Source organism: Pan paniscus, chromosome 2, assembly GCF_029289425.2.
Source record: "Pan paniscus chromosome 2, NHGRI_mPanPan1-v2.0_pri, whole genome shotgun sequence".
Lineage (NCBI taxonomy): Eukaryota > Metazoa > Chordata > Mammalia > Primates > Hominidae > Pan > Pan paniscus.
The window spans coordinates 148,548,042-148,608,995 of NC_085926.1; the positions used below are offsets into that span (position 1 = coordinate 148,548,042).

The window sequence follows — 60,954 nt, forward strand, 5'->3', positions numbered from 1 at the left end:
GTAAATCAGACACCGACTCCTCAAGCCTGTCTATAAAATCCGGTGCCAGAAGTCCCATTTGGGCTCCTCTGTCTCTCCCAGGAGAGAGCTATTCTCCCTTCTCTTTCTTTTGCCTATTAAACCTCTGCCTTTTTTTTTTTTTTTTTTTTTTTTTGACATGGAGTCTCGCTCTGTCACTCAGGCTGAAGTGCAGTGGCGTGATCTCAGCTCATTGCGAGCTCTGCCTCCTGGGTTCAAGCAATTCTCCTGCCTCAGCCTCCTGATTAGCTGGGATTACAGGCATGTGCCACCACGCCTGGCTAATTTTTGTATTTTTAGTAGAGATGGGGTTTCACCATATTGGTCAGGCTGATCTAGAACTCTTGACCTTGTGATCTTCCCGCCGTGGCCTCCTAAAGTGCTGGGATTACAGGTGTGACCCACCGTGCCCGGCCTAAACCTCTGCTCTTAAACTCACTCCTTGTGTGTGTGTGTCTGTGTGCTTAATTTTCCTGGCATGAGGCAATGAACCTTGGGTATCACCCCAGAAAATGACACCACTTCAACAGTGAGACCTCATCTCTTAAAAAAAAAAAAAGTAAACCAGTGAATGCTCAGAATTTGTTCTAAATTGATAATATAGCATATTTCTTGGTATTTTAGTCATTTTGTACACTTTTTTTGAATCCTCCCCGTATTATTCAGGGGTCTCTAGAGGGACAGAACTACTAGGATAGATGTATATATGAAGGGGAGCTTATTAAAGAGTACTGACTTACACCATCACAAGATGAAGTCCCAAACTAGGCCTTCTGCAAGCTGAGGAGCAAGGAAGACAGTCTGAGTCCCAAAATCTCAAAACTAGGGAAGCCAACAGTGCAGGCTTCAGTCTGTGACCAAAGGCCTGAGAGCCCCTGGCAAACCACTGGTGTAAGTCCAAGAGTCCAAAAGCTGAGGAACTTGGAGTCTGATGTTCGAGGTCAGGAAGCAGCCAGAACAGGAGAAATTTGAAAGCTGGAAGACTCGCAAGTCTGCTCGTTCCACCTTCCTCTGCCTGCTTTATCCTAGCTGCGCTGGCTGCTGATTAGATGGTGCCCATCCAGGTTGAGGGTGAGTCTGCCTCTCCCAGTCCACTGACTCAAATGTTAATCTCCTTTGGCAACACCCACACTGACAACAGCCAGGAACAATACTTTGCATCCTTCAATCCAATCAAGCTGACCCTTGATTGATACTAGCCATCACACTCCTGATCCTCCCACCCCAAAAAAACTTCAACCAAAAAAACCCAAAAAAATTCAACAAAACAAATGAAAGCACCATCATTCTTAGTTAAATTTCTTCATTTATTATATTTCTTATTGTCTTCATTATATCTTGCTTTATACCAGAACTGTGACAAAGGGCAATTAGTTTCAGAGAAAGTGAAGAAAGGTAGGAAGGTTGCTTTAATTTTTCCCAAACCTGGCTTGAGGGAAAATTCACACATCCTTCAAGTTTATGAAACAGGCGACGGATCTTTATTAAACTGGCCAGCAGAAGAAGGTCATCTCCACTTACGTATCGGAGGATTGGAATCTCCTCAGGGTTTGGTAGCTTTTCAGCAAAGAGAAAGAGAAGGAAACTCAGAGTCCAGAAGTGGAACTGGGGAGGTGGGAGGAGCTGAGTCATGGCACTTATGTGGGGTTGGATTCCCTGATGAGGGTCCACTCTAATTCATCCGTAAGCAGGGGCGGTGGTGTTATTCTACTCTGAATGAGGAAAGAGCTGAAACACTGTAGAGACTTGAGAGACCAAATGGAATCTGGATACCTTCAAAAGCCTGTAATTTATTCAAGTAATTTAACCAGCACCTACTGAGGGGATCACAAAGATGCCTCAGACACAGTCCCTTGCCTGGAAAGTACCCAGTGGGGGAGGTAGGGTGAGTGCTGGTCTGAAGTCTGGGTGCTCACTGGGAAGGCACTGAGAAGGGCAGTTTTCCTCAGAGAAGGTAGGACTGGGAAAAACTAAAACTCCCTTTCCTGCTCCTAAATGTGCCCCAACCTTCAGGAGGCCATTCCAAATTAACCTCTCCCTTACTCTTCTTTGGCCTCTGCTCTCCCCACTCTCTCACAGCTTTTGACGATTCAAGGCTGGTGTTGTCTTCTTGCAGCTGCAGAAGCCTAAATGGATTTGCCAGGACAGTCTTGCCTGAAGTGTTTTCAGTCTGTAGCTTCAAAGCCAGCCTAGGAGGGGCATTTAGCCTCTCTGGGGCAGGTTAAATGCAAGCAGAACTACTACCCTCTGCAAGCTAAGTGACCACTTACCTGCAAAAGATGATACTTACAGTATCATTTCTGTATTTCACTCCTCCTTCCATAGAAAGGAAGGAGTGGAGGAACGAAAGAGTATGAGATGGACAAATAACAAAGAATAGTTCAGAATCTTTTACCCCAAATATCACACCATGACAGAAAACTTTTTTACAGATTAAGTCAATGATGGCTCTAATAAGAAAGATTTATCCCCCCGCCCCCACCTTGTTTCCGGCGGGGTTGGAATAAGAAAGATTTCATCGGCAGGATAATTTTAAGGAATTCCTGAAAAATCAAAAAGCAGATGAGACCATATGCATATAGAGAGAAATGACGAAATGAAACCACTAACCAAAAACACATATACTCTGAGCTCAAACTCAACAGAAATGGGAAGCAGGATGGAGTCTGAGGTAAACATTAGGCTGATCAATTGGGAGGCAGGCCCCTCACCTTTTCCTTTTTGTGTTGAGCACTGATGCCCACAGGCTGAGGCTGGCAGCGGGCACTAGCACTAGCCTTCTACCCCTTAGCATCTGAAGCAAACTTTAGTAAGCAGAACAGGGAAACAGGAATTCTCAAATTCAAATTGAACACACAACTGAGAATCACCGAATATTTGATGCCACTAAAGAGAGGCACCAGATTTACCTATCAGAGAAACTTACACTCAAGGAAAAATAATTAGGAGATAGAGGAAGACTTTAGGAAATATATCCATATTTATATAGTTAATATTTTCCGAGGGACTTGAGAGAATATTGTTAAGGAAGAAAAACAACTAGAGGATTTGGAAGTTAATTCTATGCATATTATAAAAGATATGTTAATTTTAAACTAACCATTAAAATATAGTGTATTAAAAGACTGAGTCTGTTAGCTGGGCATGGTGGTGCATGCCTGTAGTCCTAGCTACTTGGGAGGCTGAGGCAGGATGATGGCTTGAACCCAGGAGTTTTCAGTTACAGTGAGCTATGGTCACGCCACTACACTCCAGCCTGGGTGACAGAGCAAAACCCTGTCTCTAAAAACAAACAAACAAAAAAACCACTGAGTCTGCTAGGTTGAGGAAAGGAACACAATCCAACTATATGTGGTTTGCCCGAGAACCTATAACTCAAAACTACATTAAAAAGGTTGAAAATCAAAGGATGAAAAAATATCAAACAAATGCTAACAAAGAGAAAGCAAGTGTAAGAATTTAACATCAGATGGAATAGCACTTAAGGTAAAGGCCACTGAAAGGGAAATTAGGAATAACACACGTTGATAACATTACTACCTTTATTGTCAAAATAAAAACAAAACCCTCACGAATACACTAGGGCGCGTAATGGGAACAACTGAAGAGCGAATGAGTGAGGGGAAAGAATGGGCTGGCCCTGGCGAAAGGTACAACTCACAAAGAAGAGAGTCAGCATCTTTAATTTCCTGATCACAGAGCTTCAAAATTTATACAGCAAAAGTTGATTGAAATACTAGGAACAATGAACAAATTCACAACCATTTTGGGAAACTTTCATACATTTCTCAGAAGTGAACCCAATGACACAAAAATAAAAGGATAGAGAGGGAGGTGTGACTAGAACAACTGGACATAGAATTTTGTACCAATAAACTGTACAACTTTTTTGGTTAAATATACATGGAACACTTATAAAAATTATGTAACCAACCACAAAGAAAATATCAATATATTCTAAACAGGAAGGAAAAAACTGCAAGTCATATTTCCTGACCATTTTGAAATTAACAAGAAAGGGGTAAATCTATCTATTTGAAAATTCAGTGACTACTGCATTGAAGTCAAAATAGATATTCTAAATTATTTAGAAGTGAAAAACAATGACAGCACTATATATTAAAACGTGTGGCAAATGACCAACGAGGCACTCAGAGTGCTAGGGAGAAGGTCGGGGTGGGTGTGGCTGGTTTTGATGGATTGCTCAGAAAAGGACAGTGTGCAGAAACCTGAAGGAAGTGAGGGAACAGCCACATGCTAAATGGGGATAAAACATTTTAGGTTGAGGGGTTAGCAAATGCAAAGACCCTGTGACAGGAACATGCCTGATATTTTCAAGGAATAGCAATAAGGCCAGTATGGCTGGAACAGAGTGAGTGAGATAAGGTAATACAGAGAGACTATTCAAAGAAAGAGGTCCAGATTGTGTACAGCATTGCAAGTCTTTATAGGGCCTTGGCTTTTACTCGAGTAAAATTAGAAGCCCCCGGAGAGTTCTGACCAGGCTTAAGTTTTCAAAGTATCATTCTAAGTATTGTGTTAGAATAGACTTTGGGAAGGCCAGAAGCAGGGAGACTTATTAGGAGGCTATTGCAATAATCAAGCAAGAGATGGATCAGGTAAAGAGGCAGACAAGAATGATAGCACTGGAAAATGTGAGAAGTGTGAGACTCTGGAGGTATTTTGGAGGTACAGTTTACAGATGAGTTGGTATGGGACTGTGAAACAGTGTTTAGAGTTGTGAAACTACTTCCGAGTTTTTGTCCTGAATAAGTGAAAGAATGTAGTTGCCATTTTCTGAGATGGAGAGGACTGAGACTGGATCAAGTGTTGAATTCAAGTTCTGCTGTGTTAAGTTTTTTCTTTTTTTCCTAACAGGGTCTTGCTCTGTTGCCCAGGCTGGAGTGCAGCAGCACAATCATGGCTCATGCAGCCTTGAACCCCCTGCCTCCCACCCCGCCAATGGTGGGCTCAAGTTATCCTTTCACCTCAGCCTCCCAGACAGCTGAGACCACAGGCATGCGCCACCATGTCTGGAGAATTTAAAAAACGACTTTCATAGAGATCGGGTCTCACTATGTTGCCCAAGCTGGTCTCACACTCCTGGGCTCAAGTAATGCTCCCGTCACAGCCTCCCAAAGTGCTGGGATTACAGGCATAAGCCACTGTGCCTGGCCTGTGTTTTTTTTAATGCCCTCTTAGAAATCCAGATGGGTATGTTGAATTGGAATCAGAGACTTGCAAGTCTCAAGTTCATAGGAGATCTACCTGAAGATACAAATTAAAGGGCTATCAGCATGCAGATGATATTTAAGGAAGTGAGACTCAATGAGATAATCTGATAATATAATCAGATAATGAGATTATCTGAGATAATCTGAGGAGTGAATATAGAGAAAAGACCACCCAAGGACAAGCTCTGGGTTCCTCCAATATTTAGAAAAAGGGGAGATGAAGAGTAATCAGGCCAGAAAAATGAGAAGAAACGGCCTGTGAGGTACAGGGAAAATCAGGGGAGAATAGTCTTGGAAGCAAGGGAAGAAATGATTCCAGGAAGAAGAGATCATCAGTGTTTAATGCCACTGAGAAGTCATTAAATTTCATATAAATTTAATATTTATATTGAATTCAATATTCTTCAAAATGTAGACACAAATAAATCTTCAATACTTACTAAGTGGGAAACAAAAACAAATAGGAACCCCCATCAACAATATAATCTGTATATTATCTAATTTTTGTGTTTTAAAAAAGATGTATAAAATAGGCTGGGCACGGTGGCTCACGCCTATAATCTCGGCATTTTGGGAGGCCCAGGTAGGCAGATCACCTGAGGTCAGGAGTTCGACACCAGCCTGGCCAACGTGGTGAAACCCCGCCTCTACTAAAAATACAAAATTAACTGAGTGTGGTGGTGCACGCCTGAGCCCCAGCTACTCAGGAGGCTGAGGCATGAGAATCGCTTGAACCCGGGAGGTGGAGGTTGCAGTGAGCCAAGATCACTCCACTGCACTCCAGTCTGGGCAACAGAGCGAGACTCCATCTGAAAAAAAAAAAAAGATGTATAAAATAATTTATAAATACATAGTAAGAAGGAAGGTACACACTACATTTTGTGTGGTGCTTACTTTGGGGAAGGGAGTTAGAATAGAAGAAGAAATAAAGGGAATCTCATTTTTTTAAAAATTATCTTTATTTCTGTATTGTTTGAATCTTTAAATATAAAAATATATTCACAAGTTGCTTGTAATTTAAAAAAAAACCTAAAGGGTGATTATGAGAACAATGAGAAAAGTAAAAAACTTTAATAATGAACTCTTCCTTTTGCATCAAAATGACTCTTTTTTGATTAAAATTAATTTCTAAGTGGGGAGAGGAAGGGAGGTGCAGGGGTGGGGGAAGGAAGTAGAGGGAGAGAGAGAGGGGAGAAGTATTTTTATATTTTGTGTAAGAATGTATTTACTATGGATGTAATGTAACAAAAGGAGGGGATACTGCAGATTTCTAACCAAGAAAGAAGTTTGTCTGGAGCCTAAAAATTTGACTGCAGTTTCCAGACTTACTGAAAGGAACTGGAATAGTGCTTAGCACATTGTAGACCCTCGCTCTATGTTGCCTGAATCTGAAATCTCCCCTTTGTTTGGTAGTCATGAGATATTCCTTCCTGTGTTGAATATTGAGATTCTATTTCCACATACTTAAAAGTTGAAGGCACTTTTGAAGTTTGGAGCTATGTCTTCCTTTAAAAATCAATGAAACAGGCCTTACATGGTGGTGTGCCTGTAGTCCCAGCTATTTGGGAGGCTGAGACAGGAGAATCGCTTGAACCCGGGAGACGGAGGTTGCAGTGAGCCAAGCTCGCACCACTGCACTCCAGCCTGGCGACGGAGAGAGACTCCATCTCAAAAAAAAAAAAAAAAATCGACAAAACAGGCCGGGAGTGGTGGCTCATGCCTGGAATCCCTGCACTTTCAGAGGTTGAGGCAGGTGGATTATCTGACGTCAGGAGTTCGAGACCAGCCTGGCCAACATGGTGAAACCCTGTCTCTACTAAAAATACAAAAATTAGCTGGGCATGGTGGTGGGTGCCTGTAGTCCCAGCTACTCAGGACGGTGAGGCAGGAAGAATTGCTTGAACCTGGGAGGTGGAGGTTGCAGTGAGCTGAGATCGCGCCACTGTACTCTAGCCTGGAGACAGAGCAAGGCTCCATCTCAAAAAAAAAAAAAATCAATGACGCAAAGGTCCTTAAAGTTTAAGGGACCTGTTCGAGTCACACACGATATGTGTTATTTATGTATATAGCTATACATCCATCTCTATTTGTATCCATCTCTATGTCTATATTATTTTATTTAGTGCCAAGTACCACCCTTAGTACTTTGCATTCTCATCAAATCTTCACAGCGATCTGTAAGGTCGGAATCGTTATTCCATTTTATGGATAAGGAAACTGAAGTTCAAGCTCACTCAGTCAAGTGGCAGAGCTGAGGTTTGAAACTACAGAGAATCTGCAACCTGAATTCCACGTTCTTAACCATCGTGCATTATTGCCAGTCACTGAGAGTGTACTCAGGGCTGTGCCCTGGGAGTGGCACTGGAGTTACAGAAGTCAATAAGATAGAGATTCTTCCTGTCAGGAGCTTGCCATCCAGTAGGAACGGCAGCACTGTTCAACAAGCACGGGGATGGTGGCAAGTACACAGAAAACCCACAGAAGGATGTGGTTGAGGCTGACTGGGTGAAGGACTAGGAGGTCTGGGAAGTGTCTCTAAGGAGACAGGGCTTATGATTGGTCTTGAACACGATTCAAACTCAGGTCTCCTGACCCAACCCAAGTCTCTCTACCATGGCGGGGAGAAAAACAAACACAATACGAAATCTTTAAACTAAACCCCCAAAGCAGCACTACTCTGGCACAGAGCAAACACTCAATAAGTGTTACTTGGATTTGAGTCTGAACTAAAAGGAATTTCAGAGTAAGAAACAGTAAAGCCCCCTCAATTCCATATGAAGCTTTCATTACATGTTTTTCCATTGAATTCCAAAATCCTAGTGGACAGTAGATTATGCACTAGTGTAATTTATCAGTAATAATACTAACAAAAGTTATTTTACTCTTATTATTATTCTAAATGCTTTAAACTGTTTTTAAAAATGTACCTACCTTCACTTTGGTTCCAACACTGATTCTTGCCTGTTGGCCCATTGCTAGAAAAGTTATAGAAATCTTGTCTTGTTCTAAGATGCGGACTCCAATATAACGGTTCAAAGCCAGAAAGACAGGTTTAAATGAAACAAAGGGTGAGGAAGTGATGGAATTTGACCAATTCCAAGCCCTTATTCTGTTGCCGGCTTGATCTGAATATTGACCTCCCAAGATATTGATGTATACCCTGGGCAGGAAGGAAATGTAAAAATCATAAACAGTAACACTGTAATTAAATACTGGAATTATCCCTGTCACTTGCTAACCAAGGGGAGTAACGGTTTATGCCAGCGATTAGCAGGAGTGGTGGAAACTTCAGGTAATCTTAGGAGTGATAATACTATGACTAAATTCTACACGAATCTGAAGTACTGTATCCTGTTTGAGTTCATACTGATAAACTAAAATGGGTCCAAAGGATCGGCCTGGGATGAAGGAGTCTGGAAGGTTGAAGAGGGAGCAGGGAAGGCTTAGTCTGGAGAAAATGAGATACAGAAGAGTAGATTAATCCTGAAAGAGGAGGAAAGACCAGTGCTTAGATTTTCACCACACCAAAATAAAGACCTGTGGCTGTAAATTCTGGGGAAGGCTGTGTTGACCTCAGTACAAGAGAGCTGTTTTCTGGCAATGCCCAACTAGGAGCTAGGATTCCTTCCAGAAGTCCTCCCATCATGGCTGAATGTGGGGGCAGAGGCTCAGGGAACACCTCTGTGATCACTGCAGTGGAGAAGAGGTCTGTGACAGAGCAAAGGTGGACCTTAGACCCACAAGGCAACCCCATCTCTTCAGACCATGAATGCCTTACATTTTACTACATCATGTTTAGCCCCTCACCATCTGAGATCTGGCAGCACTAATCGCTGTGCCATTCTATTCAGTTATCTCCTTCTCATACCCTCTTACCATCCCCACCTTGAGGAGAGACAATAGATATAGTGTTCTGGGTACTCAGAAAGTTGGCTTAATTTGATAATAAATTATTTTTTGAAAACTAGATGACTTGGCCATGGGGACCCCTAGCTAACATCTCATGTTAGAGATGTTATTGTTATACCTGTATATAACTTAAAGGAAAAGACCTCTTTCTAAAGAGTTCAAAAAGTTTAAATTGTATTTGAAGTTAGAACCCAAATTTCACTTTGTCAGGCTAAATGAAATAATATGAAGTTACAGAGTATATACATAGTAGGTTAAATTGGACCCAGTATTGATCAGTGGTAGTAATCTAATAACAAAAGCACAAATGAGAAACTGAGGTGATTATCTGATTGTGTCTAGGAAGGGAAGATTTAGTTTTATCTTGAAATCGGGGTGAAAATAATATCCAGCTAAAATTATCTGGCTAAATCAGTCCCTTGTTTATTTAGTAAACATTCTTTGAGTCTACACTATGTACAGATGTGCTGCTATGTAGTAGCAAAGATTCAGGATGTGCCCTCAAGGAATGTCTGTCAAGTAAGGGAAATGGACTCACTACACAAGAGGCAGAGAGGGCTATGAGAGTATCAAGGAGCCATCTCAGGGTGCCTCGGAGTTCAGTTTATGGGGCAGGGGCTTCATAAAACCAATCTGGAAGAACCTATTGGTTTCCAGTCTAGAAACCAACGAATATTGGTGACAGTATAGCACTGCATCAAAGGTAACATAGAATTGCTATAGAATCCTGAAAGATAAGTGGAAAGTTTCCAACATACATGGTGGTAATGAATTGACTACTGCTGTGGACGAAAAACACAAATAGCTCGGTATCCTAACTTTCTGAAGGACTAGCAGTATATAAACTTCACCAATTACTGGCAGAGGTTCCCGAGATGAGATTGTTATACCTGTATATAACTTAAAGGAAAAGACCTCTTTCTGAAAAGTTCAAAAAGTTTAAATTGTATTGGAAGTTAGAACCCAAATTTCACTTTGTCAGGCTAAATGAAGTCACAGAGTATATACATAGTAGGTTAAATTGGGACCAGGATCTTAATTTCTCTGGAGATTTTGTGTGTATGTTACTGTTCTTGCTTGTGGCTATAGGAAGCTTACTAGTTAGGAATGTATCTCAAACAATAACAACATAGTGTATCAACTGTCTATTGACAAGTTGTTTACATAGATGAAGCAGAATAACATCATCAGGGCACAGGCTCTAGAGACTGCCTCAGTTACATCCCAAATCCCTAGAGTTACCATATCATTTATCAAGTTTTTTTGTATGTTGTAATTATATAGTTCATATATTCTTACTATGTATAGAAATAATATGATGAGCTTTATTTTTATAATTGCTTGGGATTTTTCCACTGAAAAGCATATGGAATGGTGTAAACCAAAAATGTCTCTGAGTTGAACATTACCATCTAAAGAACACTGACTTAAATAAATCTTCTGAAACCCATTCTTATCATTTAAAAAGAAAAAACAAAATTTCCCAGAACGAAAGCCACAAAATGGCAGCAGCAGGAACCTGGAAGCTTACCAGACATTTCCATTGGGATGATAGCAGGAACTTCTGCCAGAGGAATCCAGCACTGCTAGGATAGCAGGGTTAGTGGGCATATCTTCTTGGACTATACAAGTAAAACCATTTACCTTGTTGGGCACTCGAATGATGGCTAGGTTTCCAGATGGATAGCTGAGATCAGATAAGGTCATATAAATTGTTCTAATGCTCCTTGACTATTCTGGGAACAAATTCAATTTATGAGAGAGCACTCTGAAATCATAAAGCATTCTGAAAATGGGAGGTACTATATTAATACAAAAGATTTTATGCTTTTTATGTGGATCAGAATATACTCATGAGATGCAAAAATCCTCAACAAAATCTTGCAAATGAACTGTCACAATATAAAAAGGATTACGCACCATGATGAAGTAGGTTTTACCCCAGATATGCAAGGTTGGTTTAACATCTGAAAATAACTTAATATACCATATTAATAAAGAGCAAAAAACACATGGTCATCTCAACAGACACAGAAAAAGCATTTGACAAATTTCAGCCCTCTTAATAATAAGAAAACTCAATGGATTTCAAATAGGAATGAATGTCCTCAACCTGATAAAGAGTATCTACAAAAAGCCCACAGCTGGGCTGGGCATCGTGGCTCATGCCCATAATCCCAGCACTTACGGAGGCCAAGGCAGGAGGATTGTTGAAGCCCAGGAGTTCCAGACCAGCCTGGGCAATATGGTAAGACCCTGTCTCTACAAAACAATTTTTTTCATCTTCAGAATTTTGATTTTTTTAATTTAAAAAAACCCACAATTAAAACTATACTTAATGGTGAAAGATTTAGTGCTTTCTTCCTAAGATCAGAAACTAAACAAAAATGTCCACTCTTACTACTTCTATTCAACATTGCACTATTAATAGATGTTCTGGCTGGGCGTGGTGGCTCACACCTGTAATCTCAGCACTTGGGGAGGCTGAGGCGGGTGGATCACGAGGTCAGGAGATTGAGATCATCCTTGCCAACATGGTGAAACCCCATCTCTACTAAAATTACAAAAATAGCCAGGCATGGTGGTGTGCGCCTGCAGTCCCAGCTACTCAGGAGGCTGAGGCAGGAGAATTGCTTGAACCTGGGAGGCGGAGGTTGCAGTGAGCCAAGATCGTGCCACTGCACTCTAGCCTGGGTAACAGGGCAAGACTCCATCTCAAAAAAAAAAAAAAAAAAAAAAAAAGTTCTAGCCATGGAAGTTTAGGGAAAAAAAAAAAGGAAATGAAAAGCATCCAGATTGGAAAGGGAAGTAAAACTGTACCTATTAGCAGATGACATGTTCTTGTATATAGAAAATCCTAAGGAATTCATAAGATAATGTATTAAAACCAATAAATGAGTTCAGCAGGGTTGTAAGCTACAAGATCAATATACAAAAATAAATTGTATTTCTATACACTAACAGTAGACATTCTAAAAATGAGATTAAGAAAGCAATTCTATTTTCAATAGCATCAAAAGCAATAAAATATACTGAAGATAATTCACTAACTGTTAATACTCATTTCCATATCCAGGCTGATTAGAAGTCCAGAAATAAACACAAGATTGATTCTAAATCATTTTGCAAATCAGCCACAGCCTTCAAGAAAGTTAAGAGGAATAAAGTCAGGGCATGAAATGATTAATAATAAAAGTTGGAAAACCGTATATTTTTATATGGTTTTTATACAGACACAGCCTGTAGTCCCAGCTGCTTGGGAGACTGAGGTGGGAGGGTCACCTGAGCCCAGGAGTTTGAGGCCAGCCTAGGCAACATAGCAGGATTCTGTCTCTAAAAACTTTAAAAAAATTTTTAGGTCAGGTAAATTATTTAAAATTTATTGATGTAATTAAAACCTACACACTCTCATAAGGTCTAGGGAACTAAAACTTCATTATGCTTCCTATTCTGTGAAAGTCATTTTTCTGGCTTATTATTGTGGTTTAAGTAAACACTTACGAAACGATGACTAAAAATGACTCTCTTCTACAGGGGGAGGCTCTCAGTTCATGAAAAGGCCTCCTCATTTTTTTGCTTCTTGTTTTTACTTTCCTCAGATATTATGAGGATCTGAAAAGCTCAAAAAGTTTAAATATTATATGAATGACCTGGCCATCAGGCAGAAAGTCCAAGTGATCAATAACTTAGTGTTCCATGAAATGGATATTTAATTTTGGTATTAAAAATTGTCTACCACTCATGGGTGTGTAAACTGGTATATATTTTCTGGGGTGGAGGGATGGCAAAATCTATCAAAGCTTTAAAATGTCCAAATTATTATTCCAGAATTTCTAGCCCTATATGTTTATTTATTTATTTATTTAATTTTTTGAGATAGGGTCTTGCTGTGTTGCTCAGGTCAGAGTGCAATGGCACGATCACAGCTCACTGCAGCCTCCACCTCTCTGGCTCAGAAAAATCCTCCCACCTCAGCCTTCCAGGTAGCTGTAACTACAGGTGTGCACCACAACACCTGGCTAATTTTTTGTATTTTTTTGTAGACACAGGCTTTCACCATGTTTCCCAGGCTGATCTCAAATTGCTGAGCTCATGCGATCTGCCCACTGTGGCCTCTCAAAGGGCTGGGATTATAGGCATGGGTCACCATGCCCAGCCTCAACCCCTAGGTATTTAATTCAAGAAAATAAGTGGTAACTATGCCACAAAGTATGCACAAAGCTGTTTATTTAGCTGTTGTGTGTAATAGCAAAAATTGTGAAACCACTTTTGTTCAGTAATAGGGGATAGGTTAAATGAATTATAGTACATCTATATAATAAAGTACTATGTGGTTATAAAATGGTGTTGCTACCTGTGGATGGTTTTTTGGGGAAAAAATGTGTTGTATCTTTATATTTATTGCATATCATATATTTATAACATTATTGTATAATTTCATTATGTAAAGGAGTCAGAAAATATGAATAAACAGTTAAAGAATCCATTTATATATACATATATATATATATGCTCATAGACAGAAAAAACATTTTAAAAAACCCCATAGGCCGGGTGTGGTGGCTCATGCCTGTAATCCTAGCACTTTGGGAGGCCAAGGTGAGCAGGTTACCTGAATTCAAGAGTTCAAGACCAGCCTTGGCAACATAGCGAAACCCTGTCTCTACTAAAAATACAAAAATTAGCTGGGCGTGGTGGCATGTGCCTGTAATCCCAGCTACTCGGGAGGCTGAGGCAGGAAAATTGCTTGAACCTGGGAGGTGGAGGTTGCAGTGAGCCAAGATCCCACTACTGCACTACAGCCTAGGTGAGACTATGTCTCAAAAAACAAACAAACAAACAAAAACCATATATTTTTCTTTTTCTTTTTTTATTTTTCTCTTTTCTTTTTTTTTTTAATTGCTCTTCGTGGAGCAAGGCTACTCCATGGGAATTGTGTTCAGAATAGCCAAAAAATCATATATTTTTAAATGCTGGCCAGACACAGTGGCTCACACCTGTAATCTCAGCCATTTGGGAGACTGAGGTGGGAGGATCGCTTGCACCCAGGAGTTCAAGACCAGCCTGGGCAACATAGAGAGACCCCATCTCTACCAAAATTTAAAAAATTAGCCAGGTGTAGTGGTGCATGCCTGTGGTCCCAGCTACTTAGGATGCTGAGTTGGGGGGACTGCTTGAACCCAGGAGGTTGAGGTTGCAGTGGGTCATAATTGTGCCACTGCACTCTAACCCGGGCCTCACAGTGAGACCCTGTCTTAAAAAAACAATAGTAATAAAATGCTAACAGCTTTTCTCTGGGTGGTAGAATTTGAGGGTAGTATCTCCTTCCTTCCTTCCTTCCTTCCTTCCTTCCTTCCTTCCTTCCTTCCTTCCTTTTTCCTTCCTTCCTTCCTTCCTTCCTTCCTTTTTCCTTCCTTCCTTCCTTCTTCCTTCCTTCCTTCCTCCCTCCCTCCCTTCCATCCGTCTTTCTCTTTCTTCCTCTCTTTCCTCTTTCTTTCTTTCTTTCTTTCTTGGTCTTGCTCTGTCATTTAGGCTGGAGTGCAGTGGCATGATGATAGCTCACTGCAGCCTTGACCCCTCGGGCTCAAGCAATCCTTTCACCTCAGCCTCCTGAGTAGCCAGGACTTCAAGGTGTGTGCCACCACACCTGGCTAATTTTCTTATTTTTTGTAGAGATGAGCTCTCACTATGCTGCTCAGGCTGATCTCAAACCCCTGGGCTCAAGTAATCCTCCTGCCTCAGCCTCCCAAAGTGCTGGGATTATAAGCATAAGCCACCACACTAAATTCCTTTATAGTTTTCTTTTATCTTTCTATTTATCTGTCTTTTTAATTAAAATTTCTATTTTTCAATTACACTGGATCTTTATCTTTTTCTGTGTTTTGTTTGTTTGTTTCTTTGTTTTTCTGAGACACGGTCCCACTTTGTTGCCCATGCTGGAGTGCAGTAGCACAATCTCAGTTCACTGCAGCCTCCACCTCCTGAGCCCAGATGATCCTTCTACTTCAGTCTCCCGAGTAGCTGAGACTACAGGCATGTGCCATCACGCCCAGCTAACACTTTGTGGAGACGGAGTTTTGCCATGTTGCCCAGGCTGGTCTCAACCTTCTGAGCTCAAGTGATCTGCCCACCTCGGCCTCCCAAAGTGCTGGCATTACAGGTGTGAGCCACTGCACCCAACCATGTATTTCCTTCCTTGAGCTTTCTTTTTTTGGAAGTAATAAAGCTAATAAAAATAACTTGTTGAAAGAGGATACAATATTTGTGTTGTCCCATCTGGAAATGAAGTCAGAAACTTGCTCCCATGTTTGTAGTGCTTCTCTAAGAGCTCATTCTTGACAACCTATACACCACAGAAAAGAAAAGACACTTAATTGTTTCGGACATAAAGTAGTAAGTACGACAACAATGGACATCAGCTGGTTACTAGACAGTCATACAAATCAATTATTAATTTAAATGTTGGCGCTGCTTCAACAACAGGAGACAACCCTTAGCAATTATTAACAGATTGTCCCTAATCCTTGCAAGTATAACTTGATAAAAATCCTTCTGGTAGAAATCTGACATTACATATCTATTTTAATTTTTTTTTTTTTTTTACTTTATACACGTTACTAAAAGAACAAAACAAAAGCAGATAAAAACCAGCCCCAGCACAATGTGCAGTGCCATTGCTATCATAAATCAGATATTCATGCATGCATGAGTCTGTTTCTGGACTCTATTATGCATATGGATTTCCTTGTTTATCTTGCCCCAATACTATACTGCCTTAATTACTATATTTTGTAATAGATCTTAATATCTGGTAGAACACATCCTCCTTTCCTCAGCCTCTTCTTCTTCAGGAGTGTTTTGGTTACTCTAGGTTCTTTATATTTCCACATACATTTTAGAATCAACTTGTCAAGACTTCCCTTCCCCCAATACACACACATACGCAATCTTGCTGGAATCTGAGATTATACTGGATCTATGGATCACTCTGGAAAGAATGATCAAAGAGTGTCATCTTTAAAATATTTCCTCTGCCTATCCATGAACATTAGGTCAAATTTGGTAAATGGATTGCTCATATTTTCTATAGCATTACTGCCCCCCAACCTTTTTTTTTTTTTCTTGGTCTAGTAGTCAATTATTGAAAGAGGTAGTTCTGGGTGCAGTGGCTCACACCCATAATCCCAGTACTTTGGGAGGCTGAGGCAGGTGGATCACCTGAGGTCAGAAGTTCGAGACCAGCCTGGCCAACATGGTGAAACCCTGTCTCCACTAAACATAGAAAAATTAGTTGGGCGTGGTGGCACACGCCTGTAATCCCAGATACTTGGGAGGCTGAGGCAAGTGAATTGCTTGAACCTGGGAAGCAGAGGTTGCAGTGAGCCGAGATCATGCCACTGAACTCCAGCCTGGGCAACAGAGCAAGACTGTCTCAAAAAAAAAGTAAGAGGTAGGCTAAAATATCTCATTATGAATATGGTTTTCTTTATTTCTCCTTTTACTTCTGTGAAATTTTGCTTCATATATTTTTGAGGCTGTGCTCATATGGACAATGTATTTTGTAATGCTATATCTTACTGGTGGATTGAAATATTTTGTCAATTAAAAAGTGATCATCTTTATCTTTATTTTATAAAGTGATCCTCTTATCTTTATCTCACACTTTTTTTTTTGAGACAAGAGTCTTGCTCTGTTGCCCAGGCTGCTGTGCAGTGGTAAGATCTTGGCTCACTGCAACTTCCACCCCCTGGGTTCAAGTGATTTTCCTGCCTCAGCCTCCCGAGTAGCTGGGATTACAGGCATGTGCCACCACGCCTGGCTAATCTTTGTATTTTTAGTAGAGATGGGGTTTTACCATGTTGGCCAGGCTGGTCTCAAACTCCCTACCTTAGGTGGTCTGCCTGCTTTGGTCTCCTAGAGGGCTGGGATTACAGGTGTGAGCCACTGCACCTGACCTAGCTTACACTTTATTGAAATATATTTTAACTGGGTATAGAATTCTAGATTGGCCATTGTTTTTTTTTTTTTACCACACTGAAGACATTCCATTGCCTTTGAACCTCTATTGTTGCTGTTGGGAGGTGATCCGCTAGTCTAACTGTTTTCTTTTAAATGTAACCTGAACTTTTTTTCCTCTGCTACTTCTAATAATTCTTTCTTTCTTTCCTTTTTTTTTTTTTTTTTGGTCTTTGGTTTTCTGCAGTTTCACTATGATGTGTCTAGAATTTTTTTTTTTTCTCATACTGCTTGAGATCACTGGGATTCTTAAACCTGTTGATTGGTCTCTTTTATCAGTTTTGAAAAATTATCATCCATTATCTTTTAAAATATTACCTCTACCTGATTATCTTTTTTTCTCTTCTTCTGGGATTTTGAACAAATGCACGTTAGACCTTTCTTTTTATTTTTGTTCCATACACTCTCTCTTGTGTTTCTTGCCTTTTTTAATCCCCATAATGAGTTTTGATATTTTTTCTTTTCAACCTTTCTTCCTGGGCACTAGTTCTTTCTTTAGTGGAGTCTAACCTGCTTTCAGCTTTCATCTTTTAAGTTTTTAATTTTGATTGTTGTATTTTTCATTTCAGCTGTTGTAGTTTTCATTTTCATTTCAGTTCATTTTTTTCCATTTCAAATTTGCTATGTCAGTTTATAGTTTTCTGTTCCCTTCATATATCTTCAAGCTGATCTTTTATTTTCATGATCACGGTTAGACTTCCTCATTTTCCAAAGTCTTTTCAGGTCTCTTCTTATTAGATATTATTCCTCTAGATTTTTAGTTGTATTGTTAAGTTTTCTTGTGTTCTTGGTTATTTTTCACTGTGTGCTGGTAACTGAACTTGAAAAATAATTTGTAGGTGTGATTTGAAGGTGGAATTAGTGACCGTCCTCCAAAGATAGTTTGGATTTACTTCTGCCAGTCACCTGGGTTTACTGACAGCCCTTACATTCTTTTTGTTTGTTTGTTTGTTTTGAGATGGGGGTCTTGATCTGTCACCCAGGCTGGAGTGCATGATCATAGCTCACTGCTATCTCAAACCCCTCAGCTCAGGTGATTCTCCTGCCTCAACCTCCCAAGTAAGTGAGCCTACAGGCATGTGCTGCCATGCCCAGCTAATTAATTTAAAAAAAATTTTTTTTTTTTTTTAAGACAGAGTCCTGCTCTGTTGCCCAGGCTGGAGTGCAATGGCGCGATCTTGGCTCACTGCAACCTCTGCCTCCCAGGTTCAAGCAATTCTCTGCCTCAGCCTCCCAAGTAGCTGGGATTATGGGTGCCTGACACCTTGCCTGGCTAATTTTTGTATTTTAGTAGAGATGGGATTTCACCATGTTGCCCAGGCTGGTCTCGAACTCCTGAGCTCATGCAGTCCACCCACCTTGGCCTCCCAAAGTGCTAGGATTACAGGCGTGAGCCAACACACCCAGCCAAAAACATTTTTTTAGAGACGGGATTTTGCTATGTTGCTCAGGCTGGTTTCAAACTCCTGGCCTCAAATGATCCTCCCACCTTAGCCTCCTGAGTAGCTGGGATTACAGGTGCAAGCCAGTTTGCCCGGCTCACCCCTTAAATTCTATATCTCCCAAGTTAAACAAACCAGGTCTCAGTAATTTAATTACGAGAGGTCTATTCTGAGGGACTATATTTACATAGAAATGTACTTACATACACGGATATTTAAGAAAATGGTATTTAGTATAGCAAAAAAATTGTTAAGAATCAGTATGTCCGAGAACAGAAAAATGGGTTAAACTACATGATAAATTATATAGCTGTGAAAATAATATTAATGTAAACTATATAATATCATGAAAAAAAATTTGTTTTTTTTTTGAGACAGAGTTTTGCTCTGTCACCCAGGCTGGAGTGCAGTGGCGCAATCTCGGTTCACTGCAACCTCCACCCCCAGGCTCAAGGGATCCTCCTGCCTCAGCCCCCCCAAGTAGCTGGGACTACAGGTGCATGTCAACATGCATGGCTAATTTTTCTTTATTTTGTGGAGATGGGGTTTTGTCTTGTTGTCCAGGCTGGTCTTGAATTCCTGGATTCCAGCAATCCGCCTGCTTTGGCTTCCCAAAGTGCTGGGATTAAAGGTGTGAGCCACTGTACCTGGTCTTGGAAAATTTGTTTTTATAATTAAGTTAAAAAAGAGATAAAAATTATATATATGATACAATTATAAGTATGTTAACAAAAACCCATGCAAGGAAAACCATCTAGAACAGTGCTAATATAACTTTTGATTACAAGAAAAATGTTCTATATCATCACTGCAGTACAGTAGCCATTAGTTACATGTAGCTATCTAGGACTTGTGGAATGGCTAGCGTGACTGAGAAATTACACTCTTAATTTAATTTAAGTCTAAATAGCCAAATGTAGTATTGCTACCATATTGGGCAGTGCAAGTCTAGAAAATATTGAAATATTAATGTTTTGGGAGAAGTGATTGGGACTTTTGGTAATTTTCTTCCCTTCCTTTTAATTTTCTAAGGGTTCCAAATGTTCTCTAATATGCAACTCTTACATTTTAAAGTAAACAGCCTTTAACCCAAACATATGACATTGTTATAAAGTCTAGCAGAAGTTAAAAGACCAAGTCTGTACCAATTCTTTTTGACAACTAGTTAAATGCATCATGTAGCCAAGCTTCATGAAAGACTTTATAATTTTAGGTAAAACTGGTTTTTTTTTAAATAGCAAGTAAAAAAATTACAAGTTCATTACCTTTCCACATGCTATCCGAGAATCACAACAAATGATAGACATGTTACTGTTTCTTAGTTGAAAATCAAATACAATGTCATCAATTATCTGTTTTTCTGGAATATCCACAGAAAGTTGATAAGAAATTGTTTTTAAGCGCTTTGAATCTAGTGGGAAAAGAATCACATAGAAATACATATATGTTTTAAATTTTCTAAAGCCTCTTTTCTAAAATGAAATTTCAAACCCCAATATAAATGCACTGATTCATAAGACATTTTTATATTCAAATTTTTCATCATCTTTAAAAATTTTATTATTCCCCCTTGTCAAAAAATGAGAACATTCCTTTGTTAAAAGAAGAAAAATGAGACTGGGCACAGTGGCTCACACCTGTAATCCCAGAACTTTGGGAGGTCGAGGCGGGTGGATTACTTGAGGTCAGGAGTTTGAGACCAGCCTGACCAACATGGTGAAGCCCCATCTCTGCCAAAAATACAAACATTAACTGGGTGTGGTGGCGTGTGCCTGTAATCCCAGCTGCTTGTGAGGCTAAGGCAGGAAAATTGCTTGAACCGGGAGGCAGAGGTTGCAGTGAGCCAAGATTGTGCCACTGCACTACAGCCTGGGTGACAGAGCAAGACTCTGTCTCAAAAAAAAAAAAAAAAAAAGACAATTTTCATTAAGTGAAACTTTCTGGCCTTAGTTCTAGCAGAACTGATACTCTAACAGTTAGGATATCAGGAAACTTTGTATTAGGGATTTAGTTACAAAAATAAATAAAAATATATCTTCTCTAAGTATCTTTTTTTTGGCAGTTCAACTTTTATTTTTATTTATTTTTATTTTATTATTTCAATAGGTTTTTGGGGAACAGGTGGTGTTTGGTTACATGAATAAGTTCTCTAGTGGCAATTTCTGAGATTTAGGTGCACTTACTACCTGAGCAGTGATGTGAAGTCTTTTATCCCTCACTACCCTCCCACCCTTTCCCCCTGAATCCCTAAAGTCCACTGTATCATTCTTATGCCTTTGCGTCCTCATAGCTTAGCTCCCATCTAAGTATCTTTTCAGTAGCTCTGGGTGGTAGAGGAGGAGGCTTATGCCCAGAAAGATTAAGTCATTTACCCCGAATCAGACAGCCTGTAAGGAGAAAAGCAAGGATATAAATCCAGGACTTCTGATTCTAAACTCAGTGTTTCTTCAACTGTACCAGTACTACAGTGATACTGGTGAGCCAACTTATACGACAACTAATATATGAAGAAAATAAGCTGACTTTTTTTTTTTGAGACAGTTTTTCTTTTGTTGCCCAGGCTGGAGTCAATGGCACGATCCTGGCTTACTGCTACCTCTGTCTCCCAGGTTCAGGTGATTCTCCTGCCTCAGCCTCCCGAGTAGCTATTACAGGCGCCTGCCACCATGCCCAGCTAATTTTTGTATTTTTAGTAGAGATGGGGTTTCACTATGTTGGCCAGGCTGGTCTCGAACTCCTGACCTCAGGCGATCCACCCACCTCAGCCTCCCAAAGTGCTGGGATCACAGGCGTGAGCCACCGCGCCCAGCCAAGTTGACTTATTTTTGACAGATTTTCCATATCCAAGCTTGAAAAGAAAATGGAAAGTATGCTTAATAAAATATGAGACAATGAACTTGAAAGCTCTTTGCAGTTATCTGTAAAGTGCTCTGTAGGTGTTGCTAATTTATTTCAATGAATAATAACAATGAGATGAAGACTGAAAACTCCAAAAACCAGATGGCTGGAAACACTAGCTTTTCTGGGCCATTTTGACAGATGTAGGCTATACTGTACTTAGAAATAAAAAATTTTCAATACTACTACTTATTATTATTTTTCATAGAGACAGGATCTCACTATGTTACCCAGACTGGTCTCAAACTTCTGGGCTCAAGCGATTCTCCCACCTTGGCTTCCCAAAGTGTTGGGATTACAGGCGTGAGCCACTGCACCTGGCCAATACTATTTTTTAAATACACCCATTTCATCTTTTGGTTAAACATCTGAGCTTTCTGACGTCGTACAGCTGGTCTATAAGATCAGCACTAATGAACTCACCATCTTCAGAGAAATGAGTCTGTTCCCTTGATATTATTGCAAAATGTCTGGCCATTCGTTGCTCCTGTTTCCTACAAAATCAGAAAACATCAGGCATAAATCTGAAATGTGGTTGAAGCTTAAAACAGTCTACTATAAAATTCAGCTGCTTAAATGCCATCCTTGTCTGTTTGATCTGTTATTACTTGTGAATCTAGGAAATACATCTTCAAAGTTATATATCTTGAAAAAATGAGGTTCATTTACAAAACGAGCTCCGATTAAGCTGGCCTGTATGAGTTTCAGTATCGAAGTCTCAATGTTACCTTTGCAGGGCTTTTTCTTTTGCCTTGAGTCTGTCGATCTCACTGCCATGGGCTGCATGAGGGTCAATAGCAATTAATTCAGGTTTAGGGGGTTTGGTTTTTATTTGCTCCTCATAGATATAGTCAATCAGATTTTGGAAAGCAATACAACAGGAGGCCTGGAAAACACAGAAGTTACTCTCATCTCATTAGTCCTAGATGAAGAGGATTAGAGGGGATAAAAATGACTAACAAGGTTTGGATAACAATCTATCATAAGTTTTTATTCTGGTAATAGCTTTATTAAGATATAATTCACATACCATACAATTCACCCATTTAAAAAGTACAATTCATTTGTTTTAGTATATTCACAGAGTTGTACAGTCATCATCACAATCAATTTTAGAATCTGAAACCTGTCCTCACTAACAGTCACTTCCTCTCCTTTCTTCTTCACAGCCCCTGGCAACCACTAATTTACATTCTGTCTCTCTAAATTTGCCTGTTCTGTACAGTTTATAAAGTGGAACCATACAACATGTGGCACTCTTTATGTCTGGCTTCTTTCACTTAGCATAATGTTTTCAGGATTTGTCCATATGGTAACATGTTTCAGTACTTCATATTTCTTTTTATGGCTGAATAATAGTTCATGGTATGGATATACCACATTTTATTCATCCATTCATCCATTGATGGACAGTCGGGTTGTTTCTATATTTTGGCTATTACGAATCATGCTGCTGTCAACATTTTTGTACAAGTTTTTGTGTGGACATATGTTGCCATTTTCTTGGGTATAAACCTAGGAATAGAATTGATGGGTCATATGGTTACTGTATGTTGAACCTTTCAAGGAACTACTAGAGTGTTTTCCAAAGTGATGCACCATTTTATATTCCACCTCAGCAGTACATGTGGGTTCTAATTTCTCTACAACTTTATCAACACTTGTTATTATCTGTCTTTTAAATTATACCCATCCTAATGGGTGTGAAGTGGTATCCCACTGTGCTTGTGATTTGCGTTTCCCTGACAGCTAACACATAACTCTTTTTTTTTTTTTTTTTTTTGGAGACAGAGTCTCACTCTGTTGCCCAGGCTGGAGTGCAGTGGCACGATCTTGCCTCACTGAGACCTCCGTCTCCCGGGTTCAAGCAATTCTCCTGCCACAGCCTCCCGAGTAGCTGGGACTACAGGTGCACACCGCCATGCCCGGCTAATTTTTTGTATTTTAGTAGAGACACGGTTTCACCGTGTTGCCCAGGCTGGTCTCGAACACCTGAGCTCAGGCAATCCACCCACCTCGGCCTCCCGAAGTGCTAGGATTACAGGTGTGAGCCATCAAGCCCGGCCTAACTCTTTTAAAAATGGCAATGCAGGGGAAAGATGCAAGAGAAAATACTACATATGTTTAAAGATAATACTATTTCCACAGTAAACCTGACTTAGAACTTACATGCCCTTTTGGTTCAGAGGAAACATCCACATTAGAAAAAAATGCTCTTAGATCGCTGCCACAAAATTCACATTTGGGTGATGTCTCCTCCTCTTCATCCTTCAGAGAGAGAGGAAAAAATTAAAGAAGTCCCCACAAAGAGGCCCAGAGGCTCTGAGAGCAGCAGGAGCACGACCCTGGACATGGTCAGTGAATGGAACAGCAGTGGTGATGAGATGTGCCAGTAAGTGATATCACTTCCATTTAAGGGCTGGTGAGGCTTCAGGAGCCTGAGGTGGTGTTTTGCAGGTCTCTGTCTGGTGCAATTCCCCAGAACAGAGTTGAGCCTATCAGGAAGTGTGTGGTCTTCAGGATGCCTTCCTGGTATAAGAAGAAAGTTGCAGAAATGAATTCACTGTGGATACCAGAGTCCCTTGTTGGGGAGGGGAATGTGTAGTGTGTACCTAGATGCAAGAGATAAGGATAACACACACTGGATTTTATACAAATGATCTAAGTATTTGAACATCATTAACTCTTTCAAGAAATGCCAAGTAAGAAAAAGCCTTGACATTACTGTGTAGGCCAACATGTACAATGACCAACTTTCTAAAATAAACGAGAATCCTTTCTCTGGGGAGCCTAGGTTGGAGCTCTGAATTTTGTCTGTATTGTGAAGGTAATTCAGGACAGGGAGGAGGAGGGGACACAAAACAAGGGAGAGATTGGGAGTTAGAGGCTCAGCTGACTCAATGTGGAGTGGCCATGTCAATGACCTGAGGTCATGTCTGTGATTGCACAGGCTCCTGAGCAGGTGAGCAGCCAAGCCTCAGTATAGACCTCCAGGAAGAGACCCAGATCATGACTTGCAGATCATTAACAACACCAGGGCATCTGTATATGCCATGGTAACCATTCTCTGAGACTGGCAAAAATGCCCCACATAGGGCTAAAAAGTGACTAAGGTGGCCAGTGCAGCCAGGGATTCACTACCCCAGAGTAATGTCCAACATATTTAGGCCACTGAAACTACCCAATAGTAAGTACTGCACATTGCTAAAAGCAGAATGCTTGGAGAGTGAAGTCTTGCACTAGAGAGATGATGGAGGAAAATCTAGGATAGCTATCAAATGATGGAGTAGGACAGAAAGAGAGCTGGGCAATACCAAGCCATTCACAACCTGCTCCATACAAGGGACTTGGTTGTGAACTTCTCAGCCCGTTGTCCTTTCACCCTCAGCTAGGGGTGAAGCAAGATGGAGATACTTCAAAAGACCATGAGGGAGGCCCGGCATGGTGGCTCACACCTGTAATCCCGCACTTTGGGAGGCCGAGGCAGGCCGATCACCTGAGGTCAGGAATTGGAGACCAGCCTGGTAAACCCTGTCTCTGCTAAAAATTCAAAAATTAGCCAGGCACGGTGGTGTGTGCCTGTAGTCCCAGCTACTAGGGAGGCTAAGGTAAGAGGATTGCTTGAACCCGGGAGGCAGAGGTTGCAGTGAGCTAAGATCATGCCACTGCAGTCCAGCACTCCAGCTTGGGTGACAGAGTGAGACTCCATCTCAAAACAAAACAAAAAGAAAAACACAAAGACCATGAGGGGAGTTTGGATCTTCACCTGAAGAGGGTGTGGCTAGAGAGAAGAGCTGGGCAAGCCAGCCACTGCTACCCCTGAACTAGATTGGCATCAACACTAGACCTGAAAGACCTGCTGAGGAGCAGGAGGAGCCAGCCTCGTCCAAGTGCCAGTTCAGGGACGTCTTGGGGGAGAAGCCGCAAGGCCTTCCCCATGGTAAGACCCATCTCTGGGTGTTGCAGGAGGCGAGTATAACCTCAGAGACGTCCCTAGATACAAGCCTTTGTGGTGCAGAAAAAGGAAGGTGCTACATTTAAATAAAGAATTTCAGGGCTGGGAGTGATGGCTCATGCCTGTAATCCCAGAACTTTGGGAGGCCAGGGTAGGGATATTGCTTGAGCCCAGGAGTTCAGCCCACCCTGGGCAATAGAGTGAGACCACGTCTTTTCAATAAATAAATAAAAAGACAAAAGAATTTCAGCCCGAAGAGTCTGTTGAGTGACCATAAAGTTTAGAAACCTGGGTAAATATAAAGAGTAAATGTTTATAGATATTATATTACATGATATACTTAATGTTTCCCCTCACTAGATTGCATAGCTCAAAGTGCTGTACAAAATAGCAATGAACACCACCTCAGTGCATCCATACGGCATTTCCATTCATCTCTACATGTGCATCCATGACATGTTGCCTTGCATGATTCGTGCCCCTTATTGTTAATGAATAAACCTCCACCTTTACTATGCCCAAGAAGAAGTCATCAAGGGTTCTCAGATCTGGGGAGTAAGCAGTTCTCTCCACATGTCCATGGCATCCAGCCCAGGTTTGGAAACAAGCATTCCACCAGTCAGTCCCTCACCACTCTAGCGGCAGTGTGGTGGTGCACCATCTTATTGGAATGCTTGAGGTAAACTTTCTCTTGCCCTTCAAATACAGGCATTAATCGGTCACTTCACATGACCAAATATGGCAAATATTCACCCATGTTTCCAGGTTTTGTTCTTTTTCTTTCTTTCTTTCTTTCTTTTTAATAATAAGCCTGGGAAACATAGTGAGACCCATCTCTGCAAAATATTTAAAAAATTATCTAGGCATAGTGGTTCACACCTGTGGTCCCAGCTACTTGGGAGACAGAGGTGAGAGGATTGCTTGAGCCCAGGAGGTTGAGGCTGTAGTGAACCATAATCGTGCCACTTACACTGTAGCCTGGGTGACACAGCAAGACCTTGTCTCAAATAATAATAATAATAATAATTTTTAAAAAAAAGACAGGGTCTCTGTCTGTCACCCAGGCTGCTCTCAAGTGATCTGTCTCAGCCTCCCAAAGTGCTGGGATTACAGGTGTGAGCCACCGTGTCTGGCCTGTTTCCAGGCTTTGTGGCCACTCTTACAGGTTGAATTGTGTCTCCCAAAAAGACATATTGAAGTCCTAACTCCTGGTACCTGTGAATGTGACCTTATTGAGAAATACAGTCTGTGCAAATGTAATCAAGTTAAGATGAGGTCATGAGAGTGGGCCCAAATCCAACTGGACTTGGTGTCCTTAGAAAAGGGGGACATTTGGACCCAGACACACAGAGAGAATGCTGTGACAACTGAGGCAGAGATTGGAGTGATGCAGCTGCAAGCCAAGGAATGCCAAAACTGCTGCCACCACCACAAGCTAGGAAGAGGGAAGGGAGGATTTTCCCCTATATGTTGGCCCTGCCAAAACACTGATTTCGAACTTCTAGTCTCCATAACTACAAGACAGTAAGTTTCTGTTGTTTTAAGCCACCCAGTTTGTGGTACTTGTTATAGCAGCCCTAGGCAACTAACACAGACACTCTAAGTGCTATTCTAAGTAATTGAGCTCTTTGGCTTTTTTTTTTTTTTTCCTTTTAGAGTATTTTCACTGTCTATTGTGCAAATCATTATGTTTTTTAATGTCATTTTGTTAAGAGTAATAATAAAAAACATGAATTAAAGTCACCTTGAAGTTAATGCCTAAATTGGAGCTCTCTTCTTTGTATGCCAGAATGGATGGTGGTCCGATGCTGGGTAACGTTCTTAGAGAAGGCTCGAACAGTGTTATGAAGTCTTCCTTAAACTAAATTTAAAAAGAGAAAGGGGTGGTGAGGGGAAATAATTGAAGATTTGATAAGCCATTTTTACTATGAGAACAGTGTACTAGTTAGTATGATAAACATTTCTTACCTCCAGCTCATATAAAATATTTAGTTTCGACTCTTCTGGATTAATTACCCATTTTTCTGGAGAGAAAGAATAGGTTTATAAGAAATGTTTAAAGCCTTTGTGCAGTGCATTCCACTTCTGTAATTTGGAGATTCACACCCACCATCATCCTCCTTGCCCAGCATGCACACACTGTTCAGATGCCCTGATCCCCGACGTTTTTGCCACCTTCTCACACCTGTTCTTAGGTGAGTCCTTTTTCAAAGCAGATGGGCTCTGTGCGAGTTAAGGTGATTCCCTTCTGGTAGTTTACCTTTGCCAGCAAAAGGAGATGATGCCAAACATGTATTTACCTCTTAACTTAGATGCCAGACATTCAGGTTCAGCTTTCTCTTTAGAGGCTTTCTTCCCTGTGAAAACAGGGTACATGTGTCATCAATCTGACAAAGTAGAAAAGAAGCTGAATATAAAAGAAAATACATCTCTTGGAAAAATAAGTACCCTTACTATGTTTCTTTTATCTTTTAATCTTTTGTCTCTTTTTCCAAATAACATTTTGCCAACAATAAGGAATAAACAAAGGAAAGTTAGCATTCTATATATCACATTTTAAAATGTTTCCCCTTCCTTTCTAGTCCTAGAATACAGTAGTCCCCCTTGATCTGCAGGGGATATATTCCAAAATCCTGAGTGGATGCCTGAAACTGCAGGTATACCAAACCCTACTATGCACAAATTTCTTTTTCTTTCACAATTTTACAGATAGAAGATTCATTCTTACCATGTATCTTAGCAACCTCAGCATACTATTTTTTTCTTTTTTAAATGAAGTCAATAACTTCTACCTTTTCACTTAAAGGATACACTTTATGGATGCTCTTTGGCATATCCAAATTGCCAACATCACTTCTCTTGAGCTCTGGGGCCATTATTAAGAAACTGAGGGCTAGGTGCAGTGGCTCACACCTGTATTCCCAGCACTTTGGGACGCCAAGGCGGGTGGATCACTTGAGGTCAGGAGTTCCAGACCAGCCTAGCCAACATGGCAAAATCCTGTCTCTACTAAAAATACAAAAATTAGCCAGGTGTGATGACGGGCACCTGTAGAACCTGGGAGGCAGAGGCTGCAGTGGGCCAAGATTGTGTCATTGTACTCCAACGTGGGCTACCAAGCAAATGTGTGTCTCAAAATAAATAAAAGAAATTAAAGGTTATTTGAACATAAGCACTGCAATACCACTACAGTCGATCTGATAATCACAAGGCTGCTAAGTGACTCCAACGACAAAGAGATAATTCATGTCCCAGGCAGGACAGAGTGGGATAGTGAGAGATTTCGTCACTTAATCAGAATATCATGCAATTTATGACTTACGTGTTGATTATTTCAGAAATTTCCCACTAACATTTTCAGACTGCAGGCAGCTGAAACCACAGAAGATAAAACTGTAGATAAGAGGGGACTATTATGCTACACAGATCAATATTTTCCTTGGTTATAATCATGCTTTGCATACCCTTTTATTTTCTGCTTCTTTTAAGTACCATCAATCTACTTTATGTCTGTTATTCTTCATGAGATTTTTCAGGTAGGAGGGTGCTGAGGGTTCTATTTCAAGACAGTGAAGTAAACCACCAGGATTATTCTATCTAGATTCCAGAGCAGCACTGGAAATGGGGAAGAAGCCATCCACAAATCAGCAACTTTGAGTAAATGTCTAGAAGCTTTAAAGCACATAGGATTGGAATGATGAAAAACCAATCAGAGCAACCTATAATGGGACAGAGGCAAAGGAAAGAGGCTATTAAAATGCAAGGGACTCATTTTCTTAGCAAAGCCAGGAGAGCAAGGGCTGCTGTTGGAGACAGATAGGCTTCAGAAGTTGATCTGGGCTGGGCGTGGTAGCTCATGCCTGTAATCCCAGAACTCTGGGAGGCCAAGGTGGGGAGATTACTTGAGTCCATGAGTTTGAGAACAGCCTGAGCAAAATACTGAGACCTGGTCTCTATGAAAAACTTAAAAAAAAATTAGCTGGTTGTGGTGGTGCATGCCTGTGGTCCCAGTTAGTGGGGGCTAAGGTGGGAGGATTGCTTGAGCAGGAGGTTGAGGCTGTAGTGAGCTGAGATCACGCCACCGCACTGAAGCCTGGGTGACAGAGCAAGACCTTGTCTCAAAAAGTAAATAAACAAATAAATAAATTTTTTTAAAAAAGAAGTTGATCTATTTTGGGGAGGTTGGGGGGCAATGTGGATCATCTGAAAAAATTTTAAAGATGTTTTAGGCATCTTTATCTATAGAAATGCCAGCACAGGTATGTAAAAAAATTAATGCACAAAGGTTTTTATTAATACATTATTTGTTATAGGGAAGAGCTCAAAAAAAGCAAAAAAGCAAAACAAGACAAGAACAACCCCGATATATCTAGCATTACATAAGTCACAATAACTGTATATGAGGAAATATTATGCAGTAACTTCAAAGAATTAGGTCAATCATTCCTGACATGGAGAGATGTCCATGATACATCGCTGTCTTAGTTCATTTGGGCTGCTATAACAAAATGCCTTAAACTGGGTAGCTTATGGGAAAGGAAAATATATTGGGGCCCCAAAATCACTAAGTTAAAAGGAAAAGTCAACCTGGGAACTGCTTAGGGCAAACCTGCCTCCCATTCTATTCAATGTCAAGCCTCTGCTCACTGAGATTAATGCATATCTGATTGCCTCCTTTGGAGAGGCTAATCAGAAACTCAAAAGAATGCAATCATTTGTCTCTTCTCTACCTACGACCTGGGAGCCCCCTCCCGGCTTTGAGTTGTCCCGCCTTTGAGTTGTCCCGCCTTTCCAGACGAAACCAATATTCATCTTACATATGTTGATTGATGTCTCATGTCTTCCTAAAATGTATAAAACCAAACTGTGCTCTGACCACCTTGGGCACATGTCACCAGGACCTCCTGAGGCTGTGTCACAGGTGCGCATCCTCAACCTTGGTAAAATAAACTTTCTAAATTAACCGAGGCCTGTCTCAGATTTTCGGGGTTCACATTTTAGTAACCACAGAGGAATTCTGAGTGGAGGTACCCCTGATATTTGACAAATCTTCTATCGGTGCTTGGTACTAGCTTGAGCTATCTGTATGGCTCAAACCAATAGGACAATTTGCTGAGGCTTGGAAGCACCTCCTCCAGAGAATCCCTGATCTCCTCAAATTTGGTCACGATCTAAACTTTATTTTGCTGTACAACTTCTCTTTTTTTGAAGTTTTACTTGCTTCCAACTCAAGGAAGTCATTTTTTTCCTGCTTCCATGACAACAGAAGGCAGGTAACTATTTTATATAACATATATTTTGTATCTTTACATAACAAGGCCACCTTTTTGCTAGCCAGGCCAAACTGAAACAGTGGTTGTTGCCTCATGCTGCAGTTCCATAGCTAAGGTTTTGCCTTCTTTTTTCCATCACAACAGCCTGGGTTTTGTTCCTAAATCAAGCCCTTCCTGGTTTGATACTTGGTACTTCTGAAATAGCAGCAATTTTTTCTAGCTGAAATATGCTAATGAGATTTTAAAAGATTTTTTTAAAAGAAGCTCAATGGTTAAAATTAGCTTAATTAAAAGCTAACATCCAAGATGTGTGTGTGTGTGTATGTGTGCATGTGTGTGTTTGTATTTAAAAGGCCTTCATGTTATCTTTTTTCCTCCTAGAATCTTGTCCCTTTTTTTTGAGCAAAAGTTTTTTTCTTCTCAGTTGACTGAATTCTGTTTTCTTCATTTACTTCTGCTGTCCCTCCTTTCTCTTGTACCCTCTGCTGCATGAGGAGCCTAAAATCGTTTATAATAGCCTGGGGTTCCTTAAAGAAAACAGAGAAGGTACCAGAGTCCCTTTGGGGGAGAACGCTGTTTTTCCTTATGGGAACTCCAAGAGTGTAAACAGACAAGTTCAGCTCAGCTTTTAAACTGCTTTCTTCGGTATTGTGTTACCTGATTTATTAGCTGATATAGTTACTGCAACAGAGGTTACTCTTGGGTTTTTTAAGACAGGTGTAGTTTAGGCACTTATAAATGTCTTTGTTTAAAAAAAATTTTTTTTTACATGCACTGTAAAAACATGATGTGGTCTAGCCTCATAATAATTCTCCCTCTTTGGAAACCTAGGATTCAGCATGGGCTTTGCCCAGAGCTCAGCGATCCAGTTAAATGATAGGTAGTCCCTGTCTAAATAAAACTGGTCTCCTTATACAAAACTATGAAAGATTTTTATAATTTTATTTTTGATTTGGTATCCATCTTTAATCTCCCTCTAGCACACCAGACTTTTTCTCTCCATATGTTATGATATACATTTTGCTATTTGATTTTCACCTGAGTTGTTTCCTTTAATATGCAAATTTAAGTCTATTTAGCTGAAAACTGCCTTGCGTTGTGAAACAGGTTATCAAGAATCTGAATGTCTAAGATAGGGGAAAAAAAAAGGTTTTCATTAATCTATAAGATGTACTTCTATTGGCATGCCTAATATATCTATGTATTTACATGTTTTGTACACACTGTTTCATTACTGAAAAGATATAAAACAACTCTAATTAATTGGCTTAAAGAAAAATAAAAACACTTTAATCAAATACTTTATCAGGAAAAAAGAAAAGACCAGTCAAATGCTTTTTCAAGTTTATGTAACTTCAGTAAAATCTTTAATAAATAAACTAGCTTTTCAGTTATTGGTAAAGTAATATTAGAAATGTCTTAAGAATTGTCAGCATACATTTTTGTCTGCATTTATTAATCAAGCAATTTCATACTTATCCCTGCCAAATATGATAAGATGTCAAAATTTGACATAGGGGTTACAAAACTATAAACCCAGCCCAAGACAAAATGATCTTTGCTTGTATAATCTTTAATAAGTAAGACATTGATATTGATTTAATAAAAAATAGCTACATCTTAAATTTAGTAAGATTACCATAACTTCTAATCTTGTGGCTTTAGGCAGTCTGGTCCACAGGCAGTGAGGTTTGTTTTGGGAAAGGACCATTATCATCTTTGTTTCAAAGCTAAACTCTAAACTAATTTCCTCCCAAAGCTAGTTCAGCGTATGCCCAGGAATGAACAAGGACAGCTTGGAGGTTAAAAGCAAGATGGAATCAGTTGGGTCTAATCTTTTTCACTGTCTCAGTTATAATTTTGCAATGGCAGTTCCATAACTTTAAATGATGACTATCACAGTTTTCATAAATAATCCAGGTAAACAATTAAAATAATTAGGTAAATGTAATGGGATACATACTTGTAGATGAACTCATTATAATTTAGAATCTAAAGTTAAATTATAGATATTTCATTATTTGGGTATTTTGCATTAAAAATATATTTGTAGGAAAACATTCTTTAAAAAAAGCGTGTCCTTTTAAAAAAGGTGAATAATTTTTGTCTAATTGAAAGATCATGTATTAAACAAGGTAAAAGGAACCAGGAAATAAGAGAGATGTAAAGAAAGTTACAAAAATAAAGAGGTTTATTTGTTTTTTGTAAGAAAGCTTAAAGAGAAATAATTTCAATGAGAAAGAAAGAATCTTGTATGGTAAATTTAGTCCTAGAGTAGAATGACTGGTTGTTTAAGAGAAAGGGATGTTCAGGACAAACCAGAAAGTCCAATCATATCATGAATGGTCTGTGTAAGTCACAATAAGAGGATTTCTTTAAAAAAACTTATATAATCAAGTTGTCATATTATTATTAAGTTTTGGTTTGCTTAGGAAAAAAAGCTGAGATTTTTTTTTTTTTTAAATTAAGGTTATTACATCTGTGTATCCTTCTGTATGCACTTTTAAAGTACTTGTGAGATTGAGTTACAGGGCTTTGACTACTGGGTCTAAAAAGGACACCAAGTCCGGCTGAATTTTAAACACTGACAGCAATTAAGGCCCCATCTTCAGGCCTGGTAGAAGACGTCAATCAAAATAAACTGCATTCCCGAGACACAGGGCCAGAAATTAAAACTATTCCACTCCTCAAGGCCCAGGGACTATCATGGAACAGATGGGCCTGTGAGATTGTAAGAGCCAATTTTGAGGGATAAAAAAAGTTCAGTTTCTCTTTAATCATCAATGTCAAAAGCACACTGATATAAGACTAGCATATAGGCGCTTGTGTCAGTTTAACAAGGTTTTCATGAAGCATTAACCAACTCCTTAATAAAGGTGATAAAGGTTATAAAAAGCTTATGGAAGTTATAGCTTATCTTATATCAAGATTAAAATTTTATAGATTGTTTATAAAATTTTGAAAAACAAATTTAATTGGCTTCATGCTGTATTTATTAGGGCTTATAATTTGGGAAATTAAGTCTCCTCTCTCAAAGAATGAAGGTTTTTGCTCTTTTTTTGAAATCCTTGAGTTATCACTTTGGTTAAATGAAATGACTTATTTTACAATAACCTGTGATCCTATTTCATGATATCAAGTGTTTTAAACCTTTGATAATGGTCAAACTTTCCAAATCAAATTATAAATTATGTCTTTTCCTGATCTAATTAATCCTTTAAGATATTAGGTTCCTTAAAGTACAAAAATGACATATTTGGCTTATTTGGTATAAAAATTATACAGGAAGTACTGTCAAATATAAAATGATGTTTGGTTTTCTTTGGCCTGTATTTGTATAAATATGTTATTAGTATGTGTTCTAAAATTATGGGAAACTCCTATAATTTTGATATGAGTTAATGTACATTATCAGTAATAATTATAATTATGTTAAATTATTGTGTACCACAGAGGTAACAAATTTTCTTGTCAATTGTGTCTTTGACTATGGCTGCCCTAAAACTTTTTGTCATCCCCAGACAATTGTTATCTTGTTTTGGTGCTCTTTAGAAGGTGGATTTATAATCAGTTATAAAACTCTTAACAGGTGTTCTCAAATGCAGGTTTCTGATAACTTCAGAGACTGTGACATCAGAATAGAGGAAAAGCTTTCAGGACTCATGGAGAGCTGAAATATTCAAGAATATCAAGCAGAACAGGAATTAACTGCATAGACTAAACTAATAGAAGTCTGAAGCAATCTTTTTAACTTTTTGCTTAAAACGTTGCTGATCCTTTGTTTTGTTTTTTGGACTCAAGAAAACTTTTAAGCTATTTACAGCTTTTAACAATTGAGTAAAGTGTACTCCTAAGAACAAAATTTGGAGTGTATTTGTTTTCTCTCTACCTGATTTCTCCAGAATTTGGAAACTATCTGTGAGTGTTCTTAACTTATAGCAATACAGTTATTTGTATAAGTGCAATAAGAATCTGTTTTCATTCATGACAGAACACAATTGGAGAAACTGGTTATTTTATCAAGGCTTTGACTGGAATGGTGTGCTTTCCTTAAGGAATCAAATCTGACTTATGGATCCAATAAAAGCCCTTTGGGAAAACTGGCCTCATACTTGTCCATACAGTCCCTGTACAGAGTTCCTGACCTGCGGTAAGTAAAGAATGTCACTTTCTGACAGGCCTAGGAGCCCCAACTTTTATCTTGGAACTTCAAGAGGAGAGAGGATCACCCAACTCATAGGTATTTGATGGTACAAATCCATGGCTGGGCTCAACTTTAAAAAAGTCTTATCTGAGATTCTTTCTATAGAACAAAATTCCATCAAAGCCAATTTAAAAGCCTATGTAAAAATAATTACTTTTTTTTTTACTGCACTGTATACAAATGATTAGGCCAAGTATAATAAAGCAAACCAGTCCTACCACAATTTGTCTTTAGTAAAAATGGGAAACTGGAGAGAGAAAAATTATGTTTTAAAACCTATAGTATACTTGTTGTTAGATTCTTGTCTTGACTAATGTTTTTCAATTTTTATTATTTATTTTCTACAGTTTGGACTGAATTCTAATTTTTCTTGGTTACAAATCTTCAAAATAATGTTTTCAATTTTTTTTCCTTCTTTCTTCCCCCATTTTCCCCAATTTGGAGTCACTGAAAACTAAGCTGTGCTTTTGTAAAGCCCTGCAAACTGAAGCTAGAAAACTTAAACTTCAGAAGAAAATAACAACAACCTATTTACATACATAAGCCACTTTCATACCTGCCTAATGATGTATGGACTTCAGAGTAATGTGGCCTATAGCAGTTTTCCAGGATTGTTCTTTTGTTTGTTGTTGTTTTTCTCCCTTCCTCCTCCTATTTTTTCTTCATAGGACATGAGACTTCACAAACTGCTAAAACCATTTTAGCCATGAAAGATCATAAACAACCTGAGACCAGACTCATTATTTTCTAAAATGCTTTCTCTGAAAAATTTTATTTTTAAAATTTTATTTATTATTATTATTTGGTGTGTTTCAGAAAGATGAAACATCTTTAAAAGAAAAGGGAGAAGAAATGTGAATGAAAAATAAAAACTCAGGAACACAATTCACTATGCTACAAGGAAAAAATAAAGCTAAAATCTGAGTCATGTAAGAAACCACTTTTCCTTTTGTTCCTAAGCAGACAGCTACAGATAAAAGGTTAAATATCTCCATGGGTAGGTACTCTATGTTCGTTTTATCTTATTTAAAGTGCTGATTTACTGAGTGCCAGATGAATACAGAATTGACTATTCCCCTACCTGCTCGTTTTCTCCTGCAACACGTGGATTACCACTTCGTTCCTCCTTTCCTTCCGACCTGCTTTTCCCCTTTAAATACTGAAGCCCTCAAAATCATCTTTGGAGGAAGGCAAAGACCATTTCAGTGACTCTGTCTTACTTCTCTTCTGGGCATGTGCTTAACCATGGCAAAATAATTTTCTAAATTGATTGAAACCTGTCTCAGATACTTTTTGGTTTATCATCCCCACATCTTGGTACCAATTTTCTGTCTTTGGTTGTTTGGGTTGCTATAACAAATTATCATAAACTGAGTACCTTATATAAACAACAGAAATCTATGTGCACAGTTCTGGAAGCTGAGAAGTCCAAGATCAAGGTGCCGGTAGATTTGGTGTCTGGTAAGTGCCCACTTCCTGGTTCATAGATGGTGCCTTCTAGCTGTGTCCTCACATGGCAGAAGGAATGAACTAGCTTTCTGGGCCCTCTTTTACAAGGGCACTAATCCCATTTATGACAGCTGCATCCTCATGATCTAATTATCTCCAAAAGGCTCCATTTCTTAATACTATCACATTAGTGATCAGATTTCAATATGTGAACTTTGGGGGAACACAAATATTTAGACAATAACAACTGCTAAGTAAAAACAATAGAGAATAGATAAAACTGCCACTATTCACACGAAATGTAATTGTCCACTAGACCCTCAACTGACAAACTACTATGATGAATAAGGAAGTACGGCAAGGGGGTCAGATACAAGATTGATACATAGAAATCAATAGTTTTCCTACTGATTGACAATAACCAATTAGAAAATACAATAGAAAAAAAGATTCTCGCCGGCTGTAGTGGCTCACGCCTGGAATCCCAGCACTTTGGGAGGCCGAGGCGGGCAGATCATGAGGTCAGGAAAGGTCAGGAGACTGAGACCATCCTGGCCAACGTGGTGAAACCCCATCTCTACTAAAAAAAAAAAAAATACAAAAATTAGCTGGGCATGGTGGCTCATGCCTGTAATCCCAGCTACTTGGGAAGCTGAGGCAAGAGAATCGCTTGAACCTGGGAGGCGGAGGCTACAGTGGGCCGAGATCACGCCACTCCACTCCAGCCTGGCGACAGAGCGAGACTCCGTCTCAAAAAGAGAAAGAAAAAAAGACCCCAATGGTTGGCTACATCAATGAAAGACTATAAAACACCTAGCATAGACTAATAAGAACTTTATGAGGCTCATATATATAGTATATACTATATATATATATATATGAAGATCAGAAACAAAATGGAGAGGTACACTAGGTTCCTGAAAAACAAGACTTAATATTAAAAAGGTATCAATTATTCACAAATTAATCTACATAGTCAATGTAGTTTCGGTGGGAGTTTTCAATGGAATTTTGATTCTAAAATACTTTTGGAAGAACAAGTGCCCAAGAATAACTGGGAATAATATTTTGAAAAAGAATAAGGAGGGGAGAAATTCATTTATCATATATTAAATATGTAAAACCATAGAAATTAAGATAGTGTGATATTGGTATAGGAAAATACCAATAGTTCAGTGGAACAGAATATTCACATGTGTGTATGTACACACATGAAATATATACACAATATATATTTGATAATTTAGTATAGGATAAAGACACCATTTCAAAGCAGAGTGGAAAGGTTGGACTGGTTAAGGAGTAGTATAGAGACAAAATTTGGGGGAAAAAGGATGGTTATTTTCTTAAGCCATTCACAAAAATAAAGTCCATATTGATTTAGGTGCTAAAGATAAACAGTAAAATTCTAGAAGTTTTAGAAGAAAATGTAGGAAAATATACATATATTATTGAATTAGGGAAATACTTTTTAAACCACAAAATGTGAGAATCACAAGGAAAAGATTTACTTACATCAAATTTAAAATTATATTTAACAAAAATGACCACAAGCAAATGTAAAAGACAAACTGGGAGGAGCAATCTGCAACATATACAACATTCGAAGAAGTATTACAGATATGTAAAAAGCTGCCAAAAAATAAACATCAAGAAAGAAAAGACAACTCAATGGAAAAATGGGAAAAAGATATGAACACTGTTTGCTGAATTCAAAGAAGATAATCGAGTGACCAAAAAAACATATTATTGGTATCAAGTTGCTCAACCTCGGCAATAATCATAATAATTAAGAAATAAAATAATAATCATTTCCACCTAACAGACTGTCAAAAATTTAAAAGAACGACAATATCAAATATAGGAAAGAGTAGGAAAAGGGTGGTCTCAACAACCCTTTTGATGGACGCATACTTTGGGTCAGCTCTTTAGGAAGGTGATGATTAAAATGTGTAACTTTTCACTCAACAATACCACTTTCTTGGCATTTGTCTTACAGCAATACTCGGTGTGTACACAAAGAGGAGGCGGCTTACTGTAACACTGTGGAAATAAATATCTAGGAACAATTTTATGCATCAGTTGGGGAATCTTTAAATAAATAATTGTACATCTGTACTATGTGCTATTATGCAACAATTACAAAGAATTTTTACCTGTATTTACTGGTAAAAATTTTCAAGGCCTATTAAGCGAAAAAGCAAGTGGAACAACAGATTCGGTGTGATACCATTCATGTAAATAACAACAGCAAACAAAAGGGGCCACACTACTACACTTTTATATGGATATAAAAGCTTAGGAAAAGATTTGGAAAGATACACACCAACATGATAATAGTGGTGACATCTGAAACTGAGGGTAATAGTCAAAAGAAACTATTGTTTGATTTGTATCTTTTGACTTTAAAAAATAAGACTATGTTGATGTTTTAGTTACACCACTGTACCATTAAAAGCTTAGCAATGAAATGGGACTGTGGAGTATGATTCCATTTCTATTCTACACTTACTTCACTCTCCTTTGAGCCCACTCCAATATGGCTTTTATCCCCAGAGTTACACTGAAGCTGGTCCTATCCACATCACCAATGACTTCCACATGCTAGATCTAGTAGTCAGTTCTCAGTCCTCATCTTCCTAACCTCTGAGTATCATTTGAGCCTATTGATCATTCCTGCCTCCTTGAAACTTGGTATCTAGGACACTTCCTGGTTTTTCTTCTACATCACTGGATGCTTTTCCTTAGTTTCTTCCTCATGTCCCCAACTTAACAATGGAGTGCTGCAGGGCTCAATTTCTGGGCTCTTGCCCTCATATTTTCTCAGCAGCCAGCAGTCATTAAAAATACCAGTTGGATTATATCACTTCTCTGCACAAATTCTCCAGCAACTTCCCACCTCACTCCCAGTGAGAAAGATCTGGTCCTCAGATCTCTGTGATCTCATCCCCTAAGATTCTCCTCCCTGCTTACTCCACTGCAGCCACACTGGCCTCTTGTTCTAGAAGGAGGCACTTGCTGTTCCCTTGCCTGGAACACCTTTCCTGTGAGATTGTCCTGGCTCATTCTCTCACCTCCTGTAGGTCTTTTCTCAAATACCTCAGATTCTCAGGAAAGATTTCTCTGGGCACCCTGTGTAAACTTGCACCCTACCTCCAACCCCCGACACTTTCCAACCCCTTCCCTGCTTTACTTTTCTTCTTAGCACTTACATCATCTAATGTTTTATATATTAACTGATTTATTCTCTATATTATTGCCATCACCTCCACTTCCCACACTTTAATATCACTGAGACAGGGGATTTGCTTGTTTTTTTCACTGCTGACACCCTATTATAGGCTAGACCTATGATAGGTGTTTGGCAAATGGTAGGTGCTTGGCAAATGGTAGATGCTCAGTAAGCAGTCGATGAATAAATGACATAAAATAAAATGTGAATATAAAAGCTGAAGGGAAATATACTGGAAAAGTTAAAGTTTTAATGATTACATTATCCACTTCTTAGTGGTTTGACATTTAAAAAGTGTGCATATGTTACTTGTATAATAAAAAAATGAAGATATGTATCAAAAATATAATGGCAGATTATTTCTTGATGTGAACATAATTGCTACCATTTATTGAATACTGAAAATATTTAATCTTATTTTGATCTTCATAAGAATCCTGTGACAATATGACTATTTCCAAGAGATGAAGAAAGTAAGACTCAAAGAGGGTAAGCAACTTGCCCAACATCACAAGGTTAGTATGTGTTGGGGCTGGGATTCAAATCTAGCTGTACTGGCCTTCTACACCTGTGATATTTCCAACATGCAATCCCTTCTCCCAGGAAAAGCTAAGAAATCAAACTACTCACTCGATTGCACATTATCAGACAAATCTTGGAGCCAACTTTCTTCTGTTTGTACTGATACTGGAATTCCTGGAGACAAATTGCGATGAATATTTCTGAAATTTCGACAAAAATGTTTTGAGTATACCTACATAGTTGTTAGCAGGTCTTCTAAACATTGAACATTTAATAATCAATTAATTAATGCACGTAGAAAATATTTTGTTTTCTTTGAAATATTTTCTTCCATTTTTATCTTTTCAGTAAAGTTAACTCAGTGTGTTTGCATCAAATCTTTTTTTGGGGGGATAAGCTGGGAGGATACCTTGAGCCCAGGAGTTCAAGACCAGCCTAGGCAGCATGGTGAGACCCTATCTCTACAAAACATAAAAAAATTAGCCAGATGTTCTATTCCGTGCCTGTAGCCCCAGCTACTTGGGAGGCTGGAGCAGGAGGATGGCTTGAGCCCAGGAAGTGGAGGCTGCAGTGAGCCGTGATTGTGCCACTGCACTCCAGCTTGGGAGACAGAGCAAGGCTCTATCTCAAAAACAAACAAACAAACAAATAAACCATGACCATACACTGAAGTGTCCTTGCCCTAACTCTAGTAATAGTAGGATTTCCCAGCTTCACTCCTCCCTGCCTAGACACTCCACAGGAAATGACTCTAACATGCCCCACCCATCTGCACAGGGATCATAGCAGACTCTCCTATGCAAGCTCTGTCAGAAAACAGAACTACTAAAGCTAGGGAAGGATTCCTTTCTAGCTATTTACCAGCCATTCATTTATAAATAAAAATGGGCAACGAAGGATTACCACTTAAGAAAAATCAATAGCATTGAAGAGAAAAAGCAAGAGAAATAAACAGAACAATTGACTTTGAAAGGAAAAATAATACGAAGAACAAAGGAGAACTTTAATATATTAGAACAAAGCCCTCAAAGAGATAAAAACAAACAAAAAAAACACAAAAAACAAACCAAATAATTTTGAACAGCAACAATCAGAGAACAAGCACTGGTTCTTCGAAATTTCAAATATGAATCCTCCAATAAAAAAATTCTGTACAAGGGCTGTATAGTAGCATGTAAACAAACATCAAAAATCCTGAAGATACTGAAAATACAAAGGAAATGTTATTAAAGATGGAGAATCTACCTAAGAGGTCCAACAGCATCTAGGAGGAGTTCTGAAGAAAAGAAGAAAAGGGGAGGAAGTAATTATATATCAGAATGGTCTGAGGATAAGACTGGTGAGGCAGTATTGGCTACTAGGAGGCAAAGAAGCAATGTCTTCAGATCTCTGAGGGAAATTTTTTTTTTTGAGATGGAGTTCCGCTCTGTTGCCCAGGCTGGAGTGCAGTGGTGCGATCTTGGCTCACTGCAAGCACTTCCTCCAAGGTTCACACCATTCTCCTGCCTCAGCCTCCAGAGTAGCTGGGACTATAGGCGTCCGCCACCATGCCCGGCTAATTTTTTTTTTTTTTTTTTTTGTATTTTTAGTAGAGACGAGGTTTCACCATGTGAAATGGTTTTAAATCTCTTCTTTTTGGCAGGTTTTCATTTATTTTTTTATTAACAAGTCAAGTACAAGGGCAAAATGAAGAAATTTCAAAGCAGGCAAGAACTCAGAAATTTGACTATCCGTGAGACCTATATAAAAAATTCACCTGAGGAGTTTCTCCAGCAAAAGGAAAAGCAACAAAAGAAAGAAGACAATATGGGAACCAATAAAGTGTGGCTGGTGAGCCAACCCAGAAAAACTGTAGACAGAACAACAGAGAGTCAAAAAGTTTATTTTATTATTATTATTTTTTATTTATTTTTTGAGATGAAGTCTCACTCTATTGCCCAAGCTGGAGTGCAGTGGTATGATCTCGGCTCACTGCAACCTCCACCTCCTGGGTTCAAGCGATTCTCCTGCCTCAGCCTCCCAAGTAGCTGGGACTACAGGCACACGCTACCATGCCCGGCTAATTTTGTATTTTTAGTAGAGACAGGGCTTCACTATGTTGGCCAGGCTGGTCTTGAACTCCTGACCTCGTGATCTGCCCACCTCAGCCTCCCAAAGTGCTGGGATTACAGGTGTGAACCACTGCATCTGGCAAAAACTTTACTTTTTAAGAGACAAGTTTTATGGACATAGGATTATATTTTCTTGTCCATAGATTCAATCATATTACTGGTTTGTCAACATAGAAGTGTTAGTATTGTTTGTTGGTTTTCAATTTTTAGAAACAACCCCAGAGCACTTTAATTATAATTAACAAACCATAATACAAGCATAATAAAGCTTGGAAAAGTAATATAACTTTATGTAAATATATATTGCATTTTAATATAATTTATCATTTCATATAGTTTGTTGTTAATTGGGAAGAAAGAGGAGAGAAGAGAGATGGAAGGAGGAAGTGCATTAACATGTTAATTTTTCATTATAGTCAATAGATACTAAAATTGATGAATCAAGAAGTAGAGGTTTAAATACCTCGAAGTCCTAAATGTTAGAAAAACTAAAAATAATATAACTACCAAAGTGGAGAGGTGGGAATTCAATACACATGTCAGAAATTGATAAACCAAGAAATGAAAATGTCATTTTAAATAATAACGGAAACAAAACTGAAGGTGAGTGGGAGTGGGGGTGAAGAAGAGCATGAGATTTTCATTTTTATACCTTTGTGTAGTTTGATTTTTTTAACCACATGTATACATTATCTTTATTACAAATTGAATTAAAAGGATAACTAAAAACATGTAAGTGAGACAGAACAATTCTCCTTAAACTTAAGAATTCAAAAGTTGCTTACAAAAGCAAAGTTAGGGTAACTAATAATTCAAGATCATTGACTCAGGTTTGGTGTGAGATTTCAGGGAATATTTACAAAGATGTTCCAGAAGGCATTTCACTGGTATCTTCTTATTATAGTTAAAGTGCCTGAAGGCTAATAGCAATAACAAGAAAAAGAAGAGAGAGAGAGGAAAAAGGAAAAGCTATTATTTCCACTCTCTTCCACAAAAGGCGTCCCTGGTCACTCTTGCATTTAGCCAATAAAAGCCTATATTCAAAATTCTCAAGCACTTACAATTGCACACATGGCATATATAGTTATTCTTTCATGTTACATTGATAAGTGGACATGTAATCTCTAGAGCTAGGTAATAAGCTGGGGATAAGTGGGAACCTTTATCTCTTTCAAAGTGTCTACCAGTGTATATTTAAAAAAAACTTTTTAAAATAAGTAAGTCACAAATGCCCTGGATTATTTTACTCTACTTCCTAACATGTTTATCCAAAAGGTAAACATTATTGGGTTCAAAAAATGTGAAATTTGAAAACATTTTCTTACCTATCTATACTCATTTCAGACATGTCTTTCCTAAATGTCTGAAATATTTTAGGGAAACCTGTTGAATGAAACATTTAAAAATCAGCTATTCCCTCTAAATCAAAAGGTCAATTCTACCCCCCTAGGAACACATGGCAATGTCTGGAGACTTTTTTTTTTTTTTTTTTTTTTTTTGAGACGGAGTCTCGCTCTGTCGCCTAGGCTGGAGTGCAATGGCGCGATCTTGGCTCACTGCAAGCTCCACCTCCCGGGTTCACGCTATTCTCCTGCCTCAGCCTCCCAAGTAGCTGGGACTACAGGCGCACGCCGCCACGCCCGGCTAATTTTTTGTATTTTTAGTAGAGACGGGGTTTCACCATGTTAGCCAGAATGGTCTCGATCTCCCGACCTCGTGATCTGCCCGCCTAGGCCTCCCAAAGTGCTGGGATTACAGGCGTGAGCCACCGCGCCCGGCCTGGAGACATTTTTGATCATCGCAAGGGTGTGTGCTTCTAGCACAGCCACGGGTAGAGGACAGGGATGCTGCTAAACAACCTGTAATTCACAGGACAGTCCCCAATCCTCCCTAACAAAGAATTATCCAGACCAAAATGTCAATACTAGAGCTTGAGAAGCCTACTCTAGAAGACTTCTCTGCTTCTTTTTTCAAGGAAGTGACTGGAGTGGCTTCAGCACAGGATGTTAAATTAAACCCAAAAGAGAGTTGTGGTTTTTTTTTTTTGCAGGACTGTTTTAGTAGTACAGCACCCTTAAGGCACTTCTCTGGAAATAATATGAGTGTGTGTGTGTGTGTGTCTGTGAGAGAGAGAGAGAGGGAGAGAGAAAGAGAGGGGGAGGGGACAGGGAGGGGAGGAAGAGGGAGGGGAGGGGGAACAGAGAGAGAGAGAGAGAGATGTCACGGTGTGAATGCACGCAAAAATGTTATAAAAATGAGCACTCCCAGCAGCCTGGGCAACATAGTGAGACGCCAGATTAGCTGGGTGTGGTGGCGTGTGCCTGTAGTTCCAGTTACTCGAGAGGCTGCGGTGGGAGGCTTGAGCCCAGGAGGTCGAGGCTGCAGCCACTGCACTCCAGCCTGGGCGACAGAGCGAGACTCTTGTCTAAAAACAAAAAAGCACTTCATACAGCAATGCCCAAGTTCAACTTTTATGGTGTTTCGCCTATATCCTAAATCGTGCCTCATCACAACAGTTCAGCCAAGGGTTCAGTGTCTCTGACAAGGGCGTGAGAGAGATTAGGTGTGTGGAATGGTGCATGCATTTAGAAATCAGGCACGACGCTCAGGTCGACGAAGGCACCACCCAGGAGTGGGTGGACCAGGTGCCCCCTGGAGACGAGAAACCCTCGAGGAAGGGGTGGGTCGGGGGCGGTACTTTTATGCGAGGAGGTGCTGGAGGGTGGGCTTGCGCTCGGCGTTTCAGTGCTGGTCGCGCTCTGGCTGGGCACGAACGTAGAGGTCAGGCTAGGGCTGACGATGCTGGCTAAGCGGGGGCGCACGTCTAGGAAGTCGTCGTCGTAGTCACCGATGTCCGTGACCTTCCAGAGGTACTCTTCGCTGAACGTCTCAGGGGCCTCCAACTCCTGCTCTTCCCCCACCAACTCCTCCTCCACCACCTCCTCCTCCTCCACCTCCACCTCTTCCTCCTCCTCCACCTCTTCCTCCTCCTCCACCTCTTCCTCCTCCTCCACCTCTTCCTCCTCCTCCTCCTCTAACTCCTCCTCTGACTCCTTCTGGTCCTTCTTCCCCGGGTCTCCGAAGCCGCTAGGCGAGCGCAAGTGGGCCATGGCTGGCGGGAGGCGGGATTACAGCCAGCTCTTTGGCCGCGGCCCCGGTCGGCTCTCGCGAGCGCGAGCCTCTGTTGTGCGTTGGTCTCCCCGGGCAACTGCTTGCCCTGCGCCACCGAGCCTCCCGGATTTAAAGCGGCAGGAGCTGGTTAGCCGGATAGAATGTGGGTGCCGAGGGCCGGTGGGGGCCACCGCAGACTTCTTTCTGTCCCTGCTCTTCAGCGTCTCTGAAACCCCTGGCAGCCTGCGGAGAAACGATCTTTTCTTCGTCTCTCAGCTTATTTGGGGCCTTTTTTTTTTTTTTTTAAACCTGGGTGGAGGAAGTGGCTTCTAGCGACGGACACACACGGTGCCATTTGGTATTGCGGATGCTGGAGTCTGGTTATTGAGTAGACAGATGCTTGCTGGAACTTCCAGTGAAACTTTATTTACAAAATCAGGCGCCAGCCCTTGGGCCCTCGTTTGCGGATATTTTTTAAATTGCTTTAAATATTAATAAGCGTATTAAAATTGCCTTAAATGTTAGTTGTCTTAAATATTGTTAGATTAATATTAATTAATCTTGATTGGCGACATTTTTAGCGTCCCATAAATTTTGCTCCTTGCTGTGATCTGGGTCCTGCTTCTTACTTGGCCCATCTATCCATCCTGGAGTAGAAAAGTCCTGAAGCATCTGGCCACCTAGGTACCACCTGCGTCCTTCTGGGACTTTGTATTTACTTAAATTTTTGTAAAATATATACATTTTTTATTTTTGAGAGACAGGATGTCACTCTGTCACCCAGGCTGGAGTGCAGTGGCGGGCATCATGGTTCACTTCAGCCCTGAACTCTTGGGCTCCAGTGATCCTCCCACCTCGGTCTCCCAAGTGGCAAGGACAACAAATGTGTTCCACCACGCCTGGCCAATTTTATATATTATATTATATTTATTTTGAGACGGAGTCTCGCTCTGTCGCCCAGGCTGGAGTGCAGTGGCACAATATCGGCTCACTGCAACCTCAGCCTCCCGGGTTCAAGCAATTCTCCTGCCTCAGCCTCCCGAATAGCTGGGACTACAGGCACGTGCCACCACGCCCGGCTAATTTTTTGCATTTTCAGTAGAGATGGGGTTTCACCGTGTTAGCCAGGATGGTCTCGATCTCCTGACCTCGTGATCTGCCTGCCTCAGCCTCCCAAAGTGCTGGGATTACAGGCGTGAGCCACAGTGCCTGGCCTGTATTATATTTATTTTGAGACAGGGTCTTACCCTGTCGCTCAGGCTGGAGTGCAGTGGTGCTATCTCAGCTCACCACAACCTCCTCCTCCCGGCTCAAGCTGATCCTCCCGCCTCAGCCTCCCGAGTATCTGGGACTACTTTTTGTAGAGATGGCGTCTTGCTATGTTGCCCAGGCTGGTCTCAAACTCTCGGTCTCAAGCTCCTGGGCTCAAGAGATCCTCCCATCTCAGCCTCCCAAAGTTCTAAGGATTACAGACGTGAGCTACTGTGCCTGGCTAGGGAATATTTTTGAAAGTAGAGTTCTTGCAGGCTAAAGGAGCAGGCAGCACAAATGAGAGGAGACATCTGAGTTGCTTTAAAAGGAAGGGCAAAATGTGGTGACCAGAGAGGAAAGTGAAAAGCTTTCCAGCAGGCTCACGGCAGGAAAGGAGGGTCAGGACAGGGAACTATGTGTACAGATATTGAGGTACAAATAAGGTAAGTGTAATTTAAAAAGAGAAAATAAGAAAAAGCTCATTTCTTTTCTGGACAGTACTAACAGTTTGATGCTGGAAGCTATCTTAGAAGTTAGGAAATTCAACCAGGGTCCTCAGAGAGCAGACTGGAAGTCAGGATGTGGGGATGAGACACGGGGCTGGCAGACAGCAAGGGTGACAGTGCTTGTGCTTACTCCGCTTGTGCCTGCTGTAGCTCAGTTCTGTGACTGCCCTGGCATTTTCTCAATTGTGTGGTGAATTAATTTGTTTACTCCTTGTTTAGACCCTCTATTTAAGACCTTTTTTGAACATTTCATGGAATCTCCTTCCCTTGGATCTACTTACTACGGAAAGAACAGTCCCTTATTTTCTCATGAGTTGATGCCACCCTCTTGTTTTGGCCGTTCAGAGATAATATGATGCTGGGTCAGTTTATATTTTCCCCTTCCCCATTCCTGGTGTCTAGCTTGACTCAGGAACTTGAGATTTGAGAACCAGGCACCAGCCCTGACTAACTGTGACTTTGGGGTTATTGAGCCTCAGTTTCTTGGTGTGTTAAATGGAAATATCAGTACCTTTCCACTTAATTTATGGGGCTATTTTGAGATAAAATTTAATTATTGTTTATTTTCTTCTTTTTTTTTTTTTTTCCTAAGATGGCATCTCAATGTGTTGCCCAGGCTGGTCTTGAACTCCTGGACTCAATCCTCCTACCTTGGCCTCCCAAAGTGCTGGGATTATAGGTGTGAGTCATCCTGTCTGGCCTATTTTCTGAGGACTGATTTTGTATTTTATTATTATTATTTTAGGACCACATAACTCTTGTTTAGAAAATGTTTCTAATGTATTGAGTGCTTCAAAGGTATATTAGTTAGATTTCACACTGCTATAAGGAATTGCCTGAGGCTGAGTAATTTATAAAATAAACAGGTTTAATTGACTCAGTTCCACATAACTGGGGAGGCCTCAGGAAACTTACAGTCATGGCTGAAGGTGAAGGGGAAGCAAGGCACATCTTACTTGTTGGCAGGAGAGAGAGAGTGCAGGGGAAACTGCCACTTTATCTTTTTTTTTTTTGGAGACAGAGTCTCACTCTGTTGCCCAGGCTGGAGTGCAGTGGCGCAATCTTGGCTCACTGCAAGCTTGGCCTCCCGGGTTCACGTCATTCTCCTGCCTCAGCATCCCGAGTAGCTGGGACTACAGGCGCCCGCCACCACGCCTAGCTAATTTTTTGTATTTTTCGTAGAGACGAGGTTTCACGTGTTAGTCAGGATGGTCTCGATCTCCTGCCCTCAGGTAATCCACCTGCCTTGGCCTCCCAAAGTGCTGGGATTACAGGTGTGAGCCACCATGCCCAGCCAGAAACTGCCACTTTTAAACCATCAGATCTCATTGAGAACTCCCTCACTATCACGAGAACCGCATGAGGGAAACCACCCCCATGATCTGATCACCTCCCACCAGGTCCTGCCCTCAACATGTGGGGATTACAATTCAAGATGAGATTTGGGTCAGGAAACAGAGCCAAACCATATCAAGAGGTAATGGATTTTTAAAAAATTTCCTATCTCAAGTATATAATATTATGTAATTGTTCCCTATTGTCATCATTTGATATTTTGTTTGCCTTTCTTTAATTTTGTTTTTAATTGGCACATCATAATTGTACATATTCATGGGATACAGTGTGATGTTTCAATATGTGATACATTGTGTGAAAATCAAATCAGGATATTTAGCATATCCATCATCTCTTACATTTATCTTTTGTATTAGTTCCTTCTCACACTGCTAATAAAGACATACTTGAGGCTGGGTAACTTATAAAGGAAAAAGGTTTAATTAGGCCTCAGGAGACTTACAATCATGGCAGAAGGGAAAGCAAACACATTCTTCTTCACATGATGGCAGGAAGGAGAAGTGCCGAGCAAAAGTGGGGAAAGCCCCTTATAAAACCATCGGATCTTGTAAGAACTCACTCACTATCATAAGAACAGCAGCATGGGGGTAATTGCCCCCATGATTCAATTACCTTCTATGGGTTTCTCCCACGACACGGGATTATGGGAACTACAATTCAAGATGAGATTTGGGTGGGGACACGCCAAACTATATAATCATTTCTTTGTGATGGAACATTCAAAATTCTCTCTTCTAGCTATTTTGAAATATGTAATATTGTTAACCATAGTCAGCCTACTGTGCAGTGGAATACCAGACTTTATTCCTCCTATCTAACTGTAACTTTGTACTCGTTGACCAATTTCTCTTTATTTTCTCTCCATCCTCCCCTCCGCAGCCTCTGGTAACCACTGTTCTACTCAATACTTCTATGAGGTGAACTTCTTTGGATTCCACATATGATCATGAGGTATTTGTCTTTCTATAGCCTGGCTTATTTCACATTACATAATATCCTCCAGGTTCATCCACATTGTTGTATATGACAGGATTTCATTCCTTTTTATGGCTGAATAGTATTCCATTGTATCTATACACCACTTTTTCTTTGTTTGAGACAGATTCTTGCTCTATTGTCTAGGCTAGAGTGCAGTGGTGCAATCATGGCTCACTGCAGCCTCAAACTCCTAGGTTCAAGCGATTCTTCCACCTCAGCCTCCCCAGTAGCTAAGACTACAGGTGTGCACCATCATGCCTGGCTAATTTTTAATTTTCTGTAGAGACAGAGTCTTGCTATTTTGCACAGGCTGGTCTTGAACTCCTGGCCTCAAGTGAGTCTCCCACCTTGGCCTCCCAAAGTTCTGGCAGTACAGCTGTGAGCCACCATACTCTGGCAGATTATTATCATTATTATTATTATTTAGCTTTTGAGTATTCTGAGTTCCTCATATATTCTGAATATGAACCCCTTGTCAGATGTATGATTTGCAAATATTTTCTCCTGTTCTGCAACTTGTCTCTTCACTCCATTGATTGTTTCCTTTGCTGTGCGGAAGATTTTTAGTTTGAAATAATTCTATTTGTCTATTTTTCTTTTTGTTGCTTGTGCTTTTGGGGTCTTATTTAAAAAATCCTTGCTCAGAACAATGTCATGAAGCATTTCCCTTGTGTTTTCTTCCACTAGTTTTATTGTTTCAGGTCTTACACTTAAGTCTTTATTCCATTTTGATTTGATTTTTATATATGGTAAAAGATAGGGATCTAGCTTTATTCTTCTGCATGTGGATATCCAGTTTCCAGCACTATGTATTGATGAGACTGTCTTTTCTCCACTGTGTGTTCTTGGAACCTTTGTCAAAAATCAGTTGGCTCTAAGTATGTGAATTTATTTTTGTGTTCTCCGTTCTGTCCCATTGGTCTGTGTGTCTGGTTTTTTGTCAGTATCATGTTGTTTTAGTTACTACAGCTTTGTAGTATATTTTGAAGTCAGGTAGTGTGATGCCTCCAGCTTTGTTCTTTTTGTTTCCTTTTCTGTTTTCCATTTTCCCTCAAAGACTGCCATGAATACCACCACTTTGAGAAAGGCAGGAAAGTGAATTTTTGTCCAGCTTAAACTTCTTATTTGCATATAGAATATTTTGAATGGGCTATAGATAGCTCCCTAGCACATCCATGAAGAAAGCACAGTATCTCTTCAGAATGCCTTAGTTAAGCATTGTTCTGATTCATGGTGGAAGAACAACTTTAAAGAACTGTAGCCTTCATGATGGCTAATTAAAAATGTTCCTAAAGCTGGGTGCGGTGGCTCACACCTGTAATCCTAGCACTTTGGGAGGCCAAGGTGGGAGAATCGTTTGAGCCCAGGAGGTTGAGGCTGCAGTGAGTTGTGATTGCACCCCTGCACTCCAGCCTGGGCAACAGAAAAAAAGAAAAGTGCCTGGTTGCATTAGCTATGAGGGGCATCTTTCTAAACATCATATTCTCTTCTCCCGACAAGCTCTTTTCAGAAGGTGATTTCTGAGTGCCCATTTCTCTCTCTTAATTAAAAGTGACATCCACTTTATCCTTGCTCTTAATATTTTGTTATTGTTATTACTATTCATGTAGTCTTGTCTCCTTAAATACTTGGTTATTTTTTATCCTATGCCAGATGTTATTTGAAAAAAAAATGGTGGAAAAATTTGAGGTTCAGGATTAAGTTCCTCTGGAAGGAATTATATTTGCTTTAGGAAGGCACCTAGGAGGCCTCATAATCCAGGATCATCTTAATCCAATTTCAGTGATTACCATGATTCAAAACTAGACTGTGTCCCTACAAGGATATTCTATTTCTACTTAGCCTTTATGCTTAAAATATGCTTAAAATGCAGCCCTTCAGAACCCCAGTCTCAAGTGGGGAGTTACCAGCACCTCTCTTCCACCCTTGGTTGGCTTTGACTCTCATTTTTCCATTTTCTTAGCCAGTCAAGATCATCAGAAATCTTATTCAGACTCTCAGTTACCTGTTCTAGAATTGGCAAATGCTTCAGGGAAAAAGCAAGCCCAAAACACCTCTCTGGATTCTCCTCTTCTTTATTATCTTAGCCTAGTTATTTTAAAGTGCCTTGCTAGTTCTTCTGTGCCTTTATGAGTTTTCACCAGATACATTTGTCTGGCTTGTGTAGATGTCCTCAGTGGGAAAATTAGTCAGACTTACATAGCTCATCATTACTGGAAGTAGAAGTGGCAACTGTCTTTGATGGGGAAATATATAAAAGGTGATGCTGTGGTCTGAATGTGCCGCAGAGTTCATGTGTTGAAACTTAATCATCAATGTGAGAGTATTAAGAGATGGAGGCCTTTAGGGAGTGATTCAGTCATGCGGGCAGAGCCCTCAGGAATGGGATTAATGACCTTACAAAAGGGCTTGAGAGAACTAGCATCTCTTTTACACATCTGCCATGAGAGGACACAGTGTTTGTCACCTCTGGACACAGCAACAAGGCACCATCTTGGTAGCAGAGAGACTGGGCCCTCATCAGGCACTAAACCTGCTGGCACCTTGGTCTTGGACTTCCCAGTCCTCAGAACTGTGTAACGTTTCTGTTGTTTATAAATTACCCAGTCTGTGGTATTTTGTTTTCGAAGCACAAATGGACTAAGACAGGTAGGTTTATGGGAATGAGTGCATGAAATCTCAACCTTAGGAAAGGATATAGGGTTGAAGTTCTAGGAAGGAACCTTCATCTTATAAAGAAGATATCTTCTAAAGAAGGTATAGGCTAGATTGTTGTAACAAAGAAAAATACATTAGTTCCAACAAGATTGCAGTGCATTGATTTCTCTCCCATAGGAGTCCAGAAGAAGATAGTTTATGTTATTGGGGCAGCTCTGATCTACAAGCATCCAGGGACTTAGGTTTCATCTATCTTGTTGCACCACCATCCCTTAAGATGAGGTTCTCACCCTCACACTAAATACCATATCAATATTCCAGTTGGGAAGGAAAGAGGAAGAGGAGGGCAGCCAGATTTTTGCTGGCTTGCTGGTGTGTTTTTAAGAATATAATCTGGAAGTTGAATGCATCACTTCCATTCACACATTCTTGGTCCAAACCAATTATTTGCATAGCCATAGCTAGAGGCCAGAGAGGATTGGACATGTCACTTCTTGCTGGGAAACTGTATGACTTGCTAAAAGTTGTGACAGCGTGTAGGGGTGGCCAGTGACTGTAATGGTAGGAAGAAGAGTAGAATAGACCCTGGGGAACAATTTGCAGTCTCCATCATGGACCCTGGTTAAGAGAGGTAGAGAATTACATCTAATTCCCACAATGGGCTAATGGGACAAGCCCAGCCCAGGAGAGACATCAATATGGCTTCATACATGAGGAGGGACACCTGATACTTCTGTGTGTTAAGGGAGGATGAATTCAAGTGGTGGCTGTCAAACTAGAGCATGCATCAGAATTATGTGGAAGGTTTATTAAAATACAGATTGCTGGCCGGGCGCAGTGGCTCACGCCTGTAATCCCAGCACTTTGGGAGGCCGAGGCAAGTGGATTGCCTGAGTTCAGAGTTTGCGACCAGCCTGGGCAATACCGTGAAACCCTGTATCTACTAAAATTAAAAAACAATTAGCTGGGCGTGGCAGCATGCACTTGTAGTCCCAGCTACTTGGGAGGCTGAGGCAGAAGAATTACTTGAACTTGGGAGGCAGAGGTTGCACTGAGCTGAGATTGCGCCACTGCATTGCAGCCTACCTGACAGAGCAAGACTCCATCACACACAAAAAAATAAAAAAATAAAAAAATAAAAATGATTGCTGGCAAGATGGCTGAATAGGAACAGCTCCAGTCTGCAGCTCCAAGGGAGATCAACACAGAAGGTGGGTGATTTCTGCATTTCCAACTGAGGTACCCAGTTCATCTCATTGAGACTGGTTAAACAGTGGGTGCAGCCCACGGAGGGCGAGCTGAAGCAGGGTGGGGCATTGCCTCACCCGAGAAGTATAAGGGGTCAGGGAACTCCCTCCCCTAGCCAAGGGAAGCTGTGAGGGACTGTGCTGTGAGGAACGGTGCACTCTGGCCGAGATTCTATGCTTTTCCCATGATCCTCGCAACCCGCACAGCAGGAGATTCCCTCCAGTGCCTAGGCCACCAGAGCCCTGGGTTTCAAGCATAAAACTAGGCGGTCATTTGGGCAGACACTGAGCTAGCTGCAAGAGTTTTTTTTTTTTTTTCATACCCCAGTGGCGCCTGGAATGCCAGCAAGAGAGAACCGTTCACTCCCCTGGACAGGGGGCTGAAGCCGTGGAGCCAAGTGGACTAGCTCAGCGGATCCCACCCCCACAGAGCCCAGCAAGCTAAGATCCACTGGCTTGAAATTCTTGCTGCCAGCACAACAGTCTGAAGTCAACCTGGGACGCTGGAGCTTGGTGAGGGGAGGAGCGTCCACCATTACTGAGGCTTGAGTAGGCGATTTTCCCCTCACAGTGTAAACAAAGCCACCAGGAAATTTGGACAGGGTGGAGCCCACTGCAGCTCAGCAATGCCGCTGTAGCCAGGCTGCCTCTCTAGATTCCTCTTCTCTGGGCAGGGCATCTCTGAAAAAAAGGCAGCAGCCCCAGTCAGGTACTTATAGATAAAACCCCCACCTCCCTGGGACAGAGCACCTGGGGGAAGGGGCAGCTGTGGGCACAGCTTTAGCAGACTTAAACACCCCTGCCTGACAGCTCTGAAGAGAGCAGCTGATCTCCCAGCACAGTGTTCAAGCTCTGCTAAGGGTCAGACTGCCTCCTCAAGTGGTTCCCTGACCCCTGTGTCTCCTGACTGGTAGACACCTCCCAGCAGGGGCTGACAGACACCTCATACAGGAGAGCTCTGGCTGGCATCTGGCGGGTGTCCCTCTGGGACGAAGCTTCCAGAGGAAGGAACAGTCAGCAATCTTTGCTGTTCTGCAGCCTCCGCTGATGATATCCAGGGAAACAGGGTCTGGAGTGGATCTCCAGCAAACTCCAGCAGACCTGCAGCAGAGGGGCCTGACTGTTATAAGGAAAACTAACAAACAGAAAGGAATAGCATCAACATCAACAAAAAGGATGTCCACTCAGGGACCTCATCCAAATGTCACCAACATCAAAGACCAAAGGTAGATAAATCCATGAAGATGGGGAGAAACCAGCACAAAAAGGCTGAAAATTCCAAAACCCAGAACGCCTCTTCTCCTCCAAAGGATCACAACTCCTCGCCAGCATGGGAACAAAACTGGATGGAGAATGAGTTTGATGAATTGACAGAAGTAGGCTTCAGAAGGTGGGTAATAACAAACTCTTCCGAGCTAAAGGAGCATATTCCAACCCAATGCAAGGAAGCTAAGAACCTTAAAAAAAGGTTAGAGGAATTGCTAACTAGAATAACCGGTTTAGAGAAGAACATAAATGACCTGATGGAGCTGAAAAACACAGCACGAGAACTTCGTGAAACATACGGAAGTATCAATAGCCAGATTGATCAAACGGAAGAAAGGATATCAGAGACTGAAGATCAGCTTAATGAAATCAAGTGAGAAAACAAGATTAGAGAAAAAAGAATGAAAAGGAATATGGGACTATGAAATCCAAGAAATATAGGACTATGTGAAAAGACCAAATCTACATTGATTGGTATACCTGAAAGTGACGGGGGAGAATGGAACCAAGTTGGAAAACACTCTTCAGGATATTATCCAGGAGAACTTCCCCAACCTAGCAAGATGACCAACAATCAAATTCAGGAAATACAGAGAACACCACAAAGATACTCCTTGAGAAGAGCAACCCCAAGACACATAATCATCAGATTCACCAAGGTTGAAATGAAGGAAAAAATGTTAAAGGTAGCCAGAGAGAAAGGTCAGGTTACCCACAAAGGGAAGCCCATCAGACTAACAGCAGATCTCTCTGCAGAAATCCTACAAGCCAGAAGAGGGGGGGCCAATATTCAACATGCTTAAATAAAAGAATCCTTAGAGAAAAGAATTTTCAACCCAGCATTTCACATCCAGCCAAACTAAGCTTCGTAAGTGAAGGAGAAATAAAATCCTTTACAGACAAGCAAATGCTGAGAGATTTTGTCACCACCATGCCTGCCTTACAAGAGCTCCTGAAGGAAGCACTAAACATGGAAAGGAACAACCAGTACCAGCCACTGCAAAAACATACCAAGTAAAGAACATCAACACTATGAAGAAACTGCATCAACTAATGTCAAAATAACCAGCTAGCATCATAATGACAGGATCAAATTCACACATAACAATATTAACCTTAAATGTAAACAGGCTAAGTGCCCCAATTAAAAGACACAGACTGGCAAATTGGATAAAGAGTCAAGACCCATCAGTGTGCTGCATTGAGGAGACCCATCTCATGTGCAAAGACACACATAGGCTCAAAATAAAGGGATGGAGGAATATTTGCCAAGCAAATGGAAAGCAAAAAAAAAGCAGGGGTTGCAATCCTAGTCTCTGATAAAACAAATTTTAAACCCAGAAAGATCAAAAGAGACAAAGAAGGGCATTACATAATGGTAAAGGGATCAATGCAACAAGAAGAGCTAACTATCCCAAATATATATGCACCCAATACAGGAGCACCCAGATTCATAAAGCAAGTTATTAGAGACCTAAAAAGAGACTTAGACTCCCACACAATAATAGCGGGAGACTTCAACACCCCACTGTCAATATTAGATCAACGACACAGAAAATTAACAAGGAATATTCAAGACTTGAACTCAGCTCTGGACCAAGTGGACCTAAGAGACATCTGCAGAACTCTCCACTCCAACTCAATGTAATATACATTCTTCTCAGTACCACATCACACTTATTCTAAAATTGACCACATAATTGGAAGTAAAACACTCCTCAGCAAATGCAAAAGAATGGAAATCATAACAAACAGTCTCTCAGACCACAGTGCAATCAAATTAGAACTCAGGATTAAGAAACTCACTAAAAACTGCACAACTACATGGAAACTGAACAACCTGCTCCTGAATAACTACTGGGCAAATGATGAAATTAAGGCAGAAATAAATAAGTTCTTTGAAGCCAATGAGAACAAAGACACAATGTACTAGAATCTCTGGGACACATTTAACGCAGTGTTTAGAGGGAAATTTATAGCACTAAATGCCCACAAGAGAAAGCAGGAAAGATCTAAAATTGACACTGTAACATCACAATTAAAAGAACTAGAGAAGCAAGAGCAAACAAATTCAAAAGCTAGCAGAAGACAAGAAATAACTAAGATCAGAGAAGAACTGAAGGAGATAGAGACATGAAAACCCTTCAAAAACTCAATGAATCCAGGAGCTGGTTTTTTAAAAAGATCAACAAAATAGACAGTTAGCCAGACTAATAAGAAAAGAGAGAAGAATCAAATAGACGCAATAAAAAATGATAAAGAGGATATCACCACTGGTCCCACAGAAATACAAACTACCATCAGAGAATACTATAAACACCTCTATGCAAATAAACTAGAAAATCTAGAAGAAATGGATACATTCTTGGACACATGCACCCTCCCAAGTCTAAAACAGGAAGAAGTCGAATCCCTGAATAGACCAATAACAAGTTCTGAAATTGAGGTGGTAATTAATAGCCTACCAACCAAAAAAAGTCCAGGACTAGATGGATTCACAGCCAAATTCTACCAGAGGTACAAAGAGGGGCTGGTACCATTCCTTCTGAAACTATTTCAAACAATAGAAAAAGAAAGAATCCTCCCTAACTCATTTTATGAGGCCAGCATCATCCTGATACCAAAACCTGGCAGACACAACAAAAAAAGAAAACTTTAACAGGCTTCAGGGATCAAACTTTAAGAACACTGAATCTTGTGCTCAATTAGCTTGTATTGGATTTGCTTCCATCAGTTGATGAAAAGGAATGTGTATAACAATAATATAATTGAACTCCACATTTTCAGCTGCAGGATTCTAGAATCCTTCACTATTGTATTATTGAGGGGATCATTGAAGTCTAGGCCAATATCCCTGATGAACATCAATGTGAAAATCCTCAAAAAAATTATTGGTAAACAGAATCCAGCAGCACATCAAAAAGCTTATTCACCATGACCAAGTTGGCTTCATCCCTGGGATGCAAGGCTGGTTCAACATATGCAAATCAATAAATGTAATCCATCACATAAACAGAACCAGTGACAAAAACCACATGATTATCTCAATAGATGCAGAAAAGGCCTTCGACAAAATTCAACAGCCCTTCATGCTAAAAATTCTCAATAAACTAGGTACTGATGGAACATATCTCAAAATAATAAGAGCTATTTATGACAAACCCACAGCCAATATCATACTGAATGGGCAAAACCTGGAAGCATTCCCTTTGAAAACTGGCACAAGACAAGGATGCCCTCTCTCACCACTCCTATTCAACATAGTATTGGAAGTTCTGGCCAGGGCAATCAGGCAAGAGAAAGAAATAAAGGATATTAAAATAGGAAGAAAGGAAGTCAAATTGTCTCTGTTTGCAGATGACATGATTGTATATTTAGAAAACCCCATTGTTAGAATGGTGATCATTAAAAAGTCAGGAAACAACAGATGCTGGAGAGGATGTGGAGAAATAGGAACACTTTTACACTGTTGGTGGGAGTGTAAATTAGTTCAACCATTGTGGAAGACAGTGTGGCGATTCCTCAAGGATCTAGAATCAGAAATACCGTTTGACCTAGCAATCCCATTACTGGGTATATATCCAAAGGATTAGAAATCATTCTGCTATAAAGACACATGCCCACATATGTTTATTGCAGCACTGTTCACAATAGCAAAGACTTGGAACCAACCCAAATGCCCATCAATGATAGACTGGATAAAGAAAATGCGGCACATATACACCATGGAATACTATGCAGCCATAAAAAGGATGAGTTCATCTCCTTTGCAGGGACATGGATGAAGCTGCAAACCATCATTCTCAGCAAACTAACACAAGAACAGAAAACCATAGATAGGTATGGTTTTCTATCTATCTATAGATATAGATAGTATATAGTATATAGATAGATAGATACACACACACACACACACACACACACACACACACACACACATATAGATAGATAGATAGATTGCTGAGTGTTATCCCCCTGGACTTTTTTTTTTGAGACTGGGTCTTGCTCCGTTGCCCATGCTGGAGTGCAGTGGCACTTTCATAGCTCGCTATAACCTTGAACTCCTGGGCTCAAGTGATTCTCCTACCTCAGTCTCCTGAGTAGCTAGGACTACAGGTGCATACCACCATGCCTGGCTAATTTTTTTTTTTTTTTTTTTTTTTTGAGAGATGGGGTCTTCCTATGTTGTTGCCCAGGTTAGCCTCAAACTGTTGGCCTCAACTGATTCTCCTGTCGTGGCCTTCAATGTGCTGGATTACAGGTGTGAGTCACTGCACCTGGGCTCCCCTGGATTTTTGATTCAGTAGGTCTGGGACAGATCTGAGAATTTTTATTTCTTTTTCTTTTTTTTTTTTTTTTTAGACGGAGTCTTGCTCTGCTGCCCAGGCTGGAAAGCAGTGGTGCGATCTCGGCTCACTGCAAGCTCCGCCTCCCTGGTTCATGCCATTCTCCTGCCTCAGCCTCCCAAGTAGCTGGGACTACAGGCACACGCCACCACACCTGGCTAATTTTTTTTTTTTTGTATTTTTAGTACAGACGGGGTTTCACCATGTTAGCCAGGATGGTCTCGATCTCCTGACCTCGTGATCCGCCCACCTCAGCCTCCCAAAGTGCTGGGATTACAGGCATGAACCACCGCGCCCGGCCTGAAAATTTTTATTTCTAACAATTTTCCAAATGATGCTGATACAACTGCTTCAGGGATCAAACTTTAAGAACACCGTATCTTGTGCTCAATTAGCTTGTATTGGATTTGGTTCTACGAGTTGATGAAAAGGAATGTGTATAACAATAATATAATCGAATTCTACACTTTCAGCTGTGGGATTCTAGAATCCTTCACCACTGTATTATTGAGGGGATCATTGAAGTCTAGGTAAACTCCTTAACATGGATGAACATAATCACTTCGCTTCTTGATTTCTTAATACCTGCTTTCTTTCTCCCTTGTTAATCCCAATAGAATATCCTGCAAAGCCAGTTAAAGCTCCTCACTTGAAGAATCACTGATTAGCAGATTTCACTGTGTGCTTACTTCAGAAAGATGTGTGCAGCATATTATTTTTATAGTTTTTAATTCATACTTTAATGAGAATTTTATGAATATAGGTAGGTCTTGGTTCTTCAGGACAAGATAGAGCATAATTTGTTTAATTGATTCCCTTTTTAAATTATTATTATTTTTTTCGAGACGGAGTCTCGCTCTGTCACCCAGCCTGGAGTGCAGTGGCGCGATCTCGGCTCACTGCAAGCTCTGCCTCCTGGCTTCATGCCATTCTCCTGCCTCAGCCTCTCGAGTAGCTGGGACTACAGGCGCCCGCCACCACGCCCGGCTAATTTTTTTGTATATTTAGTACAGACGGGGTTTCACCATGTTAGCCAGGATGGTCTCAATCTCCTGACCTCATGATCCACCTGCCTCGGCCTTCCAAAGTGCTGGGATTACAGGCGTGTGCCACCGCTCCCGGCCCCCTTTTTTAATTTTAAGAGACTGAATTTTTTAAGTAACCGAATTCCTGTATTAGCTATAGAATGGAATTAAAAACAAGGACAGATCAATTTGAAAGTGATTATGTCAGGCCAGGCTTGGTGGCTCATGCCTGTAATCCCAGCACTTTGGGAGGCTGAGGTGGGTGGATCAGCTGATGTTGGGAGTTCGAGACCAGTCTGACTAACATGGAGAAACCCCGTCTCTACTAAAAATACAAAATTAGCCGGGCATGGTGGTGCATTCCTGTAGTCCCAGCTACTCGGGAAGTGGAGGCAGAAGAATCGCTTGAACCCGAAAGGCAGAGGTTGTGGTGAGCCGAGATCTCGCCATTGAACTCCAGCCTGGGCAACAAGAGTGAAACTCCATCTCAAAAAAAATAAAAAAAATAAAAAAAATTATGTCTTCTGAGGAAATTACTAAAGTTCAGACACTGATAAATGGATAATTAAAATGTAGTGTGTCCTTACAATGGAATATTACTTGGTGATAAAAATAAATGAATTACTTATATATGCTACAACGTGGATGAACCTTGAAAACATTATGTTAAAGAAAAGCAGCCAGTCACAAAGGACCATGTATGTATTGTGTGATCCTATTTGTATGAAATATACAATAGGCAAAACAGGCAAATCTGTAAAGAAAGTAGAGTCATGATTTTCTAGAATCAGTGGAGTTTGGGGAAATGGGCGGTGACTGCTGATGGGTGTGTGATTTCTTTTAGGGGTGATGAACATGATCTAGAATTGATTGTGGTGTTCTTACACATCTCTGTGAACATACTAAACACCACTGAATGGTACACTTCAAGTGGGTGAATTGTATGG

At 40.4% G+C, this 60,954-nt stretch overlaps 1 protein-coding gene across 2 annotated transcripts; it reads right to left on the reverse strand.

The window, feature by feature from the left end:
- Positions 1 to 1,041: 1,041 nt before the first annotated feature.
- Positions 1,042 to 46,296, reverse strand: ERICH6 (glutamate rich 6). 2 transcript variants are annotated; one of them, XM_055110601.1, is made up of 15 exons: positions 45,278 to 46,296; positions 44,962 to 45,124; positions 43,589 to 43,646; positions 40,261 to 40,352; positions 27,773 to 27,829; positions 27,441 to 27,496; positions 27,217 to 27,333; positions 23,687 to 23,785; positions 22,246 to 22,403; positions 21,941 to 22,011; positions 19,885 to 20,030; positions 15,419 to 15,504; positions 10,693 to 10,848; positions 8,184 to 8,412; positions 1,042 to 1,575 (listed from the first exon to the last, which is right to left on the reverse strand). In XM_055110601.1, the coding sequence occupies exons 1-15, from the start codon at positions 45,371 to 45,373 to the stop codon at positions 1,312 to 1,314; spliced, it is 1,848 nt and encodes a 615-aa protein (XP_054966576.1). In that variant the 5' UTR covers positions 45,374 to 46,296; the 3' UTR covers positions 1,042 to 1,311. The 2 variants fall into 2 exon arrangements, with proteins under 2 accessions (XP_054966576.1, XP_003826516.3); XM_003826468.5 differs by having other exon boundaries at positions 44,962 to 46,296.
- Between the last annotated feature and the right edge of the window lie 14,658 nt (positions 46,297 to 60,954).

Excerpts from the sequence above, each read along its gene's own strand:
- ERICH6 (XM_003826468.5), bottom strand. The coding sequence starts at position 45,373 with ATGGCCCACTTGCGCTCGCCTAGCGGCTTCGGAGACCCGGGGAAGAAG. Across the intron at positions 27,830-40,260 it reads GTCTGATAATGTGCAATCGA|GGAAGAAAGCCTCTAAAGAG; the intron begins GTGAGTAGTTTG and ends CTGTTTTCACAG. Across the intron at positions 23,786-27,216 it reads ATTTAGGCATTAACTTCAAG|GATGAAGAGGAGGAGACATC; the intron begins GTGACTTTAATT and ends CTCTCTCTGAAG.